Raw genomic sequence first — 70,540 nt, 5'->3', positions numbered from 1 at the left:
TTATTTATTTATTTATTGTATTTTTGTGGTACTGGGGATGGAACTCGGGGGCCTTCTACCTCCAGGCTATACTTTCAGACCTATTTTATATTTTATTTGAAAACATACTAAGTTGTTGAGAGCCTAAGTAGCTGAGGCTGGCTTCGAACCTGTGCAATCCTCCTGTCTCAGCCTCCCAAGTACTGGGATTACAAGCATACACCACCATGCCTGGCTCTTATTAATTAATTAATTAATTAATTAATTTTTACTGGGAGTTGAACATAGAGTCATTCTATCTCCAGCTTGTGTCACCATCTGTTTTGTTTTGTTTTACACTGTGTGTGTGTGTGTGTGTGTGTGTGTGTGTGTGTGTGTGTGTGTGTTGCTGAAGATTGAACCCAGGGGCATTCTACTTCAGAGCTATACCTCCAGCCCTATTTTATTTTATTTTATTTTGTTTTTGGAAACAGATTTCACTACATTGCAGAGGGCCTCACTAAATTGATGAGATTGGTCTCGAACCTGCGATCCTCCCATCCTAGGCTCCCACGTGCTGAGATGACAGTTGTGCCATGGAGCCTGGCTGGAAGGTGCCTTAAACCAAGAAATGGAGTTGATCACGTCTACATTTGGTCGAGCAGAATTCATTGACCTGGGCCCATCTACACGGGGGGCGATAGGGAAAAGGGGGTCTTTCTGTGTCCGTAGAGGGGAAGTGAGTCGGCACTGGGCACCCTTGTTCATAGCAGCAGATGCTCTCCAACTTCCAAGGGACAAAGCATCTGTTCTCTACTCTCTAGGATTTGGAGAAAGAGGTCAGGTGACCTCAGGGCAGGGAGGGGCAGCCACCGTGCAGTTTACGCCCGTCCTCACACAGTGCCGTGGCAGACCTGGGCGGCTCATCTAAGTACTGTCCACAGACCCATCGAGAGAAGTCCTGAGCTCCTGTCGGCTTGGGAAGCAGGGAGGGAGGGCGGGCTCTCCCCAAGTCAGACATGACATCCATGACCATGGCTTTCTTTTCTTTTTTTATTGATTTTTTAATTTATTGCAGTACTGAGGATTGAACCCAGGAGCATTCTACCTTCAAGCTCTTCTCCATCCTACTTTTTATTCCTTATTTTGAAACAGGCTCTCACTAAGTTACAGAAGGCCTCACTAAGTAGCTGAGGCTGGATGCAAACCTGCAGCCCTCCTGTCTCAGCCTCTCAGTTGCTGGGATGACAAGCGTATGTTGCCCGGCTTTATTTATTTATTTTGGTGGTACTAGGATGAAACCCAAGGTCATTCTACCTCCAAGCTACACCGGCCCTTTTTTTTCTAATTTTTGTTTGGAAACTGGGTCTCACTAGGTTGCTGAGGCTGGCCATAAATCTGCAATCCTCCTGTGTCAGCTTCCCAAGTACTGGGATGACAAGCGTGTGCCACCACATGCAGCTACTTTGGGCCATTTTTATAAAAGTCCTCCTGGTGCTTGTTTGTACAACTCTGACTTTCTGGCTTAAATCAACACAAGTAGGTTTAGAGTTCCTCTGCCCTCCACACAAGACCAAAGTCCAGACAACCTCTGCTCATGGTCAGTGTTTGGTCTGGCTATATTGCTCCATTGCCCTTAGACAGAGAACACCTATTTAAAAAAAAACAGCAACAACTTTGAACTGAGCATGGTGAGCACGCCGGTAATCCCAGTACTTGGGAGCTGAGACAGAAGGACCGCAGGTTCAAAACCAGCCTCAGCAACCTAGTAAGACCCTACTTCAGTAATTCCTATAAACATAAAATAAAAAGGGCTAGGAGTGTAGCTTGAAGGTAGAATGCCCCTGGGTTCAATTTCCAGTGCCAAAAAAAAACCTAAAAAAAAACCTTTGAGCAACAAATATACCACTTATGGTCACTTTGAAATAAATATTTTTAGAGTTACATAGTTTTTGAGAAAAGTAATTGGTAAATAATTTGCAAATATGCAAATTTCCACATCTATATGATATAAAGCACACACACACACACACACACACACACACACACACACACACACACGCTCGAATGCAGCTGGGTGCAGTGGCATACCCCCCATCATCCTACTACTTGAGAGGCTGAGGCAGGAGGATCACAGGTGGGAGCCCAGCCTCAGCACCTTAGTGAGGCTCTCCGCAATTTAGCAACACCATGTTTCAAAATAAGAAATAAAAGCCGGATGTGGTGGTGCACACCTGTAATCCCAGTACTTAGGAGGCTGAGACAGGAGGATCACAGGTTCAAAGCCAGCCTCCACAACTTAGCGAGGCTCTCAGCAACCTAGCAAGACGCTGTTTCCAAATAGGAAATAAAATCAGGCCATGGGTGTAGCAAAGAAATAGAATGCCTCTGGGTTCAATCCCCAGCACTAAATAAATAAATAAATAAATAAATAAATAAATAGGGCTTGGGCTCAGCTTGGAGGTAGGATGCCCTTGGGTTCAATCCCAAGCACTCCAAAAGAAAAAAACATATAGAGACATGTTTATATGAATGCTAAGTAAACGCATAATACCCAGATTATGATTCTAACTTTTTTTTTTTTTGCAGGTCTGGGGATGAAACCCAGAGGTATTTGACCTCTGAGCTATACCCCCTGCCCAATTTTTTATTTTTCACTTTGAAACAGGGTGTCACTGAGTTGCGGAGGGCCTCACTAAATAGTTGACGCTGTCCGCCAACCACGATCCTCCGGTCTCAGCCTCCCAAATGCTGGGATTACAAGCGTGCCCACCACGCCCGGCTTGATTCTAATCTATTTTAATGCACCTCTGTCAGTTTTGTTGCAGGGTTGACAGAATTGAAAATGGGACTCGGTGGACCTCCGTTGGGCTGCGGCCGCGTGTGCTGGATGACTCTGCCCTCCTGAACTCTGCACCTAACATTTCTGCACTTCTGGTCCTGTTCCATTTCCCCTTACTCTAGTGATCTCTGTGGGCTTGATGCTGCTCTGCGGGGACCTGCCCGATCCCGGGGGAGTCCTGTTTTCTTATCAATTAAACGGGATTTCTGTAAAGGATGTGCCAGGGCGGCTCAGTCTCTGGGAGGCGTTTAAGCACATCTCCCTTATTGTGTAGTTCAACGGGGTGAAGTCTACCTCCAAGACACGCCCCTGGCCCTTTTGATTTTATTTGATTTATTTACTTATTTATTTTATTTATTTTGCAGTACTGGGGACGGCATCCAGGGGCATTCTACCTCCAAACTACACCCAGCCCTATTTTGTTTTATTCTTTATTTTAAAACAGGGTCTCACTAAGTTGCGGAGGGCCTCACTAAGCAGCTGAGTCTGGCCAGGAACCTGCAATCCTCCCATCTCAGCCTCCCAAGTACCGGGATGACAAGCGTGCGCCACCCCGCCTTTGTTTTTTATTTTGAAACAGGGACTTGCTAGGTTGCTACTAGTCTCACTGAGTTGCTGAGGCTGGTCTTCAACTTGCGATCCTCCTGTCTCAGTTTCCCAAATACTGGGATTACAGGTGTGAGCCACCAAGCCCATCTCTTGTTTTATTTGGTTTGATTTGGTACTGAGGATTGAACCCAGGGGAATTCTCCCTCTTAGCTACACCTCCAGCCTTATTTTATTTTATTTTTGGAACAGGACAGGGTCTTGTTAAGTTGCCGATAGCCTCACTAAGATGCTGAGGCTGGCTGCGAACCTGCGATCCTGTGTCAGCCTCCCAAGTACTGGGGTTACAGCTGTACGCCACTAATCAGTTCTTGAGACAGAACTGAGCAGTGGGAGTTTGGGGGGAAAACTTCAGCAACATAGTGAGGTCCTCAGCAATTTGGTGAGACCTTGTTTCGAGATAAAAAAATAAAATATAGCTGGAGGTGTAGTTCAGAGATAGAACACTCCTGGATTCCCTCCTCAGTACCCTCTCCTGAAAAGAAAAAAGAAAGAAAGAAAGAAAGAAAGAAAGAAAGAAAGAAAGAAAGAAAGAAAGAAAGAAAGAAAAAAGAAAGGAAAGAAAGAAAGAAAGAAGAAAGGAAAGAAAGAAAGAAGAAAGGAAAGAAAGAAAGAAAGAAAGGAAGGAAGAAAGAAAAGAAATGTACATGTAAGGGCAACTAAACCTTTTCCTATTGATTTTGGGGAGAATGGTGAAATCTTGTTGGTAAAAAGACTTTTTTGGAAGAGTAATGCAACACTGGGCTGTGAGTCAGGTGACCCAACTTATTATTGTGTCCTGCAAGTTCTGGTTACATAACCCTGTGAAAATTACATAACTTTCCCAGTAAGTCTCCCAGTCTGTAAAATAGTAACTTAGACCACCTCTGGGGATGTTGCCCACACCTGTCATCCAAGTACTTGGGAGGCTGAGACAGGAGGATTGCAGGTTTGAGGACAGTCTCAGCAAGTAGTGAGACTCTCATCAACTTAGTGAGACTGTTTCAAAATAAAAAGAGCCGGGCATGGTGGCGCACGCTTGTAATCCCAGCATTCAGAGGCTGAGACAGGAAGATCGCTGTTTGCGGACAGCCTCGGCTACTTAATGAGGCCCTCTGCATCTCAGTGAGACCCTGTTATGAAATAAAGAATAAAAAATAGGGCAGGGGGTGTAGCTCGGAGGTCGAATGCCCCTCCTGGGTTCCATTCCCAGACCTGAAAAAAGAAATAATAATAAAAAAAATAGGGCTGGTGTGTGGCTCAGGGGTAGAATGTCCCAGGGTTCAATTCCCAGTACCACAATAAATAATTTAAGTAATTAGTTAATTAATAAAAGGGCCAGGGGAATGGTTTAAAGGTAGAATGCCCCTGGGGTCAATCTCTAATATCAAAAGTAAATGAAAAGAAGCCGAGCATGGTGGCACATGCTTGTAATCCCTTTACCTGTGAGACTGAGACTGTAGGATCAAAGGTTCAAAGCCAGCCTTGGCAACTTGAGGCTGTCAGCAACCTAGTGAGACCCAGTTTCCAAATAAATATAGTCAAGCTAGGGGCATAGCTTGGAGGTAGAATGCCTCTGAGTTCAATCTCCAGTACCAAGAGAAAAAAGAAAAATAATTACAAAAAAAGCCCGGTGTGGTGGCACACACTTAGAATCCCAGTACCTGGGAGGCTGAGACCGGGGAGGATTGCCGGTTTGTGGCCAGCGTCCGCAACTCAGTGAAACCCTTGGCAACTTAGTGAGACCCTGTTTACAAATAATAAACAATAAAATTAGGCCTGGGGGATGTAGCTGAGAGGTAGAATTCCCCTGGATTCCATCCCCAGTACCACAAAATAAATGAATAAATGGAAGGAAGGAAGGGAGGGAGGGAGGGAGGGAGGGAGGGAGGGAGGGGTTCATTGTGCTTAGGTATTTTAAGTTTAGGTAAACCAAGACGCCTCTAGACTACTTAGAATTTCCACTAAAGTTTTAGGGAACCTGACAAGCACCACAAGTGCCTCCTGTTTTGTTCTAAAGTTCCCTTCTTATTCTCTTCTTCTTGTCAGTCCGCGTCCAGAAAATCCGGGGAAAGAGGCACCGGTTGCCTGAGTTCCAGGTAGCACCTCGCTGGCGCCAGTCACGCTGCAGCCCGGGGAGGGGTGGCAGGAGGGCCCCAGGGGTAACACTCAGTGCAAACAGCAGGCAAGTTGGACCAAAGTTTAACCTGCTTCTCCGTGTTTTGTTTTTGTGTGTGTGTGACTAGGGTTTGGGGCTGGGGATTCTACCTCTGAGCTACACCCCAGCCCTTTTTTACTTTTGATTTTTGAAACAAGGTCTCTCTAGGCTGCTGAAATTCTTGCTGTGTGTCTGAGGTTGTCCTTGAACCTGCGATCCTCCCTGCTTGGTCTCCCAAGAACCGGGATTCCAGGCCTGCGCCACACACCCAGCCTGCTTCCCAGTTTTGCTGAGGGGAAAACTACCAGAGCAAGACAGTTTCTTAATAATTTTGTTGTGTCTTGGAAGAAAAACAAACAAACAAACAAACTGGAGCAGCACTGTTTACTGTTTAAAAGCACTTAAAATGCAGACAGAGGCCATCGTTAATTGGGTCTCAGATACATCTGCCTTCAAAGGTGAGACTGGACCACAGACCAGCCTCTCTCTTCATCCACGTAAGCTGACCTTTTCTTTTCTTTTCTTCTTTTGGTACTAGGGATTGAACCCAGGAGTATCCTACCTCTAGGCCACATCCCAGTCCTATTTTATTTTTTTTTAGTGGCACTAGGGGTGGAACCCAGAAGCTTTCTACCTCCGGGCTATACTCCCAGACCTTTTTTATATTTTATTTGGAAACAGGGTCTCACTAAGTAGCTGAGGCTGGCTTCGAACCTGTGCGATCCTCCTGTCTCAGCCTCCCAAGCGCGGGGATTACAAGCGTGCACCACCACGCCCGGCCCCAGTCCTATTTTATTTTTTTATTTTGAAACAGGATCTCACTAGGTGGCTAAGGCTGGCCTGGAACCTGTGATTCTCCTGTCTCAGCCTCCTAAATACTGGGGTGGCAGGTGTGTGCAACCGTGCCCAGTTGCAAACTGACCTTAGAGACATTTTCAACCTCTGCCCACTTTGTGTGCAATGCTCCCCTTACCCCAAACTACCCAGAGACAGAGACCACACCCAGTCCCTTCTCACAAAACAGCTTAACTTCTGCCAGCACCAATCATAATTCCTGACTAACAGGTGATGCAATTCCCAACTCCTTTGCGGTTTAAAACCATAAATACAGTCTCCATTTTGTCAAACCTCAGAACACATTTTCAAGATTGCTTGACTCTGAGTTTTCTCAGAGTGCAGTCCTAATGAGCCCCAAATAAATGTGGTTTTCCTTGTTGGACTTGGTTGATTTTACTGCTGTCGACAGTTCGTGTGGCAGTCCCCATTCACGGGATCAGCAGCGTTTGCCCTCATCTCGTGACGTGTAGATGTCTGTTAGTGTTAAATATCTAACTTGTATCTTATACAACCCCTTAGCTGTAGGTAGGTAGATAACGGCTGGAGTCTGAGGCTCCTATGTAAGACTCCAGTGCCAGCTCCCAGTTCACCATGAAAAACAAACTCTGAGGAGACAAGTGAAATGTTGAACAGTTGCAGGAGGAAGGCTCAGAGCTGTCGTTTTCTGCAAGAGAGGAAGCCTACCTCTTTTAAATTTTTTTTGTGGTTCTGGGGATTGAACCCGGGGGCATTTTGCCTCCAAGCTATAACTTGGGGCCCTTTTATTTTTATTTTGAAACAGGGTTTTGCTAGGTTGATGAGAGTCTTGCTCTTGCTAAGGTTGTCTTCAAACCTTCCATCCTCCTGTCTCAGCCTCCCAAGTACTGGGATTAAGGTCTGTGTCAGCACACCCAGCTCTTGTCAGTTTTTTTGTTTCTTTTATTCTTTTTGTGTGTGTGTGTGCTGGGAATTGAACCTAGGGGCATCCTACCTCTGAGCAACACCCCCAGCCCTATTTAATCTTTTATTTTGAAACAGGATCTCCCTGTTGTGGTGGGCCTCACGAAGTTGCTGACACCGGCTATAAATTTGCAATCCTCCTGTCTCAGCTTCTCAAAGCATGTGCCATCACATCCCTGTCAGCTTTTCTTAGATGGCAGTGGTACTGGGGATTAAACCCAGGGGGATAGGGCTGATGAGAGTCTCACTGCTTGCTGAGGCTGTCCGTGAGCCTGGGACCCTCCTGTCTCAGTCACATCAAGTACTGGGACTATGGGCACATGCCACCATACCCAGTTCTTTTTAATTTTGAAATAAGATCTTGCCAAATTGCAGAGGCTCTCACTAAGTTTCTGAGGCTAGCCTCCGACCTGCTACCATCCCAAGTATTGAAATTGCAGGCATGTGCCACCATGCTAGGCTTAAAAATATTTTTATTTATCTATTTTTTGTGGTACTGGGGACTGAACCCAGGGGACTTCTACCTCTGAGCTACACCCCCAGCCCTATTTCCTTTTATATTCTTTATTTTAAAGCCGTGTCTCACTAAGTTGTGAAGGGCCTCACTAAGTAGCTGAGGCTGGCCGCAAACCTGCAAACTTCCTTTTTCCGCCTCCCAAGTACTGGGATTACAATTGTGTGCCACCATGCCTGGTTTAATGAATATTTTTAAAACTATGGTATATCTCATGCTTCCAGCCTCTCCATGATATAAGGAACACAACCTATGCACTCCCGTGCACTTTCTCTCCTCTCTCTTCCTTTCTCTCTCATCTCCCTTTCCCTTTCCCTCTCCCTCTCCCTCCTCTCTGCTTTGTGCTGCTATGACCTGAGATCCATGGTTCCCAACCTTAAGTGGACTGAACCAGAAACCATAAGATAATAAATCTTTTCCCCTTTAAATTACATAGTCAATATTTTAGATTTTATATATATATGCCGACCAGAACAGAACTTAAAAATATTTTTTGGTACCAGGAGTGGGGTCGCGGCTGTATCTAAGTCTAACCGTGTGGAGCGTGAGCTTTGGAACTGTTTTGTGAGAGGAAATTAGGTGGGCCAGAACGTGGCTAGAAAACCAGACGATAGCGACCGTGCTCAGGAGAATTTGGAGGGCAAAGAGGACTCCGTCGGAAAGTGAAATAAAGGCCACGCGTTGCCATTCGGCGAAGAACTTATACGCATTTTGAAATAAGTGTCCTGAAAGTACGTGTGATGCCAAATTTAAAGATAATGGGCAGAACAAATTGGTAGAGGAAATACCAAAACAGCAAAATATCCACACTAGATTGTGGGTATTCATGTCGTCATTCAGCAAACTATACAGCAAATTTCAGGAGTGGAAAATATAGCAGAGAGATGTTTAGACTTGCAGTCTGGCTGGAGAGGCACGTGTAAGGCTGGGGCCCAGAAGGGATGATGTTGTGGAATACAGTGAGATGGTTGGAGGGAGGCTGAATACTTGGATTAGGAAGAAAGAGTGTTGCCTTGATGGGGGCAGGTCCATGCTGCCTATCATGGGGATGGGCTTTGCCTTGGTCAAGACGGAGGTGGGTCCAGCACAGCCCATGATGAGGACGGGCTCTGCCACGGCCAAGATGGAGGCCAGCACACCCACGATGATTAGAGAGGACATAATTATCCTTTCTGTTGCTGGTCCATCTCAGAGCCCATGTGATGCTGGCTGTGCTAGAGAAAGGGACTATGGAGGCTTCCCTCCAGACTTCATAGGCAGGCTTGGGAAGCCAGGTCACATGTGGCATGGTCAGAATCCCTGAAAGCCAACCCAAACGAGGCAGTCTGTGAAGCTGTGAGGGCTAAGCCAAGGTTCAAGAAGAACCTAGATTTAGAAATGTCGGAAATCTGGAGTGGTCACAAAGAAAGGCTGCTAGCTGAGAGCCATGGGGCCAGGCTGGAAGATCAAATATGCTGCCGGTTGCGATCAGCCAGCCCACGTGGACGGGGCTGCCAAGGCCCCTTGGAGATCACATCTCACCACCATGTGCCCCAAATAGCAGACATGGAGCCATGGAATTAAAATACTTGCCCTACTGAATTTTGTTTCTGTTTTGGTCCTGTTCCTGCTTCTATGGCCCTGTTCCTCTCAAAGGGGAATGCAAATGTTTACTCTTTGCCATTGTATATTGGATTCATGTAATTTATTTTTATTTATTTATTTATTTATTTATTTATTTATTTATTTGGCGGGTCTGGGGATGGAACTCAGGGGCATTTGACCTCCAAGCTACACCCCCTGCCCTATTTTTTATTCTTTATTTTGAAACCGAGTCTCACTGAGTTGCAGAGGGACTCACTAAATAGCTGAGGCTGGCCATGAACCGCGATCCTCTGGTCTCAGCCTCCTGAATGCTGGGATTACAAGCGTGTGGCACCACGCCCGGCTGGATTCATGTAATTTATTTATTTATTTATTTATTTATTTATTTTTTTTGCAGGTCTTGGGATGGAACCCAGGGGCATTTGACTTCCAAGCTACAGCCCCAGCCCTATTTTTTATTCTTTATTTTGAAACCAGGTCTCACTGATTTGCAGAGGGCCTCACTAAGTAGCTGAGGCTGTCCGCGAACCGCGATCCTCCGGTCTCAGCCTCCCGAATGCTGGGATTACAAGCGTGCGTCACCATGCCCGGCTGGATTCATGTAATTTAAATTGCTGGGGTTTTTTTAGCCAGGCGTGGTGGCGCACGCATCCCCGCGCTTGGGAGGCTGAGACAGGAGGATCGCACAGGTTCGAAGCCAGCCTCAGCTACTTAGTGAGGCTCTCAGCAACTTAGTGAGACCCTGTTTCTAAATAAAATATAAAATAGGTCTGGGAGTATAGCCCAGAGGTAGAAAGCCTCTGGGTTCCACCCCCAGTACCACCAAAAAATAAAATAAAATAAAAATAAAAATTAAAAATTAAAAAATATTAAAAAATTAATTGCTGTTTTTTCTTTTCTTTTTTATTTTTTGTGTCAGGGATTGAACCCAGAGGCATTCTACCTCTAAGACACACCCCCAGACTGATTTTATTTTTTATTTGGGAATAGAGTCTCACTAGGTTGTTGAGAGACTAAGTTGCTGAGGCTGGCTTTGAAACAGTGACTTTGTGTCTCGGCCTCCCAAGGACTGGGCCTACTGGTGTTGCTCCACCGCACCTGCCTATGGGTCTCTTGATTGGGAGGTCATCTGAGGAACGGAGTGGAACGCCGTGTGAGAAGTTTGGGCTCGGCGCGACTGTGACTACCATGGCCGGTCGCGGAGCGGCTCTGGACTGGGGACTTCCTGTGTTGGAAGTTGGACTGGGGACTTCCTGTGTTGGAAGTCAGAGCGAGCACACAGCAGGTGGGCAGGTGGGCTGAGCGTGCACACAGCAGGTGGGCTCCAGCTCGTCCGCCCCCCAGGGCTGCCGCTGTGCACCCTTTCTGTCTGCTGATGGCTGGAGATCCAAACCATCTCTGAGGTCAAGAAAAACGTATTCATAGCAAAAGCCCTGGGGAGCCGTGTGGCAAGGGGCTCCAGTCCTTGGAACACAATGACTGTAGGGGATATCCAGTGCATTTGCCTCTAAACCAGCTGTGACTTTAGGGGGCTTTCCTGGAGAACCACCAAGCAACGAAACCACTTTTTACTTTCTATCAGTAGAAAAGTGTTTTGTACTGTTAAGATTTTTTTTTTTTTTTTTTTTGGTACTAGGATTGAACCCAGGGATATTCTACATATCTGAGATACATCCCCATCCCCATTTTTTTAAAAAATTTTTTTATTTTGAAACAAGGCCTCATTTCAGTTGCTGAGTTCCTCACTAAGTTTCTAAGGCTGGCCTTGAACCTGTGATCCTCCTGTCTCAGCCTCCCAAGTACTGAGATTATGGATGTATGCCACCAGGATCAGCTCTAAACCCTTTCAGTTTATTTCTGTGGTACTATAGATCAAACCCAGGGGCGCACTTCCACTCATCTAGATCCCCAGCCTGCATTTATTTATTTATTTATTTATTTATTTATTTATTTATTCATTTATTTATTTTTTGTGGTACTGGGGATGGAACTCAGGGGCATTCTACCTCTGAGTTACACTCCCAGCCCTATTTTTTATTCTTTATTTCAAAACGGTCTCACTGAGTTGCAAAGAGCCTCATTAAGTAGCTGAGGCTGTCCTTGAACCCAGATCCTCAGTCTCATTAAGTTGTAGGCAACAGGCCTCAAAATTGTGATCTTCCTGCCTCAGCCTCCTTTGTAGCTGAGATTACAGGTAAGTGCCACCATGTTTGGCCCAAGAATAGTCTCCAAGCCGGGCATGGTGGCCCACGCTTGTAATCCCAGCATTTGAGAGGCTGAAACAGGAGGTAGAATGTACCGCAAGAAAAAAAATAATAGTTTTTTATAAAATGTTTATAACTATAGCCGGGCGTGGTGGCACACACATGTAATCCCCGTGCTTGGGAGGCAGAGACAGGAGGATCGCGCAGGTTCGAAACCAGCTGCACTGCCTTAAGAGACCCTGTTTCCAAATAAAAAAAGTATAAAATAGGTCTGGGAGTGTAGCCCGGAGGTAGAAGGGTTTCCAGGAACCCCAGTACCACCAAAAAGGAAAAAAAGAAAAAAGAAAATAAAATGTTTATAACTATAAATGTTTATAGTATAAATTTGTAATCTTATTATTGTACATTGTTAAAGGTATCTGCTTCCCAAAAGATAGTCATATGAGAAGTAGAACCAAAGACAGAAATAATATATACATATTTCATATATATATATATATATATATATATATTTTTTTTTTTTTTTGGTGGTATTGGGGTTCCTGGAAACCCTTCTACACTCCCATGGGCTACACTCCCAGACCTTTTTTTTTAACTTTTTTATGTGGAAACAGGGTCTCTTGAGCCAGCGAGATCCTCCTGTCTCTGCCTCCCAAGCGCGGGGATTACAAGCGTACGCCATCACGCCCGGCTATTTCATATATATTTTAAAATTTTGTGGTTTTTGAACCCAGGGACATTCTACCTCTGAGCTACACTGCTAGACCCTTTTCTTTCTTTCTTTCTTTTATTTTTTTTAGTATTGGAGGTTGAGCCCAGGGTCATTCTATCTCTGAGCTACACCTCCAGTTTATTTTTTATTTTGAAACAGGGTCTCACTAAATTACTGAGGCTGGTCTCAAACCTAAATCCTCCTGATTCAGCCTGACAAGTACTAGGATTACAGTGTGTGCCACCATGCCTGGCTTCTTTTTACTTTCTTTTTTTTTTTTTTGCGGTATCAAGGATGGAACCCAGGGGCATTTGACCTCCAATCTACACCCGCAGCCCTGTTTTTTATTCTTTATTTTGAAACGGTCTCACTGAGTTGCAAAGGGCCCAAGTGGCTGAGGCTGCCAGTGAACCGCGATCCTGTCTCTGCCTTTCGAACGCTGGGATTACAAGGGTCTTTTGAAAGAGGGTCTCAGTGAATTGCGCAAGGTTAACCTGGACCTGAGAGGGTTGTCCTGATGCAGTGGGGGTGTGGTCTGGACCAGTGGTTGGTATCTGTACTGAAGCCTCCTTTGTTTTCTGGAGACCTGACACTACCGTGACATCACAAACAGCGCAGAACGAGCTGTAGTAGTCATTCCCACTGAGTGTGGCGGGGACCCGGGATTGTCCGCAGCCTCCCTCTGGGAAAGCGGCCGGAGAAACAAGTCGGGGGCAGGGCCGGGAGGGCTGGGTCCTGGGTGCGGCTGGTTTCTTGACCTTGACTTGCTCTTTTGCGCTTCACTCGCAAAATAGTGGGATGGAGATAGGCGTGATGGCGCAGGCCTGGAATCCCAGTACTTAGAGGCTGAGACAGGAGACTAGCAGGTTAGAGAACGGCCTCAGCAATTTAATGCGACTTTATTTCCAATTATAACATATGCCGGGCGTGGTGGCGCACACTTGTAACCCCAGCGCTTGGGAGGCTGAGACTAGAGGTCGCGGTTCGCGGACAGCCTCAGCTACTACTTAGTGAGGCCCTCTGCAACTCAGTGAGACCCTGTTTCAAAATAAAAAATAGGGCCGGGGATGTAGCCCGAAGGTAGAATGCCCCTGGGCTTCATCTCCAGTAATGCAAACATAAATAAACAAATAAACAAAAGAGGGCCAGGTAGAACACTCCTGGGCCCAATCCCCAGTGCCACAAAAATAAAATAGGAGCCAGCCGTGGTGGCGCACGCTTTTAATCCCAGTACCTGGGATGCTGAGTCTAGAGGATCACAGGCTGGAGGTCAGCTTCAGCACCTTGTGAGACCCTGGTTCAAAACAAAATAAAATAGGGCTGGGGGGTGTAGCTCAGAGGTAAAATGCCTTTGCGTTCCATCCCCAGTACCAAAGAGAAAAACAGCTGAAATAAAATAGGACTGGGAGTCTAGTTCGGAAGTAGAACTCCTCTGAACTCAATTACCAATTAAAAAAAAAAAAAAAAGCCAGGTGTGGTGGTACACACTTGTAATCCCAGCATTTGGGAGGCTGAGACAGGAGGATCGCCAGCCCCAGCTACTAAGTGAGGCCCTTGCAACTCAGGGAGACCCTGTTTCAAAATATAGAATAAAAAGTAGGGTTGGGAGTGTAGTTCGGAGGTAGGATGCCCTGGGTTCCACTCACAGTACCACACACACACAAAATAAATAAAAAATAAAAAAAGAGAGAAAGAAACGGCGTGGTCAAGGACAAAGATCGCCGGACCTCTCACCCGCCGGGTTCCCGCCCCGCCCGCCGCGGTGAGGTCACGCGGCGACGTCACGGGGCTGTGACGTCACTGAGGGCGGGCTGCGGGAGAGGAAGGGGCGGGGCCGGCGCGCGCGTGCGCAGATCGCGCGGCGCGGGAGGCGGCGGCGGCGGCGGCGGCGCGGCGAGCGGCGGCGGCGGCGGCGGCGGCGGCGGCGGCGCTGGGGGGGTGGGAGGGGGGGAGCGCGAGCGGCGAGAGGGTACCCGATGAGGCGCTGAGCGGCCGGCCCCGGGAGCGGCGGGCGCGGCGCGGAGCAGGGCCCCGTCCCGGCGCCCGGGCCCGGCGGCGGCTGGCTCGCGAGGAGGCGGGAGGCGGCGTGGGCCCGGCCATGGAGGGCATGGACGTGGACCTGGACCCCGAGCTGATGCAGAAGTTCAGCTGCTTGAGCACCACGGACAAGGACGTGCTCATCTCCGAGTTCCAGCGGCTGCTCGGCTTCCAGCTCAACCCGGCCGGCTGCGCCTTCTTCCTGGACATGACCAACTGGTGAGCCGGCGCCGGCGGCCTCGGGCCCGAGGGGAGGGAAGGGACACCCGAGCCGCGCGGGCGGCGGGCGGGGCCCCGGGCCCGGCGGGGAGATCGAGGCCCGGCTGGGGGAGAGTTAGGGGCCCCCAGGCCGGAGGGACCGAAGGGGCTTGGGGGGGTGGGGGTCGCGAGGCTGTGCTGAGAATTAGGGCCGGAGGAAGGTGGGACGAGGGGAAGAGACTTGGGCGTGTTGTTAGGGGGTAGACCCGAGAGGAAAGCCAGTGGTGTTGGCTGAGTGTTAAAAAAAAATAAAGCCCGGGGGAGGGGGTAGAATGAAAGGTCGGGGTGGAGTTAGGGGCTGAGGATGACTGGATGAGGGGGCTTGGGGGAGGATGGTTAGGTGTTGTGGACGAACCTGGAGCGTGGGAGAGACTTGAGAGTTGGGAGCTGTGAAGAACAGGTAAGCGTGTGTGTGTGTCTCCATCTGAGATGAGAGAAGCAAGAATATTTGGGGGAAGACAAGCGATTCCAGAGAGGGAGATGGCTTTCCGAAAAAGCGGGGTTTACCAGTGGATCTACGAACGTTGAACCCAGGAGTGTTGGAACTGGGACGGAGTCTGGGAAAAGCGGTAGGAAAAGTGGGGGAAAGGAGCTGGTCCTGGGGGAGGGGACTTTGTGAAGGGACTGGAGTCCTGGGCAGAGTGTTCAACTAGGCAACTTAGAGAGAGGCCTCCGGAATACGGGGAGCAGAGAGGGGCGTCTTGGAAGGAAAATGGGATTGATAAGCCTTTCAGAAAATGGAGAGCTTTACTTAGGCTGGGAACCAAGTGTTTTTGGCTTGGAGTTAGGTTGTAGAAGACTAAATTGGAGTTCGGCTTGAGAAGACTGAATTAGGGCAGAGACTATCTCGCAGTAAAGGCGTGTTGCTTGGCTTTGGAAGTAGCATTTGCTATTTTCGATAAGCAGAGCTGCCCCCTGTTCTCTGAGTAGGGGTTGTAGAGTTCACTCCGGGTGAGGGAGGGGTGGACCCATTGGGTTTCCTTTGAAAGCTTTCAGGTGAAGCGACTAATCTCTCTTTGGGCAGATGCAGTGGACTGAGTGCCCTTTGCCCTGCCGGGCATCCAGTCTCCTGGCCTGTGGAATCTTGTTTCTCTTGGCATCACTTGCACAACCAGACTCCCCTTTATTTCCACGTCCCCCAAGTGCCTTAAACGGTGGCGGCAAGAGGATGGGCGCCTCGTCTTTCTCGCCCTACCCCTTGGTGCTCATCTGTAAATGGGAGCCTTGTAGCTGTGACCGAACCATTGGTATGAAAACTTTTTTAAACTGTCTGTGCCGCATCTTCGATGGGTCTTATTATTTTATTTTTGAAGCCAGTCATTATAGCAAGAGTGGGGCTACATTTCCAGAAGTTTAGGAAACTCCTGAGGCATTGAATGCAGGAGGTGGTCTTTCGAATGAAGTAAGCTTGCGTGATCGCCACCTGGGCCTTTTATGTTTCGCTGATCTCAGGCAGAAAATGGAGCGCGCTGCAGCTTTCTGCTGTCCAGCCTGTAGCGTTGGAGTAGTCAGAGGTTGGCAGGGATTAGGGAGCCTCGCGGAGCTGTCACTGGTGAATTTAGAAGTGGAGTTGTGTCTGGAGGAGTGGTTCTTTTACCCGCCGGTGTCCCATCTCCAGCTCTTTTTCTTCCTTGTTTACACTAGCCCAGCATAGGAAACTTGGCACATCGTGGCTGCCAGTTCGGTAGGGAGGATCTTTATTTTTCCCCACCCTCTCGTGAATTGGACCCTTTAAATGCTGCCATAATAAGTTTTTAGTTCTTCAGAGTCAGTGTTTATTAGCATAATTATTATGGCTACAAACGTGTGTAATGAACTTTACATGCTTGAGGTGCCTGTGTTTAGCATCCGAGATGTTCATTTTTAAGTATTGAGAAAAGTGAGGAGTAGGTTAGGCACAGTGTGGGATAAAAATATATAGTTAGGTCATAAAGATTTGATTTGAGTTTTTAAGTAGAAGACAATTAAGCTCAAAGACATAGAGTAGCAAGTATAATGGTGCCATGTTATCTCTATGTAAAACAGGGTCCTTTTCTGAGCCACAGAGCAAGCCATTAAAAATGTGTGCTCGGTCCTTCACCCCTGCTGGGGATTGAATCCAAATCCTCCTGTCTCCAATTCTCATTTTATTTATTATTTTTATTTTATCTTATTTATTTTGCTGTACTGGGGATGGAACCTAGAGGCATTCTACCTTCGAGCTACAATCCTATTTTTTACTTTTTATTTTAAAATAGGGTCTCATTGAGTTGCAAAGGGCCTCACTAAGTAGCTGAGGCTGGCCACAAACCCCTATCGTCCTGTCTCAGCCTCCTGAATGCTGGGAGTCCAAGCGTGTGCCACCCCACCCAGCTTCCTTTTTTTTTTTTTTTTGGCCGTACTGGGGATGGAACCCAGGGGCATTCTCCCTCCGAGCTACACCGCCAGCACTATTTTTTAAGTCTTTTTTATTTTTTGAAACAGGATCTCACTGAATTGCGAAGAGTCTCACTAAGTAGCTGAGGGTGTTCGCAGACCAAGATCCTCCGGTCTCTGCCTCCCAAAATCTGGGATTACAAGCACGAGCCACCATTCCTGGCCAACTTCCTATTTTTTATTCTTTATTTTGAAATAGGGTCTCACTAAGTTGCAGAGGGCTTCATTAAGTAGCTGAGGCTGCCAGCGAACAGTGGTCTTCCTGTCTCAGCCTCCCGAATGCTGGGATTACAAAGGTGTGCCCCACCGCGCCTGACTCCATACTTTGATTTCTATGTTGACTTCTCTAAAGTCATCTTGACAGGTTTTTAAAAATTATTCATCATGCCAGGCATGGTGTTGCACGCTTGTAATCCCAGCATTTGGGAGGCTGAGACTGGAGGATTACAGGTTTGTGGCCAGCCTCAGCTACTTAGTAAGGCTCTTTGCAACTCAGTAAGACTTTGTTTCAAAATAAAGAATAAGAAAAAAAAATAGGGCTGGGGGTGTAGCTCAAAGGTAGAATGCCCCTGGTTTCTATCCCTAGTATTGCAATACATAAATAAGAATAAAAAAAAATAGGGCGGTGTAGCTCGGAGGTAGAATCCTCTGGGTTCCATCCCTAGTACTGCAAAAAATAAAATCACCCATCATAAGCCAGGCGTGGTGGCGCACGCTTATAATCCCCGCACTTGGGAGGCAGAGACAGGAGGATTGCTCAGGTTCGAAGCCAGCCACGCTGGCGTAAGAGACCCTGTTTCAAAAATATAAAATAGGTCTGGGAGTGTAGCCCGGAGGTAGAAGGGCTTCCAGGAACCCCAGTACCACCCCCCCAAAAAAAATCACCCATCATAGTTAATTAAACCTAGTTAAATACATGTAGACATGTGTGTATACTTGATCAAAATATGTTATTAGCTGGGCATGGAGGTGCACACTTATAATCCTAGCACTTGGGAAACTGAGATAAGAGGATGGCACAGGTTCAAAGCCAGCCTCAGTTACTTAGTGAGGCTCTCAGCAACTTAGTGAGACCTTTTTTCCAAATAAAGTATAAAATAGGTCCACCCTCAGTACCACCCAAAAAAATTATATGTTACTGAACTAAATATTTATTCTAATTGTATTTATTTTTTATTTTTTGCGGGTCTGGGGATGGAACCCAGGGACATTCAACCTCCAAGTTACACCCCTTGCCCTATTTTTTTTTACTTTGAAACAAGGTCTTACTAAGTTGCGGAGGGCCTCATTAAGTAGCTGAAGCTGTCCATGAACCACCATCCTCTGGTCTCAGCCTCTGAAATGCTGGGATTACAAGCATGCGCCACCACGCCAGGCTATTATTTTTATTTTTAAATTTTACTATTATTTGTGTGCACATTGTACTAGGGACTGAACCCATGGGCACTCTTATCATAACTCCTCCATACCCCCCGGGCCCTTTTTATTTTATTTTGAAACAGGGTCTTGGTAAGTTAGTGCACACTGGCCTCATACCTGCCATCCTTCTGTCTCAGCCTCCCAGGTACTGAGATGACAGGCTGCTGCCTTCACCGTTGGGTAGAAGAGTGTTTTGGTGTCATTTTATACCTAATTTGGCTATGGTGGAGATAGTTCTGCTAAGGCTTGGGACAAATCCCAGCTTGCTGTGGTGGTGACCTGTTGAATCACAGATGATCAACCTTCCTGCAACTTCCCTGCCTTGGGTTGTGGTTGAACCCACGGGCATTCTATATTCGAGCTCCACCCCAACCCTATGTTTTATTCTTTATTTCTAAACAGGGTCTCAGTAAGTTGTGGAGGGCCTCACTAAGTAGCTGAGGATGGCCTCGAACCTGCAATCCTTCTGTCTCAGCTTCCCAAGTACTAGTATTACAAGCGTGCACCACCACGCCAGGCTCCTGTGTGTTAAATTTAGAACCATTCTTTCCATTTGTAGGGTTTCTACCTGAGCTGCCAGCCGCGCTGCTGGCAACTGGGGGAACTGCCTCTTCCCAGAGGCAGTGAGTTCTCGGTTCCTGAGTAAGTGGTGCAGTGCAGAGTAAAGGTGATGTCCAAACGCCGGTGGACTCGGCTTCTCGGTGAAGAGTAACTTTCTGTGGAATGTCTTGCAGGGACAGTGTTGGGCTGGAATCACGACTTGGGCTTCGTAAACTGGAAACTGGCTTTGAAGATTCTCTAATTTGTTCCAACCAACATTGTAGGAAAAGAATTCCCGCAGAGTTGCATCTAACCCTTCGAGGCAGTTCCCCGTCCTGTCCTTGTATCCCTAAGGGCATAGATTTGCATGCTATCTTATAACAGTCTAATTACTTTTCTGGTTAGAGTTGTGTCAAAACTAAATCTCTCTTGCTGCAATTTAAGCTTTTTTTCATTCCCTTATGTCCTCCTTGGAGATGGAGAATACTTAATAAACCCCTTCCTTAAGAGGTCCGAAGCGCCGGGCATGGCGGGCACGCTTGTAATCCCAGCATTCGGGAGGCTGAGACTGGAGGATCGCGGTTCGCGGACAGCCTCGGCTACTTAGGCCCTCCATAGTGAGACCCTGTTTCAAAATAAAGAATAAAAAATAGGGCAGGGGGTGTAGCTCGGAGGTCAAATGCCTCTGATTTCCATCCCCAGACCTCCCCCCCACCCCGAAAAAAAAAAAGAGGTCAGAAAAGTTTCCTTTAATTCACATTACCAAAACTTTGGGATTTTTTTTAACCACTTAGAATTTAAACATGTTCAATTTAATGGGTTGATGTCCTTTAATGCAGCCTAATTGGGGTGTGGGTGTGTTCATTCCGCCTCCCAGGGGAAACCAGCAGGATTAAAAACTGACATGATTTTGTGTGTGTGTGTGTGGGGGGGGTACTGCGGATGGAACCCAGGGGCTTTCTACCCCCAGGCTGCACTCCCAGACTTTTTTTTTTTTTTTTTTTTTTTTGTGGTACTGGGGTTCCTGGAAGCCCTTCTACCTCCGGGCTACACTCCCAGACCTATTTTATACTTTTTATTTGGAAACAGGGTCTCTTATTAAGCCAGTGAGGCTGGCTTCGAACCTGCGTGATCCTCTTGTCTCCACCTCCCAAGCGCAGGGATTACAAGCGTGCGCCACCACGCCCGGCCTCCCAGACCTATTTTATAATTTATTTGGAAACAGGGTCTCACTAAGTTGATGAGAGCCTAAGTGGCCAGGGTCTCACTAAGTTGCTGAGAGCCTCACTAAGTGGCTGAGGCTGGCTTTGAACCTGTGTGATCCTCCTGTCTCAGCCTCCCAAGTGCTGGGATTACAAGTGTGCGCCACCACACCCGGCTAAACTGACATAATTTTTTAAAAATTGTGGTCAGATGTACATAATATAAAATTTACCATTGTTACCATTATTTGGGGGCCCTGGGGATTAAACTCAGAAGCACTCTACTCCAAGCTATACCCTAACCCGTTTTTATTTCTTTTTTGTAAACAGATTCTCACTAGGCTGCTGAGAGCCTAAGTTGCTGAGGCTGCTTTGAACCTGTGATCCTCCTGTCTCAACCTCCCAGGTACTGGGACTACAATCATGTGTCACCATACCTGGCTCTGTAACCAATTTAAGTCAAAGTTTAGTGTTACATAAGATTATAATCTCATGTCTGGCCCTCTAAGGCATTTGTCTCTTGTTTATGTGTTCAAATTAGGTTTTTTTTTTAGTATTTTGTGTAAAAAGGGTACAGAGGATTGAACCTAGGGGAATTCTTCCTCTGCACTACACCTCCATCCCTATTTTATGTTTTATACGGAAACAGGGTTTAGCTGAGTTGTGAGAGTCTGCCTACATTACTGAGGCTGTCCTTGAACCTGCAATCCCCTGTCTCAGCCTCCCAAGCACTGGGATTACAGGCGTGTGCCACTGGGCCCAGCTCCGTTCTTTAGCATTTAGGAGTTGGTAACTGTACATCTTAGACTAGCTGTAGAAAAATCATCCTTTTAACACATAGACAGCTTTGATTCTTCCTCGGGTTCATCAGGCCATGCCAGCCACTTGGTCCTGTCACATGGTTATCTCCAGTTTGTTTTTTTAATTATTTAATTTGAAACAGGGTCGCACTGAGTTGCGGAGGGCCTCAGTAGCTGAGGCTGGTTGTGTACTGCAGTCCTCCTGTCTCAGCCTCCCAAATGCTGGGATGACAAGGGTGCGCCACCACGCCTGGCTCTCCAGGTATGTTTTGGAACACAACACGTATGTACCATGAATAGAATGATGCTGTCTAGAAACGTAACTTGCTATTATTAGTAAAATAACGTTCTAGTGACACTCGGACCTTACCAGAGGCACCTACTACATTTAAAAGAGATGTGACCACAAAGTGATGACTTCCGAATCCCCATGTGAAGACTGGCCACACTCCCGGGTCTCACAGGCCTCCTCCTCCTGTTCCTAGGTCTTGACTTCTTTTTGGTGGATGGTACTGGGGATTGAGCCCAGGAGCAGTCTACCTTTGAGCTATACCCTGGCCCTGTTCTACTTTTTTATATTGAAACAAGGTCTCACTGAGTTACAGAGGGCCTTAGTAAATTGCTAAGGCTGGCCTTGAACCTGTTGATCCTCCTGTCTCAGCCTCCCAAATGCTGGGATTACAAGTGTGCGCCACCACGCCCGGCTTGTGAACAGTGCCCTTTTGGATGTGTGTATATGTGTACTTTTTTGAGTACTTATGTTCGGTTCTCTTTGGGGTATATACCTTGGAGTGCAATTATAATCATGAGTTATTGTGTGATATTAGCTAGTCACGGGGCACTTGCCTGTAATCCCAGTTGGAGAACAGCTTTAGCAATCTGGTGAGACTGTTTTAGAACAAAAAATAAAAAAGGTTGGGAGTGTAGCTCAGAGGTAGACTGTCCCTGGGTTTAATCTCTAGTCTGCCCCTCTCTCCCTCCCCCCCCCCCCCCACACACACGTAACTTGTTTTTCCTCTCTGTGAACCAACTTTTTTTCTGACTTTCCCCTACTCTGTTGCTAGCTTTCAGACATTAGGTTGACCTAAGTCTATCGCCAAGGGCCTGACTTTCCTCGATACCTAGTTAATTCCCCAAATCCAGCTCTTTTGCACCTGGATTTACTGGTGGACTTCCAGCTGTCTTTTTTTTTTTTTTTTTTTTTTGGTACTAGTGATGGAAGCCAGGGGCATTCTACTGCTGAGCTATACCCCAGCCCTATTTTTTATTGCATATTCTTTCTGTTTTTGTGGTACTAGGGGTGGGACCCAGAGGCTTTCTACCTCCGGCTATACTTCCAGCCCTATTTTATATTTTTTAATTTGGAAACAGGGTCTCACTAAGTTGCTGAGAGCCTCTCTGAGTAGCTGAGGCTGGCTTTGAACCTGTGCGATCCTCCTGTCTCAGCCTCCCAAGCATGGGGATTATAAGCGTGCGCCACCACGCCTGGCATATTCTTTATTTTGAAACAGGTTCTCACTGAGTTGCAAAGAGCCTCACTAAGCAGCTGAGGCTGTCCAGCCGCGATCCTCCTGCCTCGGCCTCCATGCCTGGCCAGCTGTCTTTCCATTTCTGCCATCACAAGGGTTGAGGTCATGCTCCCAGTGTGACCGGGCGGTGTAGGTGTGGGCTTCACTGCAGCTTTCTGTGCCTGGATCTCCTTCCAGTCCACTGAAGGTTGGAGACTTCATCTACCTCCCAATGATTGATTGACACACAGCGTGCATCTAGTGTGCTCTCTATGAGTGTTTATTTACAAAAGTAAAACTTTTTACTCCCCCCTCCTGGGGTGGGGGCACTCTAGCACTGAGCTACATCCCCAGCTCTGAGGATGGAATAATCCAGGGGCGTTTGAAACAGGGTCTCGCTGAGCCGCAAATGAGGCTGGCTGCGAACTGCGATCCTTCTGTGTCAGCCTCCCGAATCCTGGGATTACAAGCATGCGCCACCATGCCCAGCTTCTTTTTTATTTTGAGACAGGGTTTCAAAGGCCCAGGCTGGTCTTGAGCTTTCGGTACTTCTGTGTCAGCCCTGGAGCAGCCAGGAGTACACTTGAGGACCACAAGGCTCAGCTCCTCACACTTTGGTAACGTGTCTTAAGAGAGCAGAGCCAATGCTGGGAGGCTAAGATCTGCATGCAACTGTGGAGGGAGCCCCTGCCCTTACCTATTTATTTATTTACTTAGTGGCACTGGCGATGGGACCCAGGGCATTCTACCTCAGAACTACTCCCCCAGTCCTTTTTTTTTTTTTATTTTGAAACAGGATCTCACTAAATTGCGGAGAGCCTCACAAGTTGCTGAGGCTGGCCACGAACCTGCGGTCCTCCTGTCTCAGCCTCCCAAGTACTGGGATTACAAGCATGCGCCATTATGCCTGGCTTACCTATTTATTTGTGTGTGTGTGTGTGTTGTGTGTATGTGGTGCTGGATATTGAATCGAGGGACATTCTATTTCTGAGCTGCACCCCTAGACTGATTTTATTTTTTATTTGGACACAGTGTCTTGTCTTGCTAAATTGCTGAGGCTGGCTTCAAACCTGTAATTCTTCTGTCTCAGCCTCCCAAGTACTGGGGATTTAGGTATGCGCCACCATGCCGGGTTCTTGTTTTTAAAATTATGATTCAAGCCAAGCATGGTGGCGCACATTTGTAATCCCAGGAATTGGGAGGCTGAGACAGGAAGATCGCCCAGGTTTGAAGCCAGCCTCAGCAGCTTAGTGAGGCTCTCAGCAACCTAGCTAAGACTCTCTTTTCAAATAAGAAGTAAAATAGGACTGGAGGTGTAGCTCAGAGGTAGAATGCCTCTGGTTCAGTTCCCCCGTACCAAAAAAGAAAAAGAAAAAATTATAATTTGTTATTTTGAGTTAGACATTCTTTTTTTTGTGTGTGTGATATTGGGAATTGAGCCCAGCGGCATTATACAGTCTCTTTGCAACACTCCAGCCATATTTTATTTGGAAGCAGGGTCTCACTAAGTTGTTGAGGCTGGAGGCTGGCTGCCAACCTGCCATCCTTCTGTCCCAACCTCCCAAGTAATGCGCTTATAAGCAAGCATCAGCACACTGGCTTGAATTATATATTCTGACATAAACAATTTATGTTCATTGTAGTTAAGCTAGAAATAAGTGATGAACAGAAAGAAAACTAAAATTGTCATACATATATATATATATATATATTTTTTTTTTTTTTTTTTTTTTTTTTTTTTGGCTGTACTGGGGATGGGACCCAGGGGCATTCTACCTCCGAGCTACCCCCCGAGCCCTAATTTTTTTTTTTTATTCTTTATTTTGACACAAGGTCTCACCAAGTTGCAGAGGGCCTCACTGAGTAGCTGAGGCTGTCCACGAACCGTGATCCTCAGGTCTCAGCCTCCCGAATGCTGGGATTACAAGCATGCGCCACCACGCCCAGCTAGTCTTTTTTTTTTTTTTTTGAAACAAGGTCTCACTGAGTTGTGAAGGGCCTTGCTAAGTGGCTGAGGCTGTTCGTCTCTGCCTCCCGAATGCTGGGATTACAAGCATGTGCTATCATGCCTGGACCTATTTTTTTAAATTTTGAAACAGGGTCACACTGAGTTGCAGAGGGCATCACTAAGTAGCTGAGACTGTCTGCAAACTGTGATCCCTGTCTCAGCCTCCCGAATGCTGGGATGACAAGTGTGCGCCACCACGCCCGGCTAGTCTTTATTTTTGGAACAGGGTCTCGCTAAATTGTGGAGGGCCTCATTAAGTAGCTGAGACTGGCCGTGAACCTGTGACCCTTCTGTCTCAGCCTCCTTCTGGCCCAGCCTCATCTAGTGTGATCTTAAATGGTTATATCAGCAGAGAAGGTCTACCAGTATTACAAATGCTCACCACCACACTCGGCCTCAGGTATTGTTTTATGTACTCATGTTTAATACGTGACCCCGTGTCCACAGTGATTCTAGAACTACCCTTATCCTCTGTGTGTGTGTGGTACTGGGGTTGAACCCAGTGCATTCCACCTCTGAGCTAACTCCCAGTCCTTTTTATTTGGAAACAGGGTCTCACTAGGCTGAGTCTCGTTGCTTGCTGAGGCTGCCCTTGAGCCTGTGGTCCTCCTGTCTCAGCCTCCCAGGTATTCAATGGGATTACAAGTTTGAGCCACTGCACCTGGCTCTGTCATCCTTTTTTTTTTTCCTTTCCAGAAATGGAGAAGAGACAGAGAGGTTCTGCAGCCGAACCTGGTTGCTTGATGGAAATGGGCGCGGGTGTAAGCAGCCTGGGACCAGAGTGTGTCCTGTTCCCACACCGTGTGCGCCCCCAGGCAGCCGCAGCCGGGAGTGAACGGGCTTCGGGCGACAGAGCTGCTCCTGCCTTTGGAGGCAGCGAGCCCGCGTCAGTGTCGGCGCGGCGCAGCGTCCGGCCCCGCTCACCATCATGCTGGGGGCTCTTGGCAGTCCTTGGAACCCTCAGCTGCGGTCTTGGTAGTCACAGGGCGCCTCTGAGCTGCCAGCCTCCTCCGAAGGGTACCAGTCAGCTGGGGTTAGGGCCCAGCCTCATCTAGTGTGATCTTAAATGGTTATATCAGCAGAGAAGGTCACATTTGAAAGGGACAGACGTTTTGGAGAGATATGGTTTAGCTCAGTGCACATACCATAGTGTGTGTGTGTGTGTGTGTGTGTGTGTGTGTGTGTGTGTGTGTGTTACTGGGGATTGAACCCAGGAGCATTCTACTTCCAAGCTAGACCCTAAATCAACTCTTTTTAATTTGTTTTTTAATTAATTAATTAATTTATTTATTTGTGGTACTGGGGATGGAACCCTTCTACCTCTGGGCTATACTCCCAGACCTACTTTATATTTTATTTGGAAACAGGGTCTCTTAAGCCAGCTAGGCTGGCTTTGAACCTGTGTGATCCTCCTGTGTCTGCCTCCCAAGTGTGGGGATTACAAGCGTGCGCCACCACGCCTGGCTTTTTTTTTTTTAATTTTGAAAGTGTCTTGTTAAGTTTTTTTGGGTAGCCTTCAGGTTGTGGTCCTCCTATCTTAGCTTCCAAGTCCTGGGATTACAGGCATGTACCACCCTGCCTGGCTTTACTTTCCTTCTTTCTATTTTTTTTTTTTCTTTTTGTAGGTACTGGAGATTAAACCCAGGGGCTCTACCTCTGGACTACACCCCCTAGCCTTTTTTATTTATTTTATTTTATTTTATTTATTTATTTTTTTTTTTTGGTGGTACTGGGGTTCCCGGAAGCCCTTCTACCTTCGGGCTACACTCCCAGACCTATTTTTACATTTTTTTAATTTGGAAACAGGGTCTCCTAAGCCAGCACGCGCAGCTGGCTTCGAACCTGCGCGATCCTCCTGTCTCCGCCTCCCAAGCGCGGGGATGACAAGCGTGCGCCACCACGCCCGGCCTTTTTTATTTTTTTATGTTGAAATAGGGTCTCACTAAGTTGCTGAGGCTGGTCTTGAACCTTTGACCCTCCTATCTCAGCCTCTCAAGTACTGGGTTAATAGGCATGTGCTACCATGCTTGGCATTATTTTTTCCTTAATATTTTTCCATTTTGGCTGGGTGTGATGCACACATCTTGATCCCAGTATATGGAAGACTGAGACAGGAGGATGGCAGCTTTGAGAGTTACCTATGAAGCTTAGTGAGGCCCTAAGCAACTTAGACCTTGTTTCAAAATAAAAAAATAATGCTGGGCGTGATGGTACACACTTGTAATCCCAGCATTTGGGAGGCTGAGACAGGAGGATCACAGACAGTCTCAGCTACTTAGTGAGGCCCTCTGCAACTAAGTGAGACCCTGTTTCAAAACAAAGAATAAAAAAATAGGGCTGGGGGTGTAGCTTGGAAGTAGAATGCACCTGAGTTTAGCGGGGCATGGTGGCGCATGCTTGCAATCCCAGCATTCGGGAGGCTGAGACAGGAGGATCGCGGTTCGTGGACAGCCTCAGCTACTTAGTGAGGCCCTCTACTACTCAGTGAGACCTGGTTTCAAAATAAAGAATAAAAAATAGGGCATGCTGTGTAGCTCGGAGGTTGAATGCCCCTGGATTCCATCCCCAGACCCACACAAAAAAAATTAATTAATTAAATAAATGAAATAAAACAATAGAGCTGGGGTTTGCTTAGTGGTAGAGTGCCCCAGATTCACTCTCAGTACCACACATAAAATACGTTTCCACACTGCGCCTTTAATAGTTTCATAGCATGCATATGTATATATATATACATATTTGTCTTGTGGATTGAACCCAGAGGTGTGTTCTACCTCCGAGCTGTACCCCCGGCCTAATTTTATTTATTTGGAAACGCAATCTTAGTAGGCTGCTAGTAAGATTGAGAGCTTAGCTAAGTTGCCAAGGAGGGCTTTGAATGTGCCGTCCTCCTGTCTCGGCCTCCCAAGTACTGGGATTGCAGGTCTCTGCAACTATACCTGGCTCTATTTTTTTTTTTTTTTTCAGTACTAAGGATTGAACCCAGGGGCATTCTACCTCCGAGCTTCACCCCAGCCCTATTTTTTATTCTTTACTTTGAAACAGGATCTCACTAAATTGTGGAGGGCCTCACTAAGTAGATAAGGCTGTTCTTGAACCTTTGATCCTTCTGTCTCAGCTTCCCAAGTACTGGGATTACAAGCAGGCACCACCATGCTCAGATTCAGTGTGTGTGTGTGTGTGTGTGTGTGTGTGTGTGTGTGTGTGTGTGTGTGTGTGTTTCGGTACTGGGAATGGAACCCAGGGACATTCTACCTCCAAGCAACAACCCCAGTCCTATTTTTTTATTCTTTATTTTTGAAACAGGGTCTCGCTGAGTTGCAAAGGGCCTAAGTAGCTGAGGCTATTGGCGAACCACGATCCTCCTGTCTCAGCCTCCCAAATGCTGGGATTACAAGTGTGCGCCACCACACCCGGCTATCGGATTCAGTTTTTTATAAGTATAAATATAGTATTAAATATTCTTGGAGCTAAGTCTTTGGTTGCTACTTATTTTCTTAGAATCCGTTCCTAGAATTCAGTTATTGATCTGCAGGTCGCCAGGCTAAAGATAAACTTGGCTTTTAGTGGTCATTATACTTAGTTGTCAAATCGTCTCCCATAAAGATTGGACTCTGTATTTCTGCCATTCCTGTAATCGGAGACTGTTGGCTTTACTGCGTCATTATTGTAGCAAGTGGTAATTAAGATTCATTTTTGTCCAGGCATGGTGGCACACGCCTGTAATCCCAGTACTTGGGAGGCTGAGACTGGAGGATTGCAGGTTTGAGAACGGCTTTGGCAATATAGTGAGACTTTCAATGATTAGTGAGATCCTATTTCTTTTTCTTTTCTTTCTTTCTTTTTTGTTTTTGTTTTTTGGTGGTACTGGAGTTCCTAAAAACCCTTCTACTTCCGGGCTATACTCCCAGACCTATTTTTGTACTTTTTTTAAATTTGGAAACAGGGTCTCTTAAGCCAGCGCAGCTGGCTTCGAACCTGCGCGATCCTCCTGTCTCCACCTCCCAAGCGCAGGGATTATAAGCGTGCGCCACCATGCCCAGCCTTTTTTTTTTTTTAATGTGGGTCTGGGGATGGAACCCAGGGGCATTCAACCTCCAAGCTACATCCCTTGCCCTATTTTTTTTTTTTTTTTTTATTCTTTATTTTGAAACAGGGTCTCACTAAATTGCGAAGGGCTTCACTAAGTAGCTGAGGCTGTCTGCGAACCATGATCCTCTGGTCTCCAACTCCCGAATGCTGGGATTACGAGGGTGCGCCATCGGCCCGGAGAGGCCCTGTTTCAAAACAAATAAGCTAGGTGTGGTGGCACACACTTTTAATCCTAGTACTTGGGAATCTGAGACTGGAGGATCACAGGTTTGACAATAGCCTCAGCAACTTAACGAGGCTCTAGGGAACCTAGTGAGACCCTGTTTCCAAATCAAATCAGGCTGGGGTATAGCTCTGAGGTAGAATGCCTTTGGGTTCATTTCCTAGTACCATTAGCCGAGTGTGGTGGTATACCCTTGTAGTCCCAGCATTTGGGAGGTGGAGACTGGAGGATCGTGTTTCGTGGATAGCCTCAGCTACTTATGCCCTTCGCAACTCAGTGGGACCCTGTTTCAATAATGAAAAGACTGAAAATTAGGGCTGGAGGTGTACTTCGGAGGTACAATGCCCCTGGGTTCCATCCCTGATACTGAAAAAAAAAAAAAAAGTAAAATAAGAAAGAAAAGAAAGCCAGGCGTGGTGGCATACACCTGTAATCCCAGTACTTGGGAGGCTGAGACAGGAGGATTGTAGGTTTGAAGACAGCCTTAGCAAGTAGTGAGACTCTCCTCAACCTAGGGAGCCCCTGTTTTAAAATAAAAAGAAAATAGGCCTGGAGGTATAGTGTGGAGCTAGAATGCCCCTGGGTTCAATCTCGTTGCCCACCCATGTGATTTTAGCGAGTGTGGTGGCACATGCCCATGATCATGGCGCTTGGGAGGCTGACTTGGGAAGATTGTAGCTGAGGGTCAGCTCTAGCAACTTAGCAGGACCATGTTTCAAGATAATGGGGTTGGGGAGGTAGTTCAGAGGTAGAATGCCTCTGGGTTCAATTTATTAGTATTCCAAGAGAAGGAGGAGGGGAAGAGGAAGAGAGAGGAGGAGGAGGAGGCGGCGGCAATCTTGTTTTAATTTCTATTTTGTTATTTCTTTCTGATTTTTTTTTTTTTTTTTTTTTGACGGTGCTGGAGATTGAGCCCAGAGAGGCTCCAGCCCCAGCTTGCTTTTGCTCTGAGATGGTTTCGCTAGGTGGCTAAGAGTCTTGATACTTGCGAAGACTGTCCTCACCCTGTGATCCTCCTGGCGGATTATAGTGCGCCACCATGCCGAGCTGTGCCTCTTTCTTAATGTTTTTCCTTTTTTTCTTTCTGAGGGTTGAAGCCGGGGATGTTCTACCACTGAGCTCCACCCTGGCCTTTCAGTGGTTCACGTTATTAAGTTGCCCAGACTGGCCTCACACCTGCACTTGTGCTGCCTCAGCGCTAGAATCACTGGGGCTGTGGGAATGGGCCACGGTACCCACCCTCGATCCTTTTTATCTGTTGAGGTATGGCAGATTCGTAGAAGTGGAGTTGACAGGTTAAAGGTATGCCCCCTTTTTTTTTTTTTTTTTTTTTTTTTTGCAGTGCTGGGGATGGAGCCCAGGGGCATTCTACCTCCGGGCTGCACCCCCAGCCCTATTTTTATTCTTTATTTTGAAACAGGGTCTCACTGAATGGCAAAGGGCCTAAGTAGCTGAGGCTGTCTGAGAACCATGACCCTCCTGTCTCGGCCTCCCGAATGCTGGGATTACAAGCATGCGCCATCACGTCTGGCTTTTAGGTATGCCTTTTAAAACATTACCAGGCCGGGCGTGGTGGCGCACGCTTGTAATCCCGCTCTTGGGAGGCGGAGACAGGAGGATCGCGCAGGTTCAAAGCCAGCCTCACTGGCTTAAGAGACCCTGTTTCCAAATAAAAAGAATATAAAATAGGTCTGGGAGTGTAGCCCGGAGGTAGAAGGGTTTCCAGGAACCCCAGTACCACCAAAACAAAACAAAAGAAACCAGATATTTCCGCCATGAGGGGTATATCGATTAACCTTGATAGTTAGGCGGCAGAATGCCTGTGTTCTGGGAATTACATGGTTTTATCTTTGGCAGGTAGATTTATCTGATATACATAAGGTGTTACTTGTTTTCCTTTGCATTTCTTTGACTGCTGGTGAAGTTTTATGTTGTGTGTGTGGGTGGTTCTGGGGATGGAGCCCAGGGGCTTTCTACTTCCTAACTATACCCTCAGACCAGCTTTATTATTTTTATGTATGTAAGTATGTATGTTTTGTTTTTTTGTGGTACTGGGGATGGAACCCAGGGACATTCTACCTCTGAGCTACTCCCCCAGCCTTACTTTCTATTCTTTATTTGAAATAGGGTCTCACTGAGTTGCAAAGGGCCTCACTAAGTAACTGAGGCTGCCATGAACCATGATCCTCCGGTCTCAGCCTCCTAAACGCTGGGATTACAAGTGTGCACCACTATGCCTGTTGTTCTAAAACAGTGTCTCACTAAATTGTAGAGTCTCACTACTTGCTGAGGTTGTCCTTGAACCTGTGAACCTCCTGTCTCTCAAGTACTGAGATTACAAGCATGGACCACCAGCCTGCTCTCTGTAGCTTTTTTTTGTTTTGTTTTTGTTTTTGTTTTGGTGGTACCAGGGTTCCTGGAAGCCCTTCTGCCTCTGGGCTACACTCCCAGACCTATTTTTTATACTTTTTTCATTTGGAAACGCAGTTTCTTAAGCCAGCATGGCTGGCTGGGAACCTGTGTGGTCCTCCTGTCTCAGCCTTCCAAGTGCGGGGATTACAAGCGCGCCACCACGCCTGGCTGGCCAGCTGATGAAGGGAGATGGAGGTGAGGAGGCCTGAGGCCTCGGGAGAGGTGCTCGAGGGGCCTGGTGCACTCAGTCAAAGGCTTGTGCAGGAGGCACGTGGTGTGTGCTCTTCGAGCACACAACATTTGTCTTTTCAACATACGATATGAGAAGCTAGATTGGTTCACAGATTGGTTCACAATTACAATTTTTAGCACTTTCTCCCTTTTCTAAAAAGTAAAACCATCTGGGTGTGGCACTGCCTTGTAATCCCAGTACTTGGGAGGCCGAGACTAGAGGATCGCAGGTTTGCGGCCAGCCTCAGCTACTTAGTGAGACCCTGTTTCAAAATAAGGAATAAAAAATAGGGCCGGGGTGTAGCTTGGAGGTAGACTGCTCCTGGGCTCAATCCCCAGTACCACACACACACAAAAAGTAAAATCAAAAGTTACTTTTTTTTTTTTTTAAGAAAATTGCTCTCTGGCCAGGTTTGGTGGCACACGGTTGTCATCCCCGCGCCTGGGAGGCCGAAACAGGAGGATCGCGCAGGTTCGAAGCCAGCCTCAGCTACTGAGTGAGGCTCTCAGCAACTTAGCGAGACTGTTTCCAAATAAAGTATAAAATAGGTCTGAGAGTAGAGCCCGGAGGTAGAAAGCCCCTGGGTTCCATCCCCAGTACCACCAAAAGAAAAGGAAAAGAAAAGAAAGGAAATAGCTCTGATTAGACTGTAGACTAAGATTGTTTTAGCACTGCTGGCTTCGTGTGGGTAAACTTGAAAGCCATGCTTATTACGACTCACCGGGCCGCGCTGTTCTGAGGCGTCAGAGCTGCAGCGCAGTCAGCCCGGCGTGCCGCTTGTGGGGACGCTTGGGCTGCCCCTGCTCCTCCTCGGGGTCTCGGGACACTCGGGTCTCATGCATTTTCTTGGCTCCTCGGGGCCAGTGTTGCAGCGTTTAAGACAGTCGCCGTTCCCCTGAAAGCCAGCGCTTGCTTGCCATTTTAGGAAGTGTCCGTGGCAGTTACATTCTAGGGCCAACAGAAACGGAGCCCTGTCTAAAGACGCATCTTTGCTGAGAACTGGGTTCTTGGAAGCAGAGTGGTGCGGAAGGACGTGACTCAGCAGAAACACAGCAGCGTATTGTGATCTTTCGCCCGCTCCCTGTGCTTGGCACTGCTGGGAGGACTGAAGCCAGGGCAGCCACTGCTCGGCCCCACCCCAGCCCCCCTTTTCTTGAGATAGGGGATTGAACCTGGAGGCATTCTACCTCTGACCTACACCCCCAGCCCTTTTTAATTCTTTGTTTTGAAACGGTGTCTAGCTAGGGTGCTGAGAAGCCATGTTATGTTGCAGAGGCTGTCCTCAAGCCTGCGATCCTCCTGTCTCAGCCTCCCAAGCACTGGGGTTACAGGTGTTTCTATTCCCGGCTCTCTGAGCCCTTTTTATTTTTATTTTATTTACTTATTTGTTGAGGTACTGGGGCTTGAACCCAGGGACATTCCACCTCTGACTGGGGGTGGAACCCAAAGGCTTTTTACCCCCGGGCTGTACTCCCAGACCTTTTTTATATTTTATTTGGAAATAGGGTCTCACTAAGTTGCTGAGAGCCTCACTAAGCAGCTGAGGCTGGCTTCGAACCCGTGCGATCCTCCTGTTTCAGCCTCCCAAGCGTGGGGATTACAAGCGTGCGCCACCACATCTGGCTTATTCATTTATTTTGTGGTACTAAAGATTTAACACAGGGGCATTCTACCTCCAAGCCATACCCTCCAGCTTTATTTTTTATTATTTATTTACTTTTTTTTATTTTTTGCGGATCTGGGGATGGAACCCAGGGGCATTCTACCTCTGAGCTACAGCCCCTGCCCTATTTTTTATTCTTTATTTTGAGACCAGGTCTCACTGAGTTGCAGAGGGCCTCACTAAGTAGCTGAGGCTGTCCGCGAACCGCGATCCTCTGGTCTCAGCCTCCCGAATACTGGGATTACAAGTGTATGCCACCACACCCGGCTATACCCCAGCCCTATTTTATATTTTATTTGGAAACAGCGTCTTCCTGAGTTGAGGAGGACTCACTAAGTAGCGGAGTGAGGCTGGCTGGGAACCTGCTGTTCTCCTGTCTCAGCCTCCCAAGTACTGGGATCCCGAGTGATCACCGCGAAGCGTGGCTGAGATCTCCAGTCCCCAGCCTTAACATGCGTGGCAGCTGGTAGCATGGGCGGCGCAGCTCTTCTTGGCCCTCCTTGCTGGACTCCTGTCTGGGCGGCATTGGGAAGCCTTAAGCAAGAACACCTCTGTTCCAGGGAGCCTTTCCTGCTCAGCTTATCTTCCTGGGATTGCAGGTAGCGAGGCCTTTCTGACCCTGGTGGGTTCGGGCCTTGATCGCACTCCCTGGCACCTGCAGGCAAGGGAGACCGGCTTCCCGCGCTGTGGCCGAGGTGACGCGTGGCTCGGGTCTGACTGGGTCCATCATGGTTCAGATTTCTCATTTCAGTTTGTATTTCGGTCAAACGAACAGCTTCCTTTTCCTGGTAAGCAGTTTCGGTCCTTTTCAGTTTCTTGTTCACAGAATGAAAAGAACCGGAATACTTTGATTTCTCTCAGAATCTGAGCCTTTTTTTTTTTTTTTTTGGTGGTACTAGAGGTGGAACCCAGGGGCTTTCTACCTCCAGGCTGTACTCCCAGACCTTTTTAATATTTTATTTGGAAACAGGGTCTCACTAAGTTGCTGAGAGCCTCACTAAGCAGCTGAGGCTGGCTTCGAACCCGTGCGATCCTCCTGTCTCAGCCTCCCAAGCACGGGGATTACAAGCGTGCGCCGCCACGCCCGGCAAAGAATCTGAGCCTTAATTGTGATTTTTTTTTTTTCATAACTAGGGATGGAACCCAGGGGCATCCTACCTTCAAGCGACACCCCCAGCACTGGTTGTTTTTTTTTTTTTTTGGTGGTACTGGGGTTCCTGGAAGCCCTTCTACCTCCGGGCTACATTCCCAGACCTATTTTTTATATTTTTGAAACAGGGTCTCTTACGCCAGCACGGCTGGCTTCGAACCTGCGCCATCCTCCTGTCTCCGCCTCCCAAGCGCGGGAATGACAAGGGGATTACAAGCGTGCGCCACCACGCCCGGCTCCAGCACTGTTTTTTATTCTTGATTTTGAGACAGGAGCTCACTAAGTTGTGGAGGCCTCACTAAGCAGCTGAGGCTGGCCGTGAACCTGCTTGCCTCCTGTCTCCGCCTCCCATGTAATGGCATTACAAGCGTGCACCCCCACCCCAGCCTTGTGCTTTTTAACTGTTTGCTATTCCCATGTATTGGGGTTATATTTCTGCCTGTATTTTCAAGGTCTAGATGGTAGCCAAGTGGTTTGGCACATACCGGTGATCCCAGTATTAGGGGCTGAGACAAGAGGATCACAGGTTCGAGGCCAGCCTCAGCAACTTAGTGCAGCCTTGTTTCAAGATAAAAATTAAAAAGGGTGTAGTTGAGAGGTAGAATGCACCTGGGTTAGTTCCTAGTACCAATAGTATAAGTAAGACTGAAAAATAGAGAAAGTTGTTTTGTTTTGTTTTATGCACCAGGGATGGAACCCAGGGGCATTGTATCTCCGAGCTCCATCCCCAACCCTAGTTATTAGTCTTTTATTTTTTGAAACAGGGTCTCACTGAGTTGCGAAGGGCCTTGCTCAGTAGCTGAGGCTGTCTGTGAACCGTGTGAGGCTCCGCTCTCCGCCTCCCAAATGCTGGGATGACCAGCATGTGCCACCACGCCCTGATAGAAAGTGTTTTTTTTCTAATATATATTTTTAATTGGTGCATTGTATTTATACATCATAACGGGGTAAAAAACTTGTGTTGACATAAATGCACACATCCCCCAGCCAGCCCCCACCCAGTCCTCGCCGCACTCCCTCCCCGTCCCGCCCTCCCGTGCTTGGTTTAGTGGTTGACTTTGATATGAGAAAGTTTTTCTTTATAGCAGTTATTTCTACTGCTTTATTAATATAGAGCACAAAAATAAATAAATGTTCTGTGTTTGTGAATCTATATAAATTAGCTCAAGAATTGAGTTTAAGAGGGGGCGACGACTAGTTTCTTTGTAGAATTAATGATGATAATCTGTCCTTAAGAAAAGCCGGTGTTCAGAGTGTTTTGGGGATTATGGGTAGTCAGAGGCTTGAATTACCTTTGACTGGCTGGTGTTCTGCGTTCTGTCAGCGCGTCAGTCGACTCCTGTAAAGCGAAAGTGAACAGAGCGTGTCTTATCAGAGAGCACACCAGGGTCCCGGGTTCGGCGACACTAGCGCAGCCAGCTCCCCTTCAGCACCGGCCCTGGTGGCTTAAACAGGCACAGCCCTCGGGCGGATGCCCCGTGAGGCTGCCGAGCTGCTTGTCTCTGGTTAGCAGCAGTCAGCTGGGCGGTAGATTTCACGAAGGCAAAGGCCATGCCTGCCTTCCATCGCCAGCCAGCCCCAGGCCAAGTGCCTCACATGCCGAAACACACTCATTAGATAGCTCTTGAATCTTGGAAGGACTGACGAGCTGTCACCTGACCTCACGACGAGGTGGCTTCAGCTCACTCTGCAGATGCGCAGACTACTCCCCGGCGCGGCCACGCGCTCAGCCTCGCAGCCAGCACAGGAGCAGACTCCAAGGCTGTGTGTGTGTGTGTGTGTGTGTGTGTGTGTGTGTGTGTCCGCGCACGCCCAGGGCTATACTACTTCTAGCTACACCTCCAGCTCTTTATTTGAAAACAGTCTGGCTAAGTTGCTGAGCATGGCCTCAAACCCGAGACCCTCCTGTTATCGCCTACCATGTACTGGGATTACAGGTGTGCACCACCACACTTGGCTAAAAAATTTTTTTCTTTTTTTTCTTTTTTTCTTTCTTTTTTTTTTTTTTTTTTTTTTTTTTTTTTGCGGTACTGAGGATGGAACCCAGGGGCATTCTACCTTCGAGCTACACCCCAGCCCTATTTTACATTCTTTATTTTGAAACAGGTCTCACTAAGTTGCAGAGGGCCTAAGTACCTGAGGCTGGCCGCAAACCTCTGCTTCTCCTGTCTCAGCCTCCAGATACTGAGATTATAAGCAGTTATAAGCATGCGCCACCACACCCAGCCCCGGCTACCATTTTTTTTTTTTACGTGTCAAACTGGGCATGGTGGTGCACGCTTTTAATCCCAGTACTTGGGAGGCTGAGACCAGCATCGTGGGTTCAGAGCCAGCCTTGGCAACTTAACAAAGCTCTCAGTAACCTAGTGAGACCCTGTTTCCAAATAAGAAATAAAATTGGACGCTCGGCCTGGTGGCGCACGCTTGTCATCCCCGTGCTTGGGAGGCAGAGACAGGAGGATCACGCAGGTGTAAAGCCAGCCTCGCTGGCTCAATAGACCCTGTTTCCAAATAAAAATATGAAATAGGTCTGGGAGTGTAGCCTGGAGGTGGTAGAAGGGTTTCCAGGAACCCCAGTACCACCAAAAAAGAAAGAAAGAAAATTGGGGTAGGGATATAGTTTGAGGTAGAAAGCCTCAAGTTCAATTCCCAGTACCTAAAATAAAGTCTGCGTGTCATATAATTTTCACATGTCGTGCACCCCCGCTTTAGTCATTGTGAGTGTGAAGCTGTGTGACACTATGTCCACAGTGTGGTAACCCGCCCCCACCATCCTTCCTGGACTGCGATGTTTTCCTCTGTTAGGCTGCCTCCTTTTTTGCTTCAGGGTGCTCTTTTCCATGTAAAAATGGACTCTCGGCCCTTTTTGAGCAAAACCACTGAAGGAACCTGGGGTTGAAGCTTTCAGACTGACCGAACCTGGCTCCGCGTTCCCGTCGGGCCACCCTGCCAGCTGGATTCCACGTGGATTTCTTGTTGGCTAAGAATAGCTGGAGGACCTGCTCTGGGGCCGGCTCCCGACGCACAGTTGGCTTGCGCGCAGGTCCTGCTGTCCTCAGCCCCGGGGCAGGAGCCCCAGGCCTGGCCTTCAGAGCTGGGCGCCGCCTGGCGTGGGCCGGCGGGCCAGTGCCCTTCCTGCCTGGACCGGGAGGTGGATTTGCCTCGTCATCCTCCGCCCAGCTTCCTGCCTGGTGCAGTTGGCAGGTCTCTCTTCGGTTTCGGTTTAGGCTTCAGCATGCTCCTGGCCTCGCCTCGGCTGGTCACCTGTGCCTGGGCAGGTGGCTCCCCCACTCACTCGTGTCCTGCCGCAGTGGGCTTGCGGTCCCGTCCTGGTGACAGCCCGTGGGGCAGGTGAAAGCCGGGGCGAGAGTCTGGCGTTGTCCTGACTGCGCAAAGTGTTTCTTTCATCCCAGCCAAGTGAACAGAAAAATAGTAAGCTGGCCGCTTGCTGGAGACCTGAGGCAGAAAAATTATCTTTACAAAAAGATGGACATGGCTGTGCAAATGTCTTCAAAAGGAAAAAACTGCACACCAGACTTTTCTTTCTGACCCTCGGGGCACAGCTGAGGCCACATGTGCTGTGCTCCTTTGCTTTTGGTCACCACCAGCTGGATGGGAAACTGCTGGAAAACTACTGTCTGGGTGTGTAGTGGACGGCGGGCCGTACATGGGCAGGAGGCTCCACCTGCCGGACGGCTCTAAATACACACACCTGGAGGGCGGGCTCTACCAAGGACCTGCCTCATCGTCTGCCGAGTGGAAAGCGGCTCACGGAGCCCTGGGCTTGTGTCGGTTATCAGAAACGAGTTGTTTGGGCTGCCGTCTACTCTGGGAGCTGAGGTGTCACAGGTTTGAGTAAGCCCACTGAGAAGCAGCTGATAGAGTTGCAGAATGTCTTTGTGAACCAACAGCTTCCTAAACGGCCTTTATGGCCTTTGGTTTCTGGTTTCTGGCACCCATGAGCCACACTGTCAAGGGAGTGATTGTGCTCAGCGGGAGGACTCGTGTTTTTGACAAAAGGGGGTTTGTATGTAATTAAAAAGAACACCAGTATTTATACACTGATTCCTCAAAAAAAAAAAAACAAACAACTACAGCCGGGCGTGGTGGCGCACGCTTGTAATCCCCACGCTTGGGAGGCAGAGACAGGAGGATCGCGCAGGTTCGAAGCCAGCCGCGCTGGCTTTAAGAGACCCTGTTTCCAAATGTATAAAATAGGTCTGGGAGTGTAGCCCAGAGGTAGAAGGGTTTCCAGGAACCCCAGTACCACCAAAAAAAGCAAAAAAAAAAAAAATTATAACTAGCTCTCACACATTAGAACATACTTATCCTCCTTTATGGAAGTGTAAGCAATGTTTTCTTTGGGTAATAGGTTGATAGACTTGACCCCAGGGCCCTTGGGCATGCTAGCATGTACCCCGTCACGGTACACCTAACCCTGAGGAAATGGGTTTGGTTTTGTTTTCTGTTTTTTTTTGCAGAACTGGGGGTTGAACCAGGGGCATTTTACTTCCAAGCTACATCCCCAGCCCTATTTTTTATTCTTAATTTTGAAACAGGTTCTCATTTAATTATGGAGGGCCTTCCTAAGTAGCTGAGGCTGGCTGCGAACTTGTGATCCTCCTGTCAGCCTCCCAAGTAGTAGGATTACAAGTGTGTGCCACCATCCCCAGCTTGAGAGAAGCTTTTTAAGGTTTCACTGAGATAATATTTTCGACCTGGAAGACATCTGAAATGTTGGCAAGATGTTGTGGATGAGCAGGTGGGGAGAGGCATACTCACATGTTCTTGGTGGGACTCTTTTTGGTAGAACCGTGGATTGAACCCAGGGACATTCTACTCCTGAGCTACACCCCCAGCTATACCCCCAGCCCAACTTTATTTCATTTTGAAACAGGGTCTAAATTGCCGAGTGTCTCACCAAGTTGCCGAGGCTGGCCTTGAACCTGTGACCCTCCTGTTTCACCCTCCCAGGTATTGGGACTGCAGGTGTATGCCACCACACTTGGCTTAGTGGGAGCATTATTATACAACTTTTTTTCTTTTTGGTAGTACTAGTGATTAAACCTAAATGTTCTACCACTGATTTATATTTATATTTTTTATTTTGAGGCAGGATCTTGCTAAATTGCCCAGGCTGGACTTGAACAGTGATCTTCCTGCCTCAGCCTGCCAAGCAGCTTGGATTATAGGCAACGTGCCACCATGCCCAGCTGTTACACAACTTGTATTGGGGAAAGTTTGGGTGTACCTGTTAAGACCACAAATGCATGCCCTTTGATTAAGCGATATTTGACATTGCCCTTTGGTCAAGCAATATCACTTATAGAAATTATCCTATAGATACATGTACATATGTACAAAATGATGCTTGTTGTTGACGGAAGAGTCCCAGAGCACTTAAGCCAGGTGCAGTGGTGCATGCCTGGAATCCCAACACTTGGGAGCCCGAGGCAGGAAGGCCCTCCTGGTAACTTAGACCCTGGTTTTTGTTTATGTGTGTGGGGATTACTGGGGTTCTGTGGGCTGAACCCAGCCCTATTTTATTTTTATTTTTAATTTTTCTTATTTACTTATTTATTTATTTTTGTGGGTCTAGGGATGGAACCCGGGGGCATTCGACCTCCAAGCTACAGCCCCTGCCCTATTTTTTTTTATTCTTTATTTTGAAACTGGGTCTCACTGAGTTGCAGAGGGCCTCATTAAGTTGCTGAGGCTGTCTGCGAACCGCGATCCTCCAGTCTCAGCCTCCCAAATACTGGGATTACATGTGTGCGCCACCATGCCCGGCTATTTTTATTTTTTTTTAAACAAGGCCTCACTAGGTTGTTGAGGGTCTTGCTACTTGCTGAGGTTGTCCTTAAGCCTCTTCCAAGTATGGGAATTACAGGTGTGCGCCACAATGCCTGACTTTAACTTTTGATTATCTTGAACAGGGTCTTTCTCAGTTGCCTAGGCTGGGCTTGAACCTGCAATCCTCCTGCTTCAGCCTCCCCTCAAAAAAAGTTAGCTATTCGTGTATGTTTGCATTGAAGGAAAAAGAGATATGATGATTATTTTTCATTGCATAAAACTTTTTTTTTTTTTTTTGCAGTATTGGGGATTGAACCCAGGGGTATTCTACCTCCCAGCTATACCCCAGCCCTCTTTATATTCTTTATTTTGAAACAGGATCTCACTAAGTTGCAGAGGGCCCAAGTAGCTGAGGCTGGCTACAATCCTGGGATCCTTCTGTCTCAGCCTCCCAAAGTACTGGGATTACAAGCATGCACCACCCAGCTCTATTTTTTTTTTATTATTCTTTGTTTTTTTTTTTTACAGTACTGGGGACGGAACCCAGGGGCATTGTACCTCCAAGCTATACCCCCAACCCTATTTTTTATTCTTTATTTTGAAATAGGGTCTCACTGAGTTGCATAAGGTCTAAGTAGCTGAGGCTGTCCGCTAATCACGCTCCTGTCTCAGCCTCCCAAATGCTGGAATTACAAGTGTGTACCACCACGCCTGGCTTTTATTCTTTATTTGGAAACAGAGCCTCACTATATTGTGGAGGGCCTCACTAAGTGGCTGAGGCTGGCTGCGAACCCGCGATCCTCCTGTCTCAGCCTCCCAAGTGTGCGCCAGCATGCCCAGCCTGCACAAAACGGTTAGACTGGGCGTGGTGGTGCATCTTTGCAATCTCAGTTCTTGGGAGGCTGAGACAGGAGGGTCACAGGATTGAAGCCAGCCGTGGCAACTTAGCAGGGCTCTCAACAGTGAGATTCTATTTCTGAATAAGAAATAAAATGGGGCTGCAAGTGTAGCTCGAAGGTACAGTGTCTCTGAGTTCAACCCCAGTACTGAAAAAAATTAAATAGAATGATTATTATTATTATTATTATTATTATTATTGTTATTATTATTATTGTGTGGTACTGGGGATGGAACCCTTCTACCTCCGGGCTACACTCCCAGACCTGTTTTATATTTTATTTGGAAACAGGGTGTCTTAAGCCAGCACAGCTGGCTTCAAACCTGCGCGATCCTCCTGTCTCCACCTTCCAAGCGTGGGGATTACAAGCGTGCGCCATCACCCGGCTAAATAGAATATTTTAAAAAGTGGAAGCTGGGCATGATGGCACCTGTACTTGGAAGTCTGGGACAGGAAGATCACAGGTTCAAGGCCAGCCTCAGCAAGTAGTGTGACTCTCATCAGCCTAGTGAGACCCTGTTTCAAAACAAAAATAAAAAATAGGGGCTGGGTGGGTATCTTGGAAGTATACCCCTAAGCTCAATCCCTAGTACTTCAAAAAATAAAATAAAAAAGTAGAGCTGCTGCTTTTGTGGGTGAGGGGTTACTAGTGATTACCCTTTTTATTTTGAGAGGTCTTGCTAAGTTGTTGAGGGTCTCACTAAATTGAGGCTGGCGTCAAATATTCCATCGTCCTCTGGCAGCCTCCCAAATTGGGAGTATAGGAGTGCGCTTCCACACCCAGCTAAAAAGTGGAGCATTTTTGTATTTTGCGGTTAGAGAAGGCCTCTTAATTGACTCCTCACCTGTTCTTGCTGTCCTTGGGGCGACAGATTTTTTCGTCTTGCCCCAGCACTACCTGTCGGGCTGAAGGCCCTGCTGTGTTGAAGGCACTGCCTGTGGGCACCTGGGGGAGAGACGATTCACAAGTTGGCCGTGGGGTTTTCCGTTGTTCTCATCCAGAACCAGCGGCACTGGGGACGCCGCTCAGTGTAGAGGGCTTGCCCAGTGCACACCAGGCTCCGGGTGCTGTCACTGCGAAAATAAAACACAGTCCTTAAAAAACACTCAGCGGCCTTGAAGATGCGCCTACCAGGGCCGTCAGATTCTGTGCCAAGCGAAGGGCGAGGCTTCTCCTTTGGCTTGACAGCTAGAATACAGCCGTCTGGGCAGCACTGGCATCTTCGCCTTCTCTCTTGCCCACAGGAACTTGCAAGCGGCAATTGGCGCCTATTACGACTTTGAGAGCCCGAACGTCAGTGTGCCCTCCATGGCCTTTGTGGGAGATGTCACCATCGGCGAAGGGGAGTCCGTCCCTCCTGACACGCAGTTTGTAAAGACGTGGCGGATCCAGAACTCTGGTATGTGACAGCGGCAGCTCTTCTTCACCTAGCTTTTATTTGTTTTCTTAGCAGTTAAAAGATAAAAGGAGGTGACTTAGTTACAGATGTGATTGTCTGGCTCTGATCTTTTTCTTACACGTGGGACATAGCAGTTTGTTTTGCCGGCACGAGGAGCAGACGTTAGTGAGACACTCCCCTGTGCAGCGGGAAGAGGCCGCCTCCACGCTCCAGCCCCCAGCCCTGGCCTCGGCTCGCACCTGGCACGCTGCGCCGCCCCGAGCGGGAGGAGTGGGGAAGAGCCGAGCGCGCGGCACCTGTGCAAGTCTGCGCTGTTTTATTCTGCTCTAATTAACTGCAGCCATTTGCAGCAGGGCCAGGCAGTTGGAAGGAGCGTCCGCAGTTGCTACAGTAAAGCTCATTTCTTTGCGGCCACAGGACCAGTCTCTGAATTTTTATTTCTTTTTTATTTCTTTTTTTTGTGTGTGTGGGTCTGGGGATGGAACCCAAGGGCGTTCAAACTCTGGGCTATGCCCCATGCCCTATTTTTTATTCTTTATTTTGAAATTGGGTCTCACTGAGTTGCAGAGGCCCTCACTAAGTAGCTGAGGCTGTCCACGAATTGCAATCCTCCGGTCTTAGCCTCCTGAATGCTTGGATTACAAGTGTGCGCCACTATGCCTGGCTTGAAATTTTATTGAGAGATCTGAGCCATTAATACACTTTGAAAAACAGGTAATTGGTGTGGACATTTGCTCAGAAGGAGAAAAAAAATTTTTTTTTAGAACTGAGGGTTGAACCCAGGGGCATTCTACCTCTGAGCTCGACCTCCAGCCCTATTTGTTATTTTTTATTTTGAAACAGGGTCTCACTAAGTTGTGGAAGGCCTCACTAAGTAGCTGAGGTTGTCCTCGAACCCTGATCCTCCCGTCTCAGCCTCCCAAGTCCTGGGATTACAAGCGTGCGCCACCACGCCCGGCTGAAATTGTTGGTTTTAAAAAACACATTGTTTTGATGTATCGCTACATCTTTTAAGGCAATTTGGAAATAAATTGACCGTAATTCTTGGGAATCCATCTGGAAATGTGTCTGGTAAACTGTTAGCTTTTACCTACTTAAGTTCTTTATTTGCACAGTTTAATATTTTTTGCTTAATCTGATGACAGTTTATACTGACTGGCTAAAGGTGCTTTAACTTCCTGGTTCTGAAAGATGGAAAGCTAGGCAAAAAGTAGTATTTGGTTAAAATATATATAGGTGTTGGGGTTCCCTTCTAGCAGAGTAATTTGGTGTGAGACTCTAAAGAGTTCTGGAAACCCCAATGTATACGATTACTTCCAGCACTCAGTTTACCTTTCAGTTATTTGTAATTTAGTTCTTTGTGATGGGGAAGAGACCAGTCAACCAAGAGTTTTATATAAGAAATAATGACTAATTTTTTTTTTTCAGTACTAGGGATGGAACCCAGGGGCATTCTACCTCCGAGTTACACTCCAATGCCTATTTTTGATTCTTTATTTTGAAACAGGGTCTCACTGAGTTGTAGAGGGCCTCACTAAGTACCTCCCAAATGCTGGGATGACAAGCATGTGCACCACGCCCAGCTAATGACTACATTTAATCACCCTGCCCCTGGCTTATTTAGAAGTAAGTAACTGTCCCTTGGAGGAAAGTTGAGTGTCACTCAGCAAACGCACATAATCTGTATGGACTCGGTTTTAGATGACTCAGAACACCTATGGTTTTGTAAAAAAAAAAAAAAGAGTCTTTTCCAGGCGCGGTGCTGCACACTTGTCATACCAGTGTTTGCGAGGCTGAGACAGGAGGATCGCGCAGGTTCAAAGACAGCCTCAGCTACTGAGTGAGGCTCTCAGCAACTTAGACCCTGTTTCCAAATAAAGTATAAAATAGGTCTGGGAGTATAGCCTGGAGGTAGAAAGCCTCTGGGTTCCACCCCCAGCACCACCAAAAAAACAAACCAAAAAAACACCGTCATGTTTGAGAGCTTCGGCCCTTGCGGAGGAGGGAAGTGCTCCCACACGCCCGGCCGCCCTGCGCCGCCCTCCGGCCTCCTGACACCGTGGTCAGTGCTGCCGCAGGAGCCAGTGCGGTGGGGCGTGGCCAGGGACCCGGCCTGGCTTGGCATTTCCCTCCCACTGCTTAAGCCTGACATACAGACTTCAGCTTGTCGGCCATGCCTTGTATGGGCAGAGTCTTGAGTGTGAGGACCTTGGAGTCACAGACCCCAGAACAAAAGCCGTGCACACAGCAGGAAGAACTCAAGTGTGTGTGTGTGTTTTCTGTTTCTCTGGTGCTTGGGGATTGAATGTAGGGGTGTTCTAGCTCCAAGATACACCCCCAGCCTTATTTCATTTGGAAACAGGGTCTCACTAAGTACCCGAGGCTGTCCTCAAACCTGTGGCCCTCCTGTCTCAGCCTCCCAAGTGCTGGGATGACAGGTGCGCCTTGCTCAAAATGCAACTTTTTTTTGGGTCTGGGGGTGGAACCCAGGGGCATTCCACTCCGAGCTACACCCCCTGCCCTATTTTTTATTCTTTATTTGAAACCGGGTCTCACTGAGTCGCAGAGGACCTCACTGAGTAGCTGAGGCTGTCTGCGAACTGCGATCCTCCAGGTCTCAGCTTCCCGAATGCTGGGATGACAAGCGTGCCCACCGCGCCCGGCTTTCAAAATGCAGTTTTAAGATGAGAATAATATCACAGACATTACTGCTCATGTGTCTCATCTTGCCTCTATGGAAGAACCGGGAAGACATACTTTTTCTTTATGATTTCAAAAGTTCAAGTGAAAATAGACGCTGGCTGCCTTTCATGGAGCAGGCAGCCCCACCGAGGTGTGGTGTGGGCCTCGGTTCGTCTCCACGCCCCTCACAGGCGCTGCTGTGTTCCCCACGGCCGCGTGGTGTGGCTTCTCTGAGGGCACCTGGGACGCGCCCCGCCGCCCCACCATCCACGCGTTCCCCGGGGACACCCTGCCCTCTGACCGCTCCTGCTCACAGGTGTGTGCAGGGTTACGTAACGTGTCTGTGAGACAGAGGCCTCTTCCACAGGTTTGATGACACACTGCACGGGCACAGGACGCTGACTGCCTGACACTTGTTTCTTTCCTGCACTCAGGGGCAGAGGCCTGGCCTCCCGGGGTTTGTCTCAAGTATGTCGGGGGAGACCAGTTTGGTCACGTGAACATGGTGATGGTGAGATCGCTAGAGCCCCAGGAGATCGCGGATGTCAGCGTCCAGATGTGCAGCCCCAGCAGAGCAGGGATGTACCAGGGACAGTGGCGCATGTGCACCGCCACGGGGCTCTACTATGGAGGTGAGTGCGTCCGCGCCTTGGGTGAAGGGTGCAGGCCGCCCGGGCCACCGAGCGCGCGGTGGGCGGCTGCTCCCCACGCAGGGAGGTGGCTTGTGTTTAGTGAGCACTTTGGTGCTGTGCTTCCTTGATCCTAGGCTTTTAACTCACTCAGCCCAGTGTGCGGGTGGCATGTGTTGTGTTCAGCAGCGTGTCGGCGGCGCTGCTGGCGTCCATGTGACCTCACGGTGCAGCCAGAGCACTGCGGTGGCAGCATCCAGACACGTTCTGAGAGACAGACGGACGGCGCAGCGTGCACTCCAACCCAGCCACCGCTCCTTTACGGCTAGGGTTTTGGAACGGTGACCAGCTGTCTCTTCCACTCTGCCTCCTCCCAGGCCATGAAGGCCGTGCCGCCTGGCTCCCCCTCAGCCAGTGCTCAGCAGGGACGACCCAGGAGCCTCTTGGAGCCTTAATAGAACTGACCTGTGATCCCAGAGACGGGAGGATCAGAAGTTTGAGGCCAGCGATTCACAGTAATTTAGTGAGGCTCTGTCTTAAAAAGAGAAAAATAAAAAGCCAGGCATGGTGGGTGGCGCACGCTTGTAATCCCTGCATTTGGGAGGGTGAGACCAGAGGAGCGCGGTTTGCGGACAGCCTCAGCTACTTAGTGAGACCCTGTCTCAAAATATAAATAAAAAATAGAGCAGGGGTTGTAGCTTGGAGGTTGAATGTCCCTGGGTTCCATCCCCAGACCCGCAAAAAACAAAAAGAGAGAGAAAAATAAAATAGTGCTGGGGTATACCTCAGGTAGCACCCTGGGTTCAACCCCTAGTATGTGGGGGCACAGCTATGAACACGTGGAAACCATTAAGCTGCTGTAATAACCGTGATTGGTTCTTTGCAAGTTGTTCTGCACACACACACCTCGCTAGACGTTCAGTGGGGTGGGGGGAGCGTGGACCGCAGCAGTGCCGGCGGCAGCCTGGGCACCGTGTCGCCTCTGGGCTTCATCTTTCGGTTTGGTTTGGTTTGGTTTGGTTTTAGTATTGGCAGCTGGACCCAGAGGTGTTTTACCTCTGAGCTACACACTGGCCCTGTCATTCATTCATTCATTCATTCATTGTGGTACTGGGGATTGAATCCAGGGGTGTTCTACCACTGAGCTACATCCACAGACCCCCCCACACACACACACTTTTGGTGGTGGTACTGGGGATGGAACCCTTCTACCTCCAGGCTACGCTCCCAGACCTCTTTTTATATTTTTTTATTTGGAAACAGGGTCTCTTAAGCCAGCAAGGCTGGCTTCGAACCTGCTTAATCCTCCTGTCTCTGCCTCCCAAGTGCGGGGATTACAAGCATGAGCCACCACGCCCGGCCCCTTTTTTATTTTTATTTTTTTTATTTTGAAACAGAGTTTCACTAAATTGTGGACAGCCTCAGCTACCCGCAATCCTCCTGTCTCAGCCTCCCAAGTACTGGTATTATGAGCCTGCGTCACCACTCCTGGCTTGTTTTTATTTTGAAACAGTGTCTTGCTAAATTGATGAGAGTCTGCTGGGCGTGGTGGCGCAGGCTTGTAATCTCTGCGCTTGGGAGGTTGAGACAGGAGGATCGCACAGGTTCAAATCCAGCCTCAGCTACTTAATGAGGCTCTCAGCAACTTAGTGACACCTTGTTTCCAAATAAAATATAAAATAGGTCTGGGCCGGGTGTGGTGGTGCACGCTTGTAATCCCCGCACTTGGGAGGCTGAAACAGGAGGATCGCACGGGTTCAAAGCCAGCCTCAGCTACTCAGTGAGGCTTTCAGCAACTTAGTGAGACCCTGTTTCCAAATAAAAATATAAAAAAGGTCTGGGAGTGTAGCCTGGATATAGAAAGCCTCTGGGTTCCACCCCCAGTACCACAAAAAAATAAAATAGGTCTGGGAGTGTAGCACGGAGGTAGAAAATCCCCTGGGTTCCACCCCCAGTACCACTAAATAAATAAATAAAATAAATAAATTAAATTAAATTGAGAGTCTCAGACCTCTGCCCTCTGTCTGAGGCCCTAAGTACTGGAATTACAGTTATATGTTACCCTGCCAGGCTCTGTTGTAACAACAACAAAGGGTAGGTTTTGGTTTTGATGGGGGGCAGTGATCATTAGATGGTCTTCATTAGAAAGAACACACACTATCATTCTTAAAGTTGTTTTGAACTGGGCGTGGTGGCTCACACTTGTAATCCCAGGATTTAGGGGCTGACACAGGAGGATCTCAGGTTCAAGGCCAGCCTCGGCAATTTAGTGAGGTCCTCTGAAATGAAATGAGACTGTTTCAAACTGAAATAATAAAAGGGCTGGAGGTGTAGCGCAGAGGTAGAATGCCCCTGTATTTGACCCCCCAGTACCACACCCAAAAAGTTGTCTCTGCTCACTCTTCAGAGGGAGTTTCTGATGGTTTTCTGATGTACTGCATGTGTCCTCCTCCTCGTCTTGGGTGTGCTGTACCACTGCGCCAGAACTTCACTAAATGTCCTGCTTGCAAGGGGACATTCTCATGCGGGCACACTCCCGGGCAGGGCCCCGCCTCACTCCACATCCCTGTATGTGGCAGCCATGGTGCTCCTCGCCACGCAGAATTCTAATCCTGGGCTGACGACTGGTTCTTGTGTACGTGGTATTGTACTGGGAATTGAATCTGGAGGGATTCTACCTCTGAGCTACATCCCTTTTTACTTTTTTTTTTTTTTTTTTGGTGGTACTGGGGGTGGAACCCAGAGGCTTTCTACCTCCGGCTATACTCCCAGACCTTTTTTTTATATTTTATTTGGAAACAGGGTCTCACTAAGTTGCTGAGAGCCTCACTAAGTAGCTGAGGCTGGCTTCGAACCCGTGCGATCCTCCTGTCTCAGCCTCCCAAGCGCGGGGATTACAAGCGTGTACCACCACGCTTTACTTGTTTTTTATTTATTTATTTATTTATTTATTTATTTGGTGATACTGGGGTTCCTGGAAGCCTTTCTACCTCTGGGCTACACTCCCGGACCTATTTTTTTATATTTTTATTTGGAAACAGGGTCTCTTAAGCCAGCAAGGCTGGCTTCGAACCTGCGTGATCCTCCTGTCTCCGCCTCCCAAGCGCGGGGATGACAAGTGTGCGCTACCACGCCCGGCCCTTGTTTATTTTGAAATGGGGTCTTGCTAGGTGGGCGTAGTGCACACTTGTAGCCCCAGTGTCTGATTCTTAGCAGATTCCTTTGTAAACCTTGGCATTCTTTTCACTGACTTTGATACCTGTCTCTATCCCATTATAGGAATTAGCTTCTCGGATAACTTTACCTCTTAGTAGCAAATACTAGTTCAAACAAATTCTAGTACTTAATATAGGCCAGGCTTTTTGCATATAAATTACCTGGGGGAGATATTAGCTATACTTTATGGACGAAGAAACTGAAGAATAAGACTGTCACAGGCCTCAAAATTTATAGATTAGACATTAACATAAATTAATAAACGTGCTTTTGTGTGTCTTGTCATTAATTTGGCCTTTACTACTGTATGAAACTCAGAAGGAAATTTTGGCTCCCTTGTTAAGAGTTTAGTGACCGGGGCTATATGGTCCCAAGGCCTTTCTCTAGCTGTCAAGTGGGCACGGGGTAGGATTGAGACTGGCAGGCTTTCTGTGGGTTCCTCAAGGACTGTTGCCTGCTGGGAGATGCTCAGAGCCGCGGGACGCTGTGGGGCGCACCGTGCCCTGTCCCCGCGACACCACAGTGAGCTGTAGGTGCCGGGGCCTGGCTGAGCGTCAGCTGAGCTCCGCGAGGCTCTTGGGCTCGTGCTGAGGGTAGTTGTGGTTTTGAGTTCCTCGTGCGGGTGGACCCCAGAGGCATCTCACAGGTAGATTAGGTAGCTTCACATTGTGCATTTAGTTTCTCAAGGTTAGAGATTAGTCTTTCCAAGCTTCCAGCCAGTATGCCCCACATCTTAGGCTCTTCCCGGGCTCTGTGGAGGCTGCATATTGTCTTCTCCCTCAAAGCTTTCCAGATTCTGCTTCACTGTGTTTTACAGTTTTTTTCTTTTTCTTTTTCTTTTTCTTTTCCTTTTTTTTTTTTTTTTTTTTAGTGGTACTGGGGTTTCTGGAAGTCCTTCTACCTCCAGGCTACACTCCCAGACCTTTTTTTTTTTTTTTTTTTTTCCTTTTTTTTTTTTTTTCCAGGTCTGGGGATGGAACCCAAAGTCATTCGACCTCCAAGCTACATCCCCTGCCCAATTTTTTATTCTTTATTTTGAAACAGGGTCTCACTGAGTTGCAGAGGGCCTCACTAAGTAGCTGAGGCTGTCGGTGAACCGCGATCCTCCGGTCTCAGCCTCCTGAATGCTGGGGTTACAGCATGCGCCACCACGCCCAGCTCTGATTGTTTCATTTTTGATCTCTGGAATTCTCTGGTATCAGAAATGTGATCAGCCCTTGAGAGAACAATTTTTTGTGTGTGATACTGGGGATGGAACCCAGGGGCATTCTACCTCTGAGCTACACCCTCAGCCGATTTTTTATTATTTATTTTGAAACAGGGTCTCTCTGAGTTGCAAAGGGCCTCACTAAGTAGCTGAGGCTGTCGGCGAACTGTGATCCTCCTGTCTCAGCCTCCCAAGTGCTGGGATGACAAGCGTGCCCACCACACCCAACTCCCAACCTGACTTTATTTTTTATTTTGAAACAGGGTCTCACTGAGTTCTGGAGGGAATCACTACTTGCTGAGTCTGTCCTCGAACCTCCAGTCTCAGCCTCCCAAGTCCTGGAATCGCAGATGTGCGCCACCACACCTGGCAGATGAGAAATTCTCAAGACCATTTTGCTAAATTGTTTTATGACGGGTGTTTTTATTATGTGCTGCTGTGTACACCCGTCCCTAGATCAGAGCATATCTCATAAAGAAAAGCAGCAGGCAGCCGGGCGTGGTGGCACACACTTGTAATCCCCGCGCTTGGGAGGCTGAGACAGGATCGCGCAGGTTCGAAGCCAGCCTCAGCTACTTAGTGAGGCTCTCAGAACATAGACTCTGTTTCCAAATAAAGTCTAAAAATAGGTCTGGGAGTATAGCCTGGAGGTAGAAAAGCCCCTGGGTTCCACCCCCAGTACCGCCAAAACAAAACAAAACAAAAAAAAGCAGCAGGCAGAATTACCTTTCATTCAAAAGATCAGCGCGTGCCATGCAGCTATTGTGTAGTTACTCTTTAACAGAAGATGACTGATCTCAAACAGTGTGCAGGACTTGAACGCTTTATCTAATATCTTAGTCTTTGATGCAGTTCTGTTTAATTACTGCTCAGAATGTGGACTTCAGCTTATTTTTAGAAACCTCCCAGTAGCCTTGTAGTTAAAGGTGGAGATCTCGAAAAGAGTAATCTCTTACTGAAAAACAAATTGCATTCTGTTCCTGTGATAATGGTTTGAAAAATAACTCCAACTCCAAGGCTACTCTCAAACCCTATCTCAGGAGCAGAGTGCAGGCTGAGACTGGAGGCCCACAGGCTGCGGCAGCCTCAGGACTCCCGGGGCTGGGAGATGGGTCGCTTGGCTCAGTCCCTGGGGGTGCCGAAGGAAAGGAAGGAAGGAAATTAGTTTATTCTCTAATCTCTGTCTAGGGGCAGTGAGTACTTTTCTTGAGCTCTCTCTATTCTCCTCCTTTGTCTTCACAAAGGGAATGCCAGGACTGGACTTTGCTCGGGAAGGAGTGCTGTGGGCCTGCTCCTGCAAGCCTCCAAGTTTGCTTTATAGTGATCAGTGTCTCTTCAGTTTCTTCTCGGGATTTTTCCAAGAGTTTTGCCCTTACGTTGTTTTGACATAGTCTTAAAAACAGTTGAATTGTAGGGTAGGTCAGGCTATGGTTTAACAGTCAATTCAAAGTCATTTTGATTTTTGTAGGGTTTTTTGGGGGGGAGCAGGGGGTATTTAAGCCAGGGGCATTCTGTCTCTGAGCCAATCCCTCAGCCGTTTGAAACAGGGTCTCACTAGTTGCAGAAGGCCTCACTACATTGCTGAGGCCGGCCTTGAACCTGTGATCCTCCTGTGTCGGTCTCCTGAGTACTGAGATCATAGTGATGTGTCACTGTACCCTCCAAGCACGTGTATTTGCCTGTTGTTGGGTGTCATGTTATAAAATTCTGGTTAGAAGCCAGCCTGAGCAACTGAGGCCCTCCACAACTTAGTGAGACCCTGTTCCAAAATAAAAGAATAACATAGGGCTGGGAGTTTGGCTCTTAGGTAGAGTGCTCTGGATTCCATCCCTAATCCCACAAAAAATAAAATACTAGTCAGACCTGGCTGTTTCCGCTGCTGTTTGGTTTCTTTACGTTGTTGCTGGCTTTTCCCTGCTCGCTGCTGTACCTGAGACGGAGGCTGAAGTGTCCAGTGGCAGACTAGGTTTGCTCCTTCTCCTTTCGGGTGTCAGGCTTTTGTTCATGTGTTTTAAAGTTCCATTGTCAGGTGGACACAGATTGAGGATCGTTCTGTCTTGAGATGCGTGGCCTCTGTATGCTGCGCAATATCCTTTTGTAGCGGTGCTGTTTTTGACTGACGTGTACTGTGCCCAATCCTACCGCACCCACTCCAGCTCTGAGCCTTGAACACGTGTTCTCCGATGTCTGAGCAGGGCCGCATGCTGCGTGTGCGGTGGCGAGGCAGTGGGCCCCACGTCGCTGGGAGTCATTTTAGTAAGCGTGTCTGGGAGTCCTGCTGTCCTCTGTGCGGCTTTAGCCCGCGCTCGGCCGTGAGGAGCCGTGGATGCCAGAGTGAGCAGCAGGTGGCGCTGCGTCCCCACTCGCCAGCGGGTGGCCTAGAGCAGCCCCAAGCCTCTGGACTTGAGGTCTGCGGCTGTGATGCTGGAAGCCCCACTTCTGAGAAGCTACACACGGCCTGCAGGGATATCCCTCGGGGTTCATGGTCCTTTCTGGTGTACTTGTGGACTTAGGTGACCCTCTTCTGCGCGCTGCCAGTGGGTGAGCGGGGCTTGCCTGGTCCCGCCGCCTTTCCACAGCTGCTGAGCAGCCAGGAGAGGGTTGGTTTTGATTTGTTTTTTGCCTTTTTCCCCAGGGGGTCGACCCATGGAAGGCTCCTGGCGCTTCTGTAGTACAGTTTCCCCGTATTATAGAAAGCAGACTTGGTGACGAATTGGATTTCTGTGGACAGTCTGAAACATACTGGCTCTTGGGTGTGTTTTGATCGCAGCTGAGGAGCTAGCTGGGATCCTATCCTAGTTGGGTGCAGTTTGTGTGGCTAGTGCTGGTTTGCACCTGTGTCCCGTGCATTGTTGATTCCCCTTTCACACTCGGTCATCCTAGTTTGGACAAAATACAGTCACTCTAAATTGGCCTGGAAAGAGGGAGGGGTTAATAGATTGTGATTCTAGTTGTTATAAGTCTCTCTCTTTTTTTTGTGGTACTGAGCATGGAACCCAGAGGTATTCTACCACCAAGCTACACCCCCAGCCCTATTTTTCATTCTTTATTTTGAAACTTTATTCTTACTTTTTTTAAAACTTTATTTTTATTCTTTATTCAGGTATCACTAAATTGCAGAGGGCCTAAGTTGCTGAGAATGGCTGTGAACCTGTGATCCTTCCTGTCTCAGCCTCCCAAGTACTGGGATTATGAGTGAATTAATTAATTAATTTATTTATTTTTACTTAAGAATTGTGTTTTTGCCAGGGATGGTAACACGCACCTATAATCTCAGTACCTAGGAGTCTGAGACAGAAGGGTCGCAGGTTTGAGGACAGCCTCAGCAAGTAGTGAGACTCATCAACCTAGCAAGACCCTGTTTTAAAATAAGTAATAAGCCGGGCGTGGTGGCGCACACTTGTAATCCCCGCACTTGGGGGGCTGAGACAGGAGGATTATACAGGTGTGAAGCCAGCCTCAGCTACGTAGGCTCTCAGCAACTTAGCCCCTTTTTCCAAATAAAATATAAAATAGGTCTGGGAGTATAACCCAGAGGTAGAAAGCCTCTGGGTTCCACCCCAAGTACCACAAGGAAAAAAAAAAGTTTAAATAAAGTATTAACATTGGGCTAGGGGTGTAGCTTGAAGGTAGAATGCCACTGGGTTTAATTCTGAGTGTCTCCTCCCCCCACCAAAAAAAAAAAAACATGGAAGTGTAACTCAGAGGTAGAATGCCCTTGGGTTCAATCCTCAGTACCAAAAAAAAAAAAAAAAGATAAAATAGGGTTGGAGGTGTAACTCAAAAGTAAAATATCTCTAGTACAAAAAAGAAATTATGGCTTTCCTGAATTTTGTAGTTAAAAACATAAAGCAAGACCCATAAAGAAGTATTAACTCTGGGGACAATTGCTGTAAATTTCTGTTGATCATTTTTCTGGAGAAATGATTTCTAATATGGCCGTGCATCAGAATCACCTTGTAAACTTTCTACAAATGAGTTCCATGGGTCTCACCACAGATCTGTGCCCGTTTGTACTGGACATTACCAAAAGCGTAGAAACGCGTTAGGTGTAAACACGGTGCTCTGGACACCTTGCCAGCGAGCTCTTGAAGCTGGCACACAGCACAGCCTCCGTCAGGGGCGGCTGTGGCCGCGGGAATGCCTGGCACCCATGCGAGTTGCCTTTCTGTTTCAGACGTCATCTGGGTGATTCTCAGCGTGGAAGTGGGTGGACTGTTGGGCGTAACGCAGCAGCTGTCATCCTTCGAAACGGAGTTCAACACGCAGCCTCACCGCAAGGTAGAAGGAAACTTCAACCCGTTTGCCTCTCCCCAAAAGAACCGACAATCAGATGAAAACAACTTAAAAGACCCTGGGGGTTCCGGGTTCGACTCGATCAGCAAAAACACATGGGCTCCTGCTCCTGACCAAACCGGGCAAGATCAGAATAGACTCTCACAGAACTCTGTAAACCTGTCCCCCAGCAGTCACGCAGACAGCTTATCAGTAGTGACGTACAGTAAGGTAGGTGCCCTCGGAGAAGAGGAGAAGGGGTAGGTGGTGGGCCTCGGGATCTGCGACACCCCTTTTTGGCGAGCCTCAAGCCTGCACTGCCACCCCCCAGAAGCGGTTCTTTAAGACTCTAACCTCTCCTGCCATAGCCGCTGCACGGATCCTACCCCTTCTCCCCTCCCGCCGCGTCCCGCCACGCCCGCCCACACCCACACGCACTCACCTGAGCATTGGGGTATGAAGAATGTCCCAAGTACCGCCTGCCATGCTTACAGCTCCTGTACCAAGCTCAGCAGCCGCAGCGCACGCGCTCTCCTCTGGGGCTTTGTTAATTTGGGATGTTTCCCACCAGTAAAAAGACAAACTCACTTATTTTACCCGGTGTTGTTGGGCCTCCACCTCACTGACCCTTTGGAGCGTCTCGCAGTTGATGTCCTCAGTCCTCCACGGCACTCTGACTGCTCACACCCTGGACAGGCTCCGGTGACGCCGCGACTGCTCCAGTGTGGGAAATCAGTCAGAAATTGTTAACAGGGACTTGTAGAGGTCCCGATTAGGCAGGAGTCTGAGCCCTTGGCCTGCTGTCTCCCAGCTGTGCTGTGTGCTGATGGCCCTTGTACTGTGTGGTTGGTTGGCTGAAGTCCTGGTGCTGAGCGTGTGTGGGAGATGCTGGTGTGGCGGGGTCCTGTGCCTCCTCTGGGATTGATGCCGTCTGTTTAAGCCACCTGTACAGTTAGTTACACACGCTGTGCTGGCTGGGTTTGCTCACTGTTGTTACCACCCCCGATTCTCAGACAGAATCGCGTATCTAAGGAGCATGTGGTTCTTTGTAAGAATGGTATTTTTCTGACCAGTAGTTTTATGTATGGTCTAGCTCAAGAAACACCTTAACAGAAACAGGGTCTAACTCCACTTTCTCCTCTTAGCAGCAGTGGCATGAAGAGTGAACAAGGTGCATTAGGCACTCATTGCAGAGGATGTTGTTTATCGTGCTAGTTGTGCAGGATATAAAAGAAATCAGCGGGGCGGGCGGCGCACACCTGCGATCCCAGCATCTGGGAGGCAGAGGCCGGAGGCGCACAGGTTCAAGGACAGCCTCAGCAAGCAGCGAGACTCCTCAACCCAGCGAGACCTTATTTCCAATTAAGAAATAAAATTGGGCTGGGGGTAGCACAAAGGTAGAATGCCTCTGAGTTTAATCCTCAGTACCACAAAAAGAAGAAGTGGCGAGGCGGCAGGGCTGCCGAGAAGGACGACTTCTCAGCAGTCTGGTAATGCAGGCGCTCCTCCTCTTCTGTTTCTCCAGTGTTTTCTCTCAAGTGTAATAACCCTGCAGAGTCTGCGGCTGCTCCGGGTGGAATGAGCCCGCCTGGCTCAGCCTGCCTGTTGGACAGCAGGATGGAGGCCACTACGTGGACTGGGAAGGCGGGAGCCTGGGAAGGCGGGAGCCGAGGCAGAAGCGGTGGCTCCCTGCTTTGGGCACCAAAAGCCGCTTTGCCAGCTCTGCGCTGCTGGCCGGGCCGCCTCTGGGTCTCTGGAGAGGCTGGCGTGCTGGCCAGGGCACTGCCCTCATCTCCCGGTCGTGAGCCTGGTTGCGGTCCTCCTCTCTGGGGACTTGTGGTGTTAGCCAGCTCTGAGATGGCCCGGGGTTTTCTGAAAGGCTGGGCTGGGGTGAGGCTGCTGAGGTATTCCTTGGAGCTGATCGCCTCACGGTATGTCACTTAATTTTTTTCATGGCCTCTGGGATCATTTAGAAGTAGCTTCCTATTAAAAATAATATCCAAGAAAACTGTTGACCAAAATACATGGAAAATGTGAAACTTGCTGGGCGTGGTGGCACACGCTTGTAATCCCAGCATTCGGGAGGCTGAGACAGGAGGATCATAGCTTGCGGCCAGCCTTAGCTACTTAGTGAGGCCCTTTGCAACTCATTGAGACCTTGTTTCAAAATAAAGAATAAAAAATAGGGCAGGGGGTGTAGTTCAGAGGCCGAATGCCCCTGGGTTCCAGCCCCAGACCCACAAGAAAGAAAGAGAGAGAGGGATGGAGGGAGGGAGGGAGGGCGGGAAACTTGCCTCCCAAAGAGAAATTGAGCTCTCCTTTTTTCCTTAAGGTAAAGCAGAGTCTTACTTAGAAAGTCTTTATATACACATCCGGCAAGGTCCCTTCGCAGTGCTCCCTGGGAAGGAGTGGGGCTCAGAGGCACCAGTGAGCACCAACACCTACGTGCCTCTTCAGAGTGGGTATCGTTTTACCCGGAGAACAAAATGTGTGACCCTGCCCACTAGCACTTTGAGTCCAGTAGGAGAGGTGAGCCGTGTGCAGAGCGGTTAGAACTCAGTCAAGATGAAGTGGGGGTTTGTTCAGCAGGGAACAGCACGGCCAGGACGTCCAGGGTGGAATGGTGCTGGGGTTTGTGCAACACGAGAGGATAGGGGCCCAAAGGCGAGGCGAGGCTGGGTGTGGTGCACGCTGCCACCCCAGTACTTGGGGGCTGAGCCGGGAGGATCGCAGACTCAGAGACAGCCTCCGCAAGTAGGGAGACGCTCATCAACCTAGTGAGACTTGCTTCAAAATAAAAAATAAAATAGGCCCAGGTGGAGCTTGGAGGTAATAAGCCCCTGGGTTCATCCCCCAGTGCCAAAAAAATTTTTAAAAAGTAAGACGAGACTTGGAAAGATAGGCAGCAAGGACAGGGGCTGGGGCTGGGTGGTGTAGAGCCCGTGGCTGGAAGGGAGAGAGGCCGTGGCCAGCGCTGCAGTGCAGGCCAAGGCAGGACTGCCCCAAGTTCAAGGACAGCCCTGGGCAACTGAGAGAGACTGTCTCAAATAGAAAGGGCTGGGGCATGGCCCTGTGGAGGGCTGGCCCAGCACCTGCGAGACCCTGGCTGGGATCCGCAGTGGGGGGTGGGGAGCATGGGACGTGGGCCCAGTTGGTGGCAGTTACCTTGGAGGAGAATGGGTGACATAGCTGCAGATGGCTTTGGCACGTATTGGTGCTGTGCGCAGATGAATACAAGTGGGCGGGATTTTATCAGAAATCTGTGCCAAAGGCAAGTTTAAAAGTGACGTGAGCCCGGCTTGCTGGTGCACACCCATTATCCCAGTACTTGGGAGGTCAAGACCGGAGGACCCCAGGCTTGAGACCAACTTCAGGAACTTAATGTGACTGTTAGCAAGCTAACAAGGCTTACTTCAAAATACAAATATAAAGCCGGGCGTGGTGGCGCACGCTTGTCATCCCCGCGCTTGGGAGGCAGAGACAGGAGGATCGAGCAGGTTCGAAGCCAGCCTTGCTGGCTTAAGAGACCCTGTTTCCAAATAAAAAAAATATAAAAAGAGGTCTGAGAGGGTAGCCCGGAGGTAGAAGTGTTTCCAGGAACCCCAGTACCACCAAATAATCATCATCATACAAATATAAAAAATAGGGCTGGAGATGTTGCTCAGAAGTAGAATGTCCTGGGTTCCATCCCCAGACCCACAAAAAAAGAAGTGACCTCTGGGAGGAGCAGAGGGATGCCAGCCTACAAGCCCAGCTCCGACTCCTCCTGGGGCCAGCTTGTTTGGACAGTGGGGAGTAACACAAAATAGTTGGCAGAGATGCGAAAGGAGGGGGAAGTGGTCGTTAAAAATTAGTTATGTCTTTTTCTTATGAAATCTGTAGATGAGCCAGGCGTGGTGGCGCATCCTTGTAATCTTAGTACTAGAGAGGCTGAGAAGGAGGATGGGTGGTGTATGGGCAGCCCGAGCTGCTTCATGAGGCCTCCGCAACTTAGGCTTTGTTTCAAAATAAAGAATCAATAATAGGACTGGGGTGTAGCTCAGAGGTGGAATGCCCCTGAGTTCCATCCCCAGTAATGCAGAAAGAACTTTTTTTAATGTATGGGGCTGGTATGTGTCATATCCTTCTGCACCCCGCCGCACCCCACCCAGGCTAGAGCAGAGCTCTCTCCTAATCACACCAGAGCCAGCTCAGCCGGGCACGCCAGTGATCCTAGTACTTGGGAAGCCGAGATAGGAGGATGGCGGTTTGAGGCTGGCCTCAGCAACTTATGTTTTAAAATAATAAGATAGGGCAAGGTATAGCTTGGAGGTAGAATGCACCTGGGTCCAACTCAACACCACACACACCAAAAAACACAAGAGAGACGGCAAAAACGAGCATGCACCAGCAAGCAAGAAAAAGCCCTCCTCCCTGTGTCTGTGATAGGACTGACGGTTCTAGCGGGCACTGGAGGGTGTGTGAAGGGCAAGCCTGTCACTGTCGGAACCGGAAGGCACAGTGGCTTGTGGACCTTGTTTTCTGCTTTGAAGTGGTCAGTGAGTTTATCACGATAAGACTTGATTTGGGGTGACTTAGCCAGTCAGGCCTAACATTTCCTAGCTCCCGGGCACTAAATTTACTTCAGGCAGGTGATCAGGTCTGTAGGGAGGGCAGTGGTTTTGGGAGATGTTAGAGGGTACCTCGAACCTTTCTATTAACATGAGACCTTGGAGTCTTGTAAAGATGGTTTAGAGGTGCCAGGAGGATAGTGTGTGCCTCTGGATATCTTGTCCACTTTACAGTGTCCTCTGGCAAGAAGCATATTATTCTCGGGCTGATGAAAGCACAGTTGCCAGAGCCAGAGCTATAAAGCTGCCATTTACTGAGCAGGGCTGTGTTCCAAGCATTGCGATGAGAACTTCTTAAGCTTATTATTAAAGTGACTAATGTACCTTGTTTAAGGAACCAAGTAGTTTCACAAAGCTTTCTCTTCCCTGCTTCCCAGCTCCCAGCGACTGTCCCCAGAGGCAGGGGCTGGGTACCGACAGGGACTACTTCACTTAGACCACACCCGCAGTACTGTGGTGTATCCGCTGGCCATGGTGATGTGCCTCTGTAGTCCCAGTGCCTGGGAGGCTGAGACAGGAGGCTCACGGGTTCCAGGACAGCCTCAACAATTTAGTGAAACTCTCAACAACCTAGAGACCCCGTTTCAAAAGAAAAACTAAAGCCAGACGTGGTGGCTCACGCATGTAATCCCAGAATTTGGGAGGCTGAGACGGGGGGTTTGCGGACAGGCTCAGCTACTTAGGCCCTTTAAACTCAGTGAGACCCTGTTTCAAAATAAAGAATAAAAAAAAATAGGGCTGGGGGTGTCACTTGGAGGTAGAATGCCCTGGGTTCCATCCCCAGTACCACAAGAAAAAAGAAAAGGGGCCGGGGCTAGAATGCCCCTGAAGTCAATCCCCAGAACCACAAAAAATAATAATAATTTTATGTGTGTGTGTGTGTATATATATATACACACACACACATATATGTAATATATAATGTATTACAACACATGTAATATATAATTGTAATATGTAACATAACTATATGATAAACATATAAAACATACATATATATAAAGAATCACTGACCCAGCGGCAAGCACAGAGCGGGCAGGCGGGGCCGCTCTCCAGGTGGAGCTGCTGAGGCCAGCTGGTGGCGTGCGGCCCAGGCGGCTCAGGCTGGGTCTGCTCTGTAGCTGGAGCTCAGAGGCCTTGGGCGAGGTTGGTGGGGATGCAAAAGGGTGCTAGCCAGGTTTTTGGCCTGAACAATTAAAAGATTTCCTCATTGGAAAGGGAGTGGGGTGTCGGGGCTGGGGGTGTCAGGTTTTATTTGAAGCGCATAGAGCTTTTTGTAAACATCCAGATGGAGTTTCCACGTGGCTGATACACGGCCAGGTTGGGTGCTGCGTTTAGGGGAAGTCTGGGTGGAGATACGCATCAGGCACCGTCGCGGGGCAGCATCCAGAGCCGTGCTGCGGGAGAGAGGAGCTTGGACCACGCGGGCTGGGCTGGGTGTGTGCAGTGTGCACTGTAGGTGCTCAGCAGCCTGGCCCCCCAGCACGACACCTCGGAGTGTGCCCAGGCGTTGCACAGCGTCCGGGGGAGGGCAGCACCCACACGGGGCAGAGCAGGCTCCAGGGACTAAACCCGCGCCCTCGGCTCCGCCACACACCTTGCTGCACTGCTCCTGTGTGGGGCGAGGACGGTCCAGCGCCTCCGCTGCACGCCAGCCTGCGCTCTTACTGACTCATAGCACCTTTGTGGCTTCGTACTTACACACAGCAGTGAGGAAGTTTTGTTTTGTTTTTGCGATAATGGAGATGGAAGCCAGGGGCATTCCACCTCTGACCTGCATCCCCAGCCCTATTTTTTGTCTTTATTTTGAAACGTGGTCTCACTGAGTGGGAAAGGGCCTCACTGAGCAGCGGAGGCGGCTGTGACCTGCTCCAGAGTGGGGATTATAAGTGTGTGCTGCCGCGCCGGGCTAATAAGGAAGTTTTGTTTTGTTTTGTTTTGTTTGCGGTACTGGAGGTGGAACCCAGGGACATTCTACCTCCAAGCTACACCCCCAGTCCTGTTTCAGTCTTTTATTTTTTTGAAACATGGTCTCATTGAGCTGCGAAGGGCCTCGCTAAGTAGCTCCCAGGGCAGATTGAGGGCGGGCCACAGACTGAACCCAGGAACCAGTCTGAGCCTGGTGGTAGCGCGCAGCGTTGGTGAGGATTGCTGGAAAGCAGCAGTCGCGTCAGGCCAGAGGCCCCGCCCTGTCCACCTGCAGCAGAGAGCTGCAGAGGAGCCGGGGCGCAGAGCCGCTCGGGACCCACTCCCAGCTCAGCACAGGCTGGACCGGGGCTTGCCGGGGAGTCTGGGCTTGAGGCCACCGAGACTCTCCTGAACACCCAGAAGAGCCAGTAAAGCCCTCCCAGCTTTGGTGGTGTGTGCCCGCCGTGGTCATGGGTGCAAGCCCCATGCTGTAGGAAATGTTTCTGGCTGCTTGCGAGAATTGCCTGCAGGAGGCGGGGCGGGCATCAGGAAGCCTGCCCTGCGAACCTCCGCAGCCTCGGGCCGCCCAGCTCCTTTGGTTTGCTCGGGCCTGTTCCGAGCGTGTGTGCCCAGGATCACTGGTGCAGCCCACGCGGGTTGTAAGGACTCATTCTCTTCTGCTCTAAATTCAGCACTTTTAGTGAAAGTTCTCAAGATGGGGGACTAGTGAAATTACAAGTTCAGACAGGTAAAAGTGTAATTCAGATGTGAGAACTTAAGCTGGGCGTGGTGGCACATAGCTATAATACCAGTCCTTGGGAGGCTGAGACAGGAGAATCACAGGTTCAAGACCAGCCTCCGCAACATGGTGAGACTCTTATCAACCTAGCGAGACCCTACTTCAGAATAATAACAAAATAGGGCTTGGGGTGTAGCTCAGCGGTACAGTGTCCATGGGTTCAGTCCTCAGTGGCGTGCGCGCATGTGAGACATTTGTCTCGTGGTCTATGGTCAGTTCCCGGTGATGTATTCCCAGCCGTCAGAAGGGCACATGTAAGACAGCCGCTGTCCCTCAAGGGTGTCCCGGAGCTCGGAGCCACCACCTGCCTCACATCAAGGTGGTGTTGGTCTCCCTCCGGCCTCTGAGGGGAGGTTGGTTTCTGGCTGACTGCAGACACACCTGGATGCCCAGGAGAGGGGCGCAGGGAGACCTGGAGCGGTCAGGAGAGGGGTTAGAGGGAAGCACCCTGGCAGGCGCGAGCCAGGTGTGGAGGGAGGGAGCGGCCACCTTTCAGGAGCACCTTTGAGAGCCCCGCGGAGGCCCAGGAGGGCTCAGATTTAACATGAAGGGACACCGTGCCAGCGGTGCCTTATTGCTGGACGGAGGCCCAAGAGGAAGAGGGCCAGCAGAAGCTCCAGGCGCCCCATGCCCGGTATCCTCCCCGCAGAACCGTGGCTCAGCCCTTTTTCCTTTGGGGGCTCTCCTCATCCTGGGGTGGGGGCTGCAGAGAAGGCCAGGCTGTGAGAGCCTCGCTGGGGTCTTCAGACTCGGCGTGGCCCCTCCTAGAGCTCCAGGTCGTTAGGTGTGAGTTTGAGTCTTCCTGGTGAGTTCCTTATTTTGAAAGGGGGTAGGTGACGCTGGGGAGAGTTGCCTTGGCCCTGGGAAGTATAGGCGATGTGTCATGAGGGATGGTGGAAGGGAGGAGATGAAGGGGTGGGCAGTCGGGTGGGTAGGGGAGCTGTTGCAGAGGCCAGTAGAGAGCAGGGATTTAGGCTGGTGTGGTGGCTCACGCCTGGAATCCCAGTCCTGGGAGGCTGAGACAGGAAAATCAAAGGTTGGAGACTAGCCTCAGCAACTTAGTGAGACCCCCCATCACCCTTGTGAAACCCTCTGTTAAAAAAAACTAAAGCCGGCCGGGCGTGGTGGCGCACGCTTGTAATCCCCGCGCTTGGGAGGCAGAGACAGGAGGATCGCGCAGGTTCGAAGCCAGCCGCGCGCGCTGGCTTATGAGACCCTGTTTCCAAATAAAAAAGTATAAAAAATAGGTCTGGGAGTGTAGCCCGGAGGTAGAAGGGCTTCCAGGAACCCCAGTACCACCAAAAAAAAAAAACAAAAAACAAAACCTAAAGCTGGGCGTGGTGGCGCACGTTTGTAATCCCCGCATTTGGGAGGCTGAGACTGGAGGATTGTGGTTTGCGACCAGCCTCAGCTACTTAGTGAGGCCCTCAGTGAGACCCTATTTCAAAATAAAGAAGAAATTGGGCTGGGGGTGTAGCTTGGAGGTCAGATGCCTCTGGGTTCCATCCCCAGACCACCCCCCCAAAAAAAAAAAAAAAACTAAGCTAGGCATGGTGGTGCAAGTTTGTAATCTGTAATCCCGGCATTCAGGAGGCTGAGACGGGAGGATCGCAGTTCGTGGCCACCCTCAGCTACTTAGGCCCTTTGCAACTCAGCGAGACCCTATTTCAAAATAAAGAATAAAAAATAGGGCTGGGGGTGTAGCTTGGAGGTAGAACGCCCTGGGTTCCATCCCCAGTGCTGGGGGGGTATTCAGCACACTTATAACTGAATGAAGCAGTTGGGCACAGCCAGCAGGCTGTGAGCTGTATGATCAGCCCCTCCTAAAAGTGTGTTCGTGCCTTCCTTTGCTCACCCACAGCCAGTGCTCGAATACACCCCTGACCTTGGGGGGCCTTGCAGGCAGGTGGCTTGAGCAGCTGTGCTGAGCACCTGCGGACGCCATGCTGCGCCCTTGTGCGCCTGGGAGGGCCTGGAGAGCGCTGCTCGCCGGCTCCGGGTGGCCAGGCGCCTGTGACGCCGCCGTGTGCTCCTGTGTTTGCATGCGCATGCGGAAGTGATGTCGGAGCAGCGGCATAGGGGAGAGGAGGGCGTGCGGGCGGCCGCGGCTGCCCTTGGGCACATAGGAGAGAGGTATCTCGAGCCCTGCTACCAACCCGCCTGTCTTTGTTAGCCTCTGTGAGCCTCTTTATTTCTCTAAACCAAATCACAATAGCGAAAAAAGACAGGTACGTGACAATTTCTGTGTTGAGTTATGTAAACAAGTTTTCATATAGAGAGAGTAACCCGAAAGCTTTGAGCGAGGCTCCACCTCTTTTCCTGGAGAACAGAGGTGGCCGGCGGGGCGGCCTCGCCTGCTGCTGGAAGTGATGGATGCACTTCAGAAACTCTGCCTCCTAGTTCCTGGTGCCTGGCACGCAGCTAATGTTTTCTCCCAGTGACAGTTTTTTAGTATAGATTTGAACGTTTCTAATACAGAAACCCAAGGTGCTCCAAAATCCCAGGCTTTAAGGATGCCGGTATAATGCCATTAAGTGGAAAGTTCCATTCCATGATACTTTTTTAGTGCATAAAATTATTAAAATACTCTGTAAAACTACCTTTAGGCTCTGTGTATAAAATGTATGTGAAACAAATTAATTTCATGTGTTTAGACTTGGTCCTCACTTCCAAAACCCCTCACTATGTATATGCAGATATTTTAAAAGTCTGCTACACTCTGGTGCCAGCTATTGCAGATACCAGGTGCTCCGCGTGGGCTGCCTTTTTCTTTTTTTTTTTTAGGTACTGGGGGTAGAACCCAGGGGCATTCTACCTCTGAGTGACTCCCCGGGGAGCCCTATTTTTTATTCTTTATTTTGAAACAGGGCCTCACTGAGTTAGTTGTAAAGGGCCTCACTACTAAGTAGCTGAGATTGGCTGTGAACTTGGATCCTCCTGTCTCAGCCTCCCGAATGCTGGGATTACAAGTGTGCGCCGCCACGTCCGGCGCAGCGGACTGCCGTTTTGGAAGGCCATTCTGACCCTGTTTGATGCTGGGCCGATACTGCGGGCGGAGTGACCCTGCAGGCAGCTGTACGCTGCTACTGTAAAACAAACCAGAGACAGCTGTTATTTTTAGATTTGCTTTGAGGACAGGATCACAAGTACTAGACATTAAAGTGTTCTCTTTAAAATGCTATTTTAGAAAATTAGGCAGACGATGGCCCCAGTCATTCTGTTGCATTGCAGAGTGCGGTCGAGGGCCCGGCCCAGCCTCGGCCGTGAAGCTGCCCGGAGCGCTGGAGGGCGGCAGGCAGGTGGGCGGGCCAATTAGCCTGGGACGGTGCTTCGGTGCTCTCGAGGGCTGGCCTGCGCTGGCCGGCCTGCCCTGGTGCAGGGCGCACAGCTGTGGCGGCACTCTGCGCGTTCTGGGAGGGCCCAGCAGAACAGGCCAGCCTCGCACGTGGGCCTGCTGCCCGGGCTGATGGCGAGCCAGAGGCCAGCCAGAGCGCCAGGCGGTCTGTCCTCTGTGGCTGGACAGATGGTCTTGCTCTGTGGGCCAGGGTCCTGTGCAGAGAGCAGCGGCGACCCGCTGGGTTGCTCGCCTCCCAGCGGCCTCCCTGCCTGGCCACAGTGGAGCTGGGGCTCTTGCAGCGCCGGCCGTGCCCATCCTGGGATCTTTGTTTTCTTACTGCTAGCAGCACCACTGTGGAAGGAGAGAAGTCACTGATGCCAAGTTCAATACTCGGCACCTTCTTCTCCTGTAGATAAGAGTTGAAGAGTGAACACTACCTGTGTTGCCAGACTCTCTGAGGCTGACTTTCCTTAGGCTGGCACGAGAACCTGTCGCACCAGGTCTCAGAACTCAGCAGAACCCCAGGTGTTGAGGCCCTTGCATTTTGGATGGACCTCCACCCCCGTCAGGATGGAGCGGGGCGCCTGCCACCGGGGCCCTGGGCATGCGGCTCTCGGGGTCCTTGCCAGACTGCCCTCGACAGCTGGGTGGCCTCGGTCCTGTATGATACGTATACTCCTGCATGCAGGGAATCCAGATTGTACGGTGGTTTCCAGCCAGGCGTGGTGACGCACACTTACAATCCCAGCATTCGGGAGGCTGAGACCGGAGGATCGCGGTTTGCAGACAGTCAGCTACTTAGTGAGGCCTCTGCAACTCAGTGAGACCCGGTTTCAAAATAAAAAATAGAGCAGAGGGTGTAGCTTGGAGGTAGAATGCCCCTGGGTTTCATCCCCAGCACCGCAAAAAATAAGTAAATAAATAAAAATAAAGTGGTTTCCAAATAGGAGTTGGCCCCGTGTGTGTGTGTGTGTGTGTGTGTGTGTGTGTGTGTGTGTGTGTGTGGTTCTGGGGATTGAACCCAGGGACGTTCTGCCTCCAAGCTACACTCCCCATGACTTTTTTTTTTTTTTTTTGCTTTTATTTTGAAATAGAGCCTTACTAACTTACTGAGAGTCTTGCTAAATTGCTGAGGCTGGCCTCAAACCTGCGACCCTCCTTCCCGGCCTCCCAAACACTAGGCTGGCAGGTGTGCACTCCAGGCTTGCTCTCTCCCTTGGTGGAGTGACGACTGTTGCTTAGGGAAGGGAGACAGATTTCCTTCTTCAAGCCACCTCTCCACACTAGTTAAACAGCAGCTGTTTTGCCATTTTTCAGGGGAAAGGAATTGGGTGGCCTTTTTCTTGTAAAAGGCCCAGCACTCCAGTCACTAAGTAGCGGATCCATGCCCATGTCTAAGCTGGTCCGGAATGCTCAGAGGGCTGGACAGACCTGAAGAGCGCGACCTTCTCCCTGACAGCCCGTAGAGCCCGTCAGTCGCCTGTGGTGCCGTCACACGCGCCCCCGACACACCGCAGGCCTGGGCTGGAAAATGGCTCGCTTTCGCCGCAGGTGCCATCGGCTCTCCTGCAGAGGCCTTGAGTGCGGCACTGGCTCTCACCTCGTGGGAACCTGAGCTGCTGCTGCGTCCTGGCCCCGTGAGTGGGTGGCGCCGCGAAGCCAGCGCCGGGCAGAGCGGCTCGTCCTAAGCTGCTTTACTGCCTCCCAGCGACCTGGGTGCGGCCTTCCTCCTGCAAGGCGAGCCTGGGCACTTCTCTCTGCGCTGGCCACAGCCTTCTGCCGCTGGAGGCATGGCGGCGCGTGGGCTGGCAGGCAAGCTGGTTTTTGCTTTTTTTTTTTTTTTTTTTTGGTATTGGAAATTGAAACCCAGCAGCCCCCCAGCCCTATTTAATTGATTTATTTCTGTGGTACTGGGGATTAAATCCAGGGGCATTATATTTCTGAGCTACAACCCCAGCCCTATTATCTGTTTATTTTTTATTAACTTACTTTTGTGTATGTGCTGGGGATTGAACCCAGGGGCATTCTGCCTCTAAGCCACATTCTCACTTTGTGACAGGGTCTCTAGGTGGACGAGAGTCTCACTACTCTCGAGGCTGTTTCTGCCCCTGGGATCCTCCGTCTCAGCCTCCCAAGTACTAGGGTTACACGCCTGCATCCCCATGCCAGGTTTGTCTTGCCTGTCTCGTTTGTGTGATGGGATTGAGCCCAGCGTCATTCTGCCCACCTTGGAGCTCCATGCCCAGCCTGATTTTACTTCTTATTTGGAAACAGGGTCTCTAGGTTGATGAGCGTCTCATAGCTTACTTGCTGAAGCTGTCCTTGACCCGCAATCCTCCTGGCCCAAGTACTGGGATTCAGGTGCATATGACCATTCCCGGCTTCGTTTGGCCTGCTGTGTATGTATGCATGTATGTATTGAGTACTGGGGTGGAATTCAGGGGCATTCTACTTCGGAGCCACATCCCCAGCCCTGTTTTATTCTTGAAACAGGATCTCACTAAGTTGTGAGGGCCTCATTAAGTAGCCGAGGCTGTCCGTGGACCACGATCCTCCCTTCTTAGCCTCCTGAATGCTGGGATTACAGTGTGAGCCACCACGCCCGGCTCATTTGGGCTTTTTTTTTTTTTTTTTTTTGGTGGTGCTGGGGTTTCTGGAAGCCCTTCTACCTCCGGGCCACACTCCCCAGGCCAGGCCGGCTCATTTTGGCATTTTAAATAGCAGTGCTTTGCTCACGGGTGCGGTGCCCTCACCCGGCCGCCTGCTGGGGGAGTCCACTGGCCCGGGTCGGGGTGTGAGGACTAAAGCGGCTGAGCGCTGCCGCGTGTCGGTGCCCGCCCAGCTCACCGCGAGGTCTCAGCAACACCGCCGAGCGGCTAGAGACACTCTGCTGGGCTCGGACATGGGCCTGAGGAAGAGTCTGGAAAGTCGAAGCCCGCACTCCTGCTCTCAGCAGCCTCCACTGAAGTCTGGCCGGCCGGCCTGTTTGTCTGTCTGTCTCTTTCTTGTTGCTGTTGTTTGTGTTTTGTGGTACTGGGGACATTCTACCTCCTACCTCTGAGCTACCCCCAGGACTGGCTTTTTGTTTATTCTTTATTTGGTCTCACTAAGCTGTGGTGGGAGGGCCTCACTAAGTAGCCAATCCTCCTGCCTCAGCCTCCCAGTGCCGGGATGGCAGGCGCACACAGCGCCAGGCCGGCTGCTTCCCCTTGGGTACCGCTTTGTGTCCTGAGCCTGGCGCTGTGCGTCAGCTCCGAGAGCCCCCAGTCTAGAAAGACTCCCGGAGCAGGCGGGGGAGGGCGGAGGCCTCGCCAGGGCCACTGGTGAGCACCTGCACCTCCCACCGCCGTGCTGGCGTGACCCGGGGTCCTGAGCCTTAGAGGGTCTGGTGCCCCAGGCAGCGGCTGAGAAGCGCGTCCTGTTCAGTCCCTGGGTGTGGGGGGGCGCCTCCATGCCCGCGCCAGGCACCGTGGTGCGGGGAGCGTGCAGCAGGCAGCGTCACGCAGAGGGGGCTCGAGTCGCCGGCCGCCGCCAGCAGCGGTTGGATTTCTTTCCACAGAAACCCATCATTGCCTTCAAGCGCGCCAAGCCCCCGCCCGTCGCCCTAATGGAAGCTCTCCCGCCAGGATCTTCACGTGGCTGTCGTTGTCGTGGGAGTGGCTGGGAGCCTGATCTCCTGGGCCGATGCGGGGCGCTGGTGGGGCTGGTCACCGTCCCCTTCACCCCAGCAAGAAGGGGGAGGGGCCACACAGCCCTAGTGCGCTCTGATGCCCCAGCCAGCCACCTAGAAAGTGCATAAGAAGGTGCACCTGGCCGGCAGGCAGAAGTGAGGAGCAGGGGCCGCAGGCGGGCGTGCTCAGAGCCCGCGCCAGGGGCCACAGGTGCAGGAGCGCTGGGAGCCTCCAGCAGGGCAGGGAGGGAGGAGGACGGCTGTGGCCCAGGTGCAGGAAGGTTGGCCCGAGGATCCGCGTGGTGAGCGTGGTGGGGCCTGAGCCATCCGGCTCTCCGGGCAGCATCGCTCCGTGGCTGGGTGTCGGGGTGCACTGCTGTGTCCCCATTGCTGACTGTCTCCACTCTCTTCCAGGGGCTCCACGGGCCTTACCCCTTCGGCCAGTCTTAAACGGGTGTCAGCAAGAAGAAAAATTAAGAAAAGACAGAAGGCCCGGCTTTGGGGGGAGGGCGAGGGTTCCTCTGGATTGCAGACCACAGCGCACCGGCCCCGGCCCCCACCCCGGAAGAAGAGGGAGAAGCAGAACAGACTAGTTTTGAGTAAACTCAGCATGCACGTGTGAGTGCCGGATGCGGGAATGGTGTTGAGGACAGGAGCCGTGCCGCCCTTGGGTGTGCTTACTGGGCGCCCCTCTGCGAGTCCGTGGGTCACCCGGGAAGGGAAAAGGCATTTGAAGTGGGGGAAAATAAGCCATCTTTTTAAACAAAAATTATTTTGCCTACAGAGAGGTAGTTTTGAGCACATGTTAATTTTTTCCTTCCTTTCCCCCTTTTATTTTTTATTTTTTTTATAAGGAATAGCCTAGAGTAGTGCGTGCTCTGGAGCGATTCAGATGGCGTGCTGGCGTGGCATCGGGACTCTGCGGCCAGCACCTCCGCAGGAGCTCCCTGCCACGCGCACGCGCTCGCCCCTCCTAGCCTCCAGCCAGTGAGTTAGCACCTTCTTCCTTTTTCTCTTTAGTCCTCTGTTGATTTGCACCTTTGGCATTTGTCCGCCCTGCGGCTCCTTGGCATCAGAGCCGCTCTGAAGACCAGACTCCCCTGTGGCGCCGAGGCGGCCTTGGGCTCAGCTCTCCAGAGGCTGACCCGAGCCGCGGCCTCCGCACGCTCTGACGTTCAGATTGCCTTTCTTCTGTGTTTCCCTTGGCAGAGAGAAATGCCACCGTGCATTCTGCCCTCGGACTGCTCGCGCGTGGCAGCCCACCCGCTTGGGCCGGCGTGGGCAGCGTGCGCGTTGGGTAGCTCGCCTGCGACGCGAGTGTGGAGGCGCCGGCTTCTGTGGGCACACTGCTCCCCCGTGTCCCTCACGTCCCATGGTGCCCCGCAGCCGCTCGTGAAGGCTGGCCTGTGAGGGCGGGGTGGTCACGGAAGGGAGGCGCCGGCTGCTTGATCCTAGAGACCACTTCCAGGTGGAACAAGAGGCCGCCCCACCCCGGCAGGATGCTGGGCTTAGCGGGAGGCGGCCAGGCCGGCCTGTGGAGCAGAGGCTTTCTGCTCACCTGGGCCCTCAGCCTGCGGCATCCTGTGGATTCCGAGCAGGCCACATGTGGGTCTGTCCGTGGGAAGCTTGATCCAGGCTGGAACAGCTGTCTGCCAAAGATACAAGAATATGCAAAGCCCTCCTCTCTCCTCAGCCCTCCTCCTGAGTCTCAGTGGTCTAGAGGGCCAGGTGTCTGCGGGGTGGTGGCGGGGTCCCGGGGTGAGTGGCTGCAAGGGGTCACCTAGCCTGGTGCGGGTGAGGGCCTGCCTGCCTGCCTGTCTCTGT

At 49.7% G+C, this 70,540-nt stretch overlaps 1 protein-coding gene across 3 annotated transcripts; it reads left to right on the top strand.

Moving 5' to 3' along the window:
• Positions 1-14,431: 14,431 nt before the first annotated feature.
• On the top strand, positions 14,432-69,166 carry ILRUN (inflammation and lipid regulator with UBA-like and NBR1-like domains; the record flags this gene model as incomplete). Of its 3 annotated transcripts, none has more annotated exons than XM_080710772.1 (5): positions 14,432-14,589; positions 42,229-42,383; positions 45,500-45,697; positions 54,295-54,398; positions 69,131-69,166. In XM_080710772.1, the coding sequence occupies 5 exons, from the start codon at positions 14,432-14,434 to the stop codon at positions 69,164-69,166; spliced, it is 651 nt and encodes a 216-aa protein (XP_080566898.1). The 3 variants fall into 3 exon arrangements, with proteins under 3 accessions (XP_080566898.1, XP_080566896.1, XP_080566897.1); XM_080710770.1 differs by having other exon boundaries at positions 54,295-54,623; XM_080710771.1 differs by lacking the exon at positions 45,500-45,697 and having other exon boundaries at positions 54,295-54,623.
• Positions 69,167-70,540: the final 1,374 nt, after the last annotated feature.

Source organism: Muscardinus avellanarius (genome assembly GCF_963383645.1).
Source record: "Muscardinus avellanarius genome assembly, chromosome: 14".
In the NCBI taxonomy this organism is placed as follows: Eukaryota; Metazoa; Chordata; class Mammalia; order Rodentia; family Gliridae; genus Muscardinus; species Muscardinus avellanarius.
Note: the sequence above shows the minus strand (reverse complement) of the source record. Positions and strands in the feature narration are given on the sequence as shown.